The sequence below is a fragment of the Dipodomys spectabilis genome, unplaced genomic scaffold (assembly GCF_019054845.1).
Source record: "Dipodomys spectabilis isolate Male_0828 unplaced genomic scaffold, ASM1905484v1 ptg000137l, whole genome shotgun sequence".
In the NCBI taxonomy this organism is placed as follows: Eukaryota; Metazoa; Chordata; class Mammalia; order Rodentia; family Heteromyidae; genus Dipodomys; species Dipodomys spectabilis.
The window spans coordinates 8,955,598-9,027,686 of NW_024870814.1; the positions used below are offsets into that span (position 1 = coordinate 8,955,598).

The 72,089-nt window shown below is 38.3% G+C and overlaps 1 protein-coding gene, 1 long non-coding RNA gene, 1 pseudogene and 2 gene segments (V, D, J or C); all 5 read right to left on the bottom strand.

The window, feature by feature from the left end:
- The window catches only part of LOC122116746, a 2,844-nt gene extending 2,000 nt beyond the window's left edge, over positions 1-844 (bottom strand). Inside the window, exon 1 of the long non-coding RNA XR_006149018.1 lies at positions 588-844. This is a non-coding gene — a long non-coding RNA (uncharacterized LOC122116746). The remainder of the gene's footprint in view (positions 1-587) is intronic.
- Positions 845-1,733: 889 nt separating this feature from the next.
- Positions 1,734-11,041, bottom strand: LOC122116784. The segment is given in 2 exon segments: positions 1,734-2,125; positions 10,864-11,041. Coding segments are annotated over 2 exon segments (447 nt in total).
- A 3,740-nt stretch (positions 11,042-14,781) lies between these two features.
- LOC122116785 lies at positions 14,782-22,668 on the bottom strand (annotated as a pseudogene).
- A 3,397-nt stretch (positions 22,669-26,065) lies between these two features.
- Positions 26,066-31,159, bottom strand: LOC122116713 (the record flags this gene model as incomplete). The annotated part of the segment is given in 4 exon segments: positions 26,066-26,071; positions 28,089-28,093; positions 30,642-30,923; positions 31,048-31,159. Coding segments are annotated over 4 exon segments (348 nt in total), but the record flags the coding sequence as incomplete, so codon positions are not given.
- An 18,916-nt stretch (positions 31,160-50,075) lies between these two features.
- The window catches only part of LOC122116786 (vomeronasal type-2 receptor 116-like), a 25,480-nt gene continuing 3,466 nt past the window's right edge, over positions 50,076-72,089 (bottom strand). Inside the window, exons 2-7 of the mRNA XM_042690410.1 lie at positions 71,650-71,813; positions 61,657-61,948; positions 58,774-59,580; positions 57,327-57,554; positions 53,871-53,994; positions 50,076-51,040 (exon numbers count right to left, since the gene is read on the bottom strand). Coding sequence (XP_042546344.1) covers positions 50,076-51,040; positions 53,871-53,994; positions 57,327-57,554; positions 58,774-59,580; positions 61,657-61,948; positions 71,650-71,813 — 2,580 coding nt within the window. The remainder of the gene's footprint in view (positions 51,041-53,870; positions 53,995-57,326; positions 57,555-58,773; positions 59,581-61,656; positions 61,949-71,649; positions 71,814-72,089) is intronic.

Here is a 72,089-nt window from a genome sequence, read left to right on the forward strand (position 1 = left end):
AATTTCTGAAAGAATGCAAAGAAACCCTGAACAAATTGATCAAGCCTACATTGGCTAGCCTTTGAGAGAGAACCTAGAGTGTTGTCCCAGGGACCCAGCCTGCTTCGCACTCTTCAGGGCACAAGCCAAAATGTAGAAAAGAGAAAGGGAGAGATAGGGAAAGTTGGATATGACTGGCAGAGAGAGAGCAAAGAGAGCTTGAAAGTAAACAGACTTCTGACCATTTGCCATTGCAGTGGCAAAAACTGTCTATATCGGAGAATGGGCAGAAAAATTAGGTGCTCTGGCTTTCCAGGAAATGCAGGAGGCATTTCAAAGGGGTCTCACTGCTTGGGTGTGATGCACAGCACTCCATTAAATGTGTAGGAGAGTCAGTCTGGTGAGTGAAGGAGAGCTGACCAGGCAGAAGCGGCATCCCGACTTCCCCAAGAGCCCTCTAGAGAGAAATGGCCAAGCCCCCAAAATCAAGATCCTAGGCTTCAGAGTTGACCGGCCTTTCAGCTAAAGGTCATAGGAGCTCTCTGGTGTGGCGCCACGTCTGGACAGAGACTGAGCATCAGAGAACCATAGAGAGTAGTTTCACTCACCAGAGTAGAGAAGTGGTGTGGATGTGGATGTGAAGGCCAGCAATGATATCGATGTGCTGTGTCCACAGCAGACAGATGGGTTCACAAAAGGCTGTCAGAACTGTGGGTATTCCTCAGAGCAAAAAGGGAAAAACAAAATAAGAAAAAAGAGGAAGAAAATCAGAGAGGAATCACACCTATCCTGACTTGAAGGCCTTTATCCAAGTCACGGCACCATTTATGTTAGGTTTTTAAAAAGAGGTAGCCAAATAAGAACAGCACCAAGCACATGGTATTTAGGTATAGGGTAGGTTTATTCAGTAGACCTGCTGGGACCAGGCCAGTTTGGCACTCCACGTGGCTGGGAAAGGCCTGGGAAAGACCTGAGAAAGAGAGAGAGCTGGGAAAAGAGGTGGGAAAGAGGTGGGAAAGAGAGCAGGGAAAGAGAGAGCTGGGAAAAAGAGCTAAGAGAGCTAGGAAAGAGCTGAGATGGAAAAAGCTGAGAAATAGAAGAGTTTGCTTTAGAATGCACTGACACCTGTGGGCAGACACTAAGGTGGGGGGGGGGGGTTGGAGGTCACCTGTCAGGAACTACAAGCAGTTGATAGCATTAGCACTCACCCCTGAGTGTCTAGACAGGACAAGGACCTAGGTGAGGAGGCCTACAGTTTCACAGGTAGATGATCTGCATCTGAGGAGCACCAGAGAAGGCTCCAGTTCGTTGTTTAGCTTTACTCAGGAACATAACCTCAGTCTCAGTTTGGTTGTAGCTTATATAAATTTACCTTATTAGAAAATAAAATAACTGCATGGACTAACTAGCATTCATTACAAATGAAACCTAAATAAGTGGTGCTGTAGCTCAAGTGGTAGAGTGCTTTCCTTGAGCTGAATAGCTAGCTGAAGGACTGCTCCCAGGTCCAGGGTTTAATCCCCATGGCCAACAAAAAAACAAATCATATCAAAACAAAACAAACCCAAATGAACCCTAAATAATGCTCGGACAACTCCTACCATGCTGTGATGTGTGTGCTCTATTGAATGAGGAGAGGTATTGTCATGTTTGTACTGCTGTAGAGAGAGCCAGAGTAGAGAGAATTCTGCCCAACCACTCCTACCAAAATCTCCAAGTGACCTTCAGAGTCCTTCTGTGTCTGAGAAGCTCTGTCAGCAGGTGGAGGAAACAGAAGAGGTCACTGAGACAGCCCAGCCTCTCACTTCTGCTTCACTGAGAGGTTTTGTTTTGACCTGTATCACTGTGGGAGGAAACTCATCATACTGTTGACAGAAATAAGAGGCAGCATCTTCATGCTGCAGGCTGCTGATGGTGAGAGAGTAATCTGTCCCAGATCCACTGTCACTGAACCTGGATGGGACATCTGATTCTAAATTAGATGCTTCATATATCAGCAGTTTGGGAGCTTTCCCTGGTTTCTGCTGATACCAGGCTAACCAACTGCTAATGTCCTGACTGGCCTGGCAATTGATGGTGACTGTGTCTCCTGGAGATGCAGACAGGGAGGATGGAGTCTGGGTCATCTGGATGTCACATCTGGCACCTGACAGTGGAAACATAAAAACAAATATCTACCTTGATAATCATGGTACAGGAGGCTTCCCTGGAGTACCACACAGCCCTGACAATACAAGGCTGAGTTAATTTCCAGCATTGTCCTTCCTTACCTCAGAGGCAGAGCAGCAGGAGCCCCAGGAGCTGAGCAGCCCTCATGTCCATGCTGTGTGCTGACTGGGAATGACTACTGCACAGTATGTGAGTACCTATGAATAAGTGCTAAGAGCAGTGGGTTGTGCTCTGAGCACAAGCAAATCAACAGAGGGTGGGCAGGGTTAGGCACAGCTGCAGGATTGGCTCGACTCCATGAGTCACCACAGGCCTTGCATTCACAGATGTCCCAGAGGAGAGAAACATAACATTGTCTGCAAAGAATATGTTTCTCTATGGAGACAATTTGACTATAGAAGACAGTTTTATTACTATTTTCAAAATGTATAATGCACAGAGACAACTAATGTAATAGGGTATTTCATAAATATATAGAAACATAATCTTGTTTCTTCTTAGATCTTTTATTCACTCTCAGTAATTCTTCCTGGATAAAAATCACTTTGTGCTCTCTTTACCAAGTAGTTACACGTTGAAAATTGTTTCCTCCTTTCCATTCCCTTCCCTTCTCTTCTCTTTTTCCTTCTTTCCTTTCTTCCTTTCTTCCTTCCTTCCTTCTTTCTTTCCTTTTTTCCTTTCTTTCTTTCCTTTCTTCCTTTCTTCTTCCATTTCAGTTTAGTTTTTGGACTTGGGGCTTCAAATAAGGGTCTGGGTATTGTCCTTTAACTTTTCCCCTGAAGTTTAATGCCCTACCAAATGAACCACACTTCCATTTCTGGCTTTTTGGTGGTTAATTGGAGATAAGAGTCTTATGGAATTTCTGTGCAACCTGTCTTCAAGCAACAATTTTCATATCTCTCATTAATGTGTAGGTTGATTGAAAGGTATTTGATATGAGCACCTACCTAATATGCCCTCTTTTTTTTCTGTGTCCTCATCCTGGGGCATGAACTCAGGGACAGGGTTCTATTTCTTAAATTTTTGTTCACAAAGCTAGCTCTCTGGTATATCACTTGAGGGCATAGTAGTACTTCCAGATTTTGCATGGTTTATTGGGAATAAGAGTCCCATGGACTATCTCTGCCTGGGTTGGCTTCAAATTGCAATCCTTGGATCTCAGCATACTGAGTAGCTAGAAGTAAAGCATGAGGCCTGCATGTAGAATTATTTAATTTCTTTTTTAAAAAATATTTTAGATATGTGACCCTTGTATGTTGCATAGATAGTGAAGATCTTCTCTCAATCCATGGGCTTTCTATTGATCTTGCAAGCTATGTCTTTTGCCATACAGAAACTCTGCAGTTTCATGCAATTCCATTTGTCCAAACTTTCTTTGATTTGTTGTGCTTCTGGGTCTCTACTGAGAAAATTTCAGCTTGTGTCTAGAAGACCTAGGGTTTCTCCTAGTCCTTCCTGTAATGTTTTCAGAGTGTCTGCTTTGACTCCGAGGTCTTTGATCCATTTGGAGTTGATTTTGGTGCAGGGTGATATAAAAGGATATAACTGTAGTTTTCTATAGGTGATTAACCAATTTTGCCAGCATCATTTACTGAAGAGGCTGTCTTTATTCCATTCTATTTTTTAAGCCTCCTTATCTAAGATTAGGTGGCTATAGGCCTGTGGGTTCATTTCTAGGTATTCAGTTCCATTCCCTTGGTTCTCAGGTCTGTTCTTATGCCAGTACCAAGCTGTTTTGATTACTATGGCTTTGTAGTAAAGTTTGAAATTGATATTCCAGCATTATTCATTCTGCAAAGGATTGTTTTTGCCATTCAGGTCTTTTATTGTTCCATATGAATTTTTGGATTGTTTCTTCTATTTCATTGATGAATGAGGTTGGAATGTTGATAGGTATCGCATTGAATTTGTAGATAGCCTTGGGAAGTATTGCCATTTTCATCATGTTGATGCTTCCACAGATCAAGAGAAAGCCCACGGATTGCGAGAAGATCTTCACTAGCCATAGAAAGGACATATCTAAAATATACTTAGAACTCAAAAAATTAAATCCCACATTTTCTTGATCCATTCATCTACTGAGGGGCATGTGGTATATATACACAATGGAATTCTATGCCTCCATCAGAAAGAATGACATTGCCCCATTTGTTAAGAAATGGAAAGACTTGGAAAAAAATTACATTAAGTAAAGTAAGCCAGGCCCAAAGAAACATAGGGCCCATGGTTTTTCCCTTATTTGTAATAACTAGTGTATGTCTGAGACAAGCAAAAAAGATTAGATAGGTTGATGTTAGGTGAAATGAACCCCAAGATAAGTATTCAAATGTTTTTTTCTTTCATGCAATTGTTTCTAACATATTTATAAGATGATTTCTTTGTTGCTTTGTATGTCCCTCCCCCATGGTATAATCTTTGCTTTCACTGTATTTGATGTTGGTATAATTTGTGGAGGGGAAGGGGAAACAATCATTTCAATAGGGATACAGGTGGACCATTGTAACAATGAGATGTACAAATTGTTATGTCAAAAAAAAACTGGTGGGGGGATGGGAAGGGAAGGAAGGGGAAACAAAGGAGGAGGCTACAATGCTTGATAAGAAATGTACTCATTATCTTACCATGTAATTGTAACTCCTCTGTACTCTATTTTCACAGTAAAAAAATTAAATCCCCCAACAACAAATCCTCAAAGAAACAACAACCCAATAAATAAGTGGGTAAAGACTTAAAGATAAACTTCTCTGAAAGGAAATAAGAATGGTCAATAGAGACATGGAGAAATGATCTCTAGCCATAAAAGAAATGCAAATCAAAACAACATTGAGATACCACCTCACCCCAGTTAGAATGGCTATCTATAATCAAGAAATCTAGTAACAACAAATGCTGGAGGGTATGTGGCCAGAAGGGAACCATACTTCATTGTTGGTGGGAATGTAAACTTGTTCAACCACTTTGGAAAGTGTGAAGGTTCCTCAAAAGATTCCACATAGAGTTCCCCTATGACCCAGCAATCCCACTTTTGGGCATTTACCCAAATGATCACAAACAAGACCATCCTATAACTACCAGCATAGCTATGTTTATTGCAGCATTATTTACCATAGCTAAGACATGGAACCAACCCAGATGCCCCTCAGTAGATAAATGGATCAAGAAAATGTGATGTATGTATGTATATATAATGGAATTCTATGCCTCCATCAGAAAGAATGACATCGCCTCATTTGTTAGGAAATGGAAAGGCTTAGAAAAAATTATATTAAGTGAAGTAAGCCAGGCCCAAAGAAACATCAGTCCTGTGGTTTCCCTTATTTGCAATAACTAGTATATATCTGGGACAAAAATAAAAAGTCAAAAGCTATGTACATATGCCCATATAAGATGATGTTAAGTGATATGAGCCCCAAGATAGGGACACAAGTGTTTTTTTCTTTCTTGCTATTGTTCCTAACATATTTATAATGAACCATACGATTTTTTTTCTTTCTTTGTATGTTCCTCCCGCATAGTATAACCCCTGTTTTCACTGTATTTGATGCTCTGCATCTTGTATGTACATTTCTCTAGCTTGGGGAGGGGAAGGAAAAAAAATCGTTTAAATAGTGATACAGGTGGACCCATTGCAACAATGAGATGTACAAGTCCTTATGTTAAAAACGAACTTTACTTTCTTCCAAGGCCTGTTTAAGGATACAGGTGGAACCGTTGCAACAATGAGAAGTACAAGTTGTCATGTCGGAAACGAACTTTACAACTTTGTTGGGGAGGGGAGGATGGGAAGGGATGTGAAGGGTAAACAAAGGAGGAGGCTGCAATGCTTGATAAGAAATGTACTCATTATCTTGCCCATGTAATTATAACCCCTCTATACAGTATATTCATAAAAAAAAAACAAAAAAACAAAAAAAACCAAACTTTACAACTTTGGCCGGGAAGGGGTGGGGGGGAGGGGCGAGTGGGGATGGGAAGAGATGGGAAGGGGAAACAAAGGAGAAGGCAACAATGCTTGATAGAAATGTACTCATTACCTTGCTCATGTAATTGTAACCTCTCTGTATGGTATTTTCACAATTAAAAAAATGATCTTTAAGTAGTTGTACATAGAAGTTCCCTTTCTACAAAACAGTATATGAGTACAAAGTATCTGAAAACATTGACACCCATCTCTCTTAATTCATCCCTTCTCACTTTTTTTCTTTAATTGAGATTAGGTGATTACATAAATCTCACATATTTCACAGTATTATGGAATAGTGATATTTAGAATCACAAACACATTTTAGTTTTCACAAGGCAAATTGTCATTATCATGATCTATACAGTTTGTGAATTCTATGAGCTTTGACATTACAAGTTATTTTTTCCACATCAGGTGATGTTTACATTTCTTTCCTTTTGCTTTGTTTGGGCTGTTCCCACTTATTCTGTTCCTTCTCCTGGATTTCCTCTGTTGCGTGCATATATCTACCATATATATGGTCCAGATCATGGGGTAGGACAAAATGGGTTGCTATATTTTGTTTCTTGAGTCCTCTTTGCCATATCTTCTTGTATTTTGGCGTTAGCACCCACATATCAGGGAGACCATGGGCCATTTGTCTCTTTGTTCTTAGCTCACTTCATTCAAAATATTCTGCTCTAGTTCCATCCATTTCCCTGAAAATGCCATTATTTTGTCCTTTCTAATGGCTGCATAATATTCTATTGCATATAGGTACCACAATTTTTGGATCCACTCATCAGTAGTGGGGCATCTGGGTTGTTTCCAAACCTTGAGTATTGTGAACAGTGCTGTAATAAACATGGAGATGCATGTGTCTTTGTATACGGGTTCCTGTTGCTCAGGGTAAATGCCTAGGAGTGGTATGATTGGGTTCTAGGGGAAGTCTATATTTAGCTTCCTGTGGTATCTCAAGACTGTTTTCCAAAGTAGTTGTATTAGTATACATTCCCACCAGCAATGCAGTAGGGTTCCTCTTTCTCCGTATCCCCTCTAGCATTTGTTGTTGGTTGACTATAGGATGAGGGCCATTCTGACTGGGGTAAGGTGGTATCTCAGTGTTGTTTTTATTTGCATTTCCTTTACATCCAGGGATGATGAACATTTCCTCATGTGTTTCTTTGCCATTTTTATCACTTCTGAGAAGTCTCTCTTTAGTTCCCCTGCCCATTTCATGATTGGTTTGTTAGATTTGTGAGGGGTTAGTTTCTTGTATTCCCTGTATATAATGGCTATTAGACCATTGTCTGATATTTTGCTGGTAAGTATTTTTCCCAATTAGTTGGCTGTTTTTCTAGTTTGGTTGCTATTTCTTTGTCTGTGCAGAAACTATTTGTTTTAAGGTAGGCCCATTTGTCCAGTCTCTCTCCAATTTGTTGTGACCCTGGGACTCTGTTCAGGAAGTTCCTGCCTGTGCCCACAAGTTCAAGTGTCTCTCCTACTCTGTCCTGTAGTAGTTTCAGCTGCCTCCACGACCCCAGGCTGAGTTGGACCGCTTATGCATGCCTGTGAAGGGAGTCTGAGGTCACCCTGGGCTGGACCCATGTGGTTACAAGAGCTGGTGCAGAAAGGTGCTGCGTCACACTGCAAGTCTGGGGTCCTCTGCTACTACCAACACAGTCACTGCAGCCTCAAATTGGGTTGGTTTGCTTCTGCAGGTCGGGGAGAAAGATGCAGGGCCAGCCGTCTAGGGTGCTTGCTGCTGCTGCTGCTTCTGCAGCTGCCCAGCCTTGACTGACAATGCCACCCCACGCTGGGCTGGGCCAATTGTGCAGGCTGGTGCAGGGAGACACTTTGCTCTGCAGCAAACCTGGGGTGGCCCATGGCTGGGCCCAATGCTTAGGAGGGCTGGTGCAGAAAGGTGCTGTGTCATGCAGGGAGCCTGGGGTTGTTTTTTTGCTGCCACTTCTGTGGCCTGTTCTCCAGGCTGGGCTGGGCTGTTCCCACAGAAGGATATGGAGAGGCAGTGTGCTGCACATCTGGAGCCTTTCATCACTGCTGCCTCAGCCAATGCCGCTGCTGCCTCTGCTGTTGTTGGTTGCTGCTCAGGGCTGGGCTGGGCTGTTTATGCCTTAGTTCCAACCCAAGTACCACCAAATTGTTCCACTTCACAGTGTATTTGTATGAGTTTAAAGTCTCTTCATCTATGGCTACAGCAGATTTCAGTCCTGTGTTTTCAGTCTCATATGTCTTTGAATCTCATTTCAGGACAGTTCACAACAATCTCCTCTGACTTTGACCATGCATACCCAGATGCTTCAGTTTTTTTCTCCTCCTCACATTGTCAAATATTATCTTATAAAAGGGAGAATTTCATTTTGTTCTCTTCCTCCTCTTCATTTTTTCCCTCTTCCTTCTCTCAATGACTCCATTTTGAGCAAGTTAAATATATTACACAAATGGAAAGCCACTGTAAAATCAGATGATTTAAAAATAACTGTTGGTCCATTTAATTTACCATTCTACAAGATTAAGAACAAGATAATAGTTGTATACTAGTTAAAAATATTTTAAAATTCTACAACTATTCATGATCATTCAAAAGCCTTTCATGTCTAAGGAGGACAGAAATAATGGAAAAACACCTTACTGGTTTAAACCATATATAAAAATTTATGACAAATATCATACATAGTATTGAAATAGTTTGACATTTTACCCATCAGATTGTGTTAAATGCTGAAATGCTTACTATCACTCCTTCACCTACAAAATTATACAGGATGTCTTCCTCCAAATTCTATAAAGCAAGAAATAAAAGAAGACATTAAATTGAGAAATAAAGTAGCAAAGTATCTTTATTTGGTAATATGGAGTATAAAAATAAATTAATGGAAATAATAAAAACTGTGTAAAGTCTGTAGAAACACAGTGAATAGAGAACTACCCTGGTTAGATTGAGGGAGACATAGCTACTTGAAAATATTTCCATATTCATAAATGGAATACAACATCATTTTTATTTTTCTGTAATTTAAAATATCGAATTAACACAATGCAAAAGTAAAAATCCCCAAAGGAATATTTAACGTATAATTTCCATGGCAATTCAACAAACTCAGGATATCCCAGAATGTCTTTAAGTTCAGAAATCTGGCATTATGTCTTCTGACTTTCTTTTCCTTCTTTGCATTAAAGCTACCACAGTTCAATCAGAGTACTGGAAGTAGGTGCAAACATAAAATAGTCAAGTGACAGCATAAAAAGTGAGGAAATACAAATGATCTTACTCATGGAGTTATAACTTTTGTGTACAACTCTTTAATAATGAAAATAAAAAATCAGGAGCTAGGGACCAAATGGATCACTCCTGTAATCCTAGCTATTCAGGAGGTTGAGATCTGAGGACTGATATTTGATGTCAGCCTGGGTAGAAAAGTCTATGAGACTCTATATAAAATTAAGCACCCGCCCCCCCAAAAAAAACATGTGAAGCTGTGGCTGGAGTGGTATAGTGCTAGCCTTGAATACAAAAAGCTCAGGACAGCACCTAGGCCCTGACGAGCACACACACAAAAACAGATCAGGAAAAGGACCTAGCAGTGCAGAACAAGGTGATTTCTAACAAAACAATGGAGTGGGCATTAGCTTGTTGTAAACATTGTTTTTCTGTGAATGTGCAACTTCTCTCATCATTTACTTCTGGAAGCCATTTTCACCAGTTTTTCCTGGAGAGTTTCTGCTTGAGGAGTCTTCATGAAGATGAAAAGTTACAGTTTGCTTTAGAATGTCTGCCTGAAACCTGCAGGCAAACACTAGGGTAGAGGGGAAGATTGAGTTCACCTGTCTGGATCTACAAGCAGTTGAGAGCATTGTTACCCACCCCTGTGCTTCTAGACTGGTCAAGGCAAGGACCTAGGTGAGGAGGCCTCCAGTTTCACAGGTAGATGATCTGGGTCTGAAGGAAGAGCAGAGAATACTCCATTTCTGTATTTAGCTTTACTCAGTAATGTAACCCAATCTTTGAATGGCAGTAGCTTAGAATAAATTTCTTGTATTAGATATAACCAACTTGGATTAGCTAGCATCTTCCTACTTTACAAATGAACCTCAACTAATGCTCTCACAGACCCCTCCTATGCTGCAATTTATGTACTCTATTGAATCAGGAGAGGCAATGCCATGTTTGCACTGCTGCAAACAGCCAGAGTAGAGAGAATTCTGTCCAATCACCAAATATTGCAGTGACCCTCAGAGAAAAGTCTGAGAAGTTGTGTCAGCAGGTGGAGGCAGCCCAGCCTCTCACTTCTGCTTCCCTGAGAGGTTTATGTTATGACTTGTATCACTGTGTGAGGAAATTTATTATATTGCAGACAGTAATAAGTGGCAGCATCTTCAGGCTGTAGACTGCTGATGGTGAGAGAGTAATCTGTCCCAGATCCACTGCCACTGAACCTGGATGGGACACCAGAGTCCAAACTGGATGTGTAATAGATCAGCCGCTTAGGAGCGTTCCCTGGTTTCTGCTGAAACCAAGCTAAATTCTTGTTGATGTCCTGACTGGCCCTGCAATTGATGGTGACTCTGTCTCCTGGAGAGGCAAACAGGGAGGATGGAGTCTGGGTCATCTGGATGTCACATTTGGCACCTGGCAGTGGAAACAAAACAAATATCCACCTTGATAATTATGGTACAAAATCCTTCCCTGAAGTAGGAGGCAGCCCCAACTGTACTAGTCTGAGTTAATCCCCAGCACGGTCCTTCCTTACCTGGGAAGCAGAGCAGCAGGAGCCCCAGAAGCTGAGCAGGGGTCCTCATGTCCATGCTGTGTGCTGACTGGGACTGTCTGTTGCATAGGGTGTGAGCAGCCTATGAAGAAGTGCTCAGGTCAGTGGGCTGTGCTCTGAGCACATGGAAATCCTCTGGTTGTGGGCAGGGCTGGGCACAGCTGCAGGATTCTCTCAATTGAATGAGTCACCACAGGTGTCCCAAATCAAACAAGAGAAACATAAATTTGCCTGCAGAGAACATGTTTGTCATCTGAGAACATTTGACTGTAGAAGACATTTTAAATTTTATTTTCAAAACATAATACACAGAAACAATGGATGTAACCAGGTATTTCATAAATATATTGAAACATATTCTTGTTTCTACTTAGATCTTTTATTTACTCTCAATAATTCTTCATAGAAAAATCCCCACTTTGTGTTCTCCATACAAAGTACTTATACATTGACAATTGTTTTCTTTCTTTTCCTTGTTCTTCCTTTCTCTTCTCTTCTCTTCTCTTCACTCTCCCTCCCTCCCTTCCTCCCTCCCTTCCTTCCTTCCTTCCTTCCTTCCTTCCTTCCTTCCTTCCTTCTTTCTCCCTTTCTTTCCTTCCTTCTTTTCTTAAATCTTCCCTCCTTCCCTCCCTCCCTTCCTTCCTCCCTCCCTCTTTCTTTCCCTCCCTCCCTCCCTCCCTCCCTCCCTACCTCCCTGCCTCCCTCCCTTCCTTCCTTCCTTCCTTCCTTCCTTTCTTTAAGATTTTTGTCCATGGGTATTGAACTCAGGGTCTTGGTGCTGTCCTTTAGCTGTATGCTTTAAGATTAATGTTATTCCACATGAGGCACATTTCCATTTTGTATATTTAGTTATTAATTGTCTATAAGAATGATAGATTTTCATTCACAGGATGACTTTGAGCAACCATTCTCACATCTCATGCTCAAGAATAGGTAGGTTGACACTTTGGAAGGCAGTCTGGAGGTTCCTCAAAAGACTCCACATACAGCTTCCCTATGACCCAGCAATCCCACTTTTGGGCATTTACCCAAATGATCACAAACAAGGCCACACTAAAGCTACCAGCACAACTATGTTTATTGTAGCATTATTTACCATAGCTAAGATATGGAACCAACCCAGATGCCCCTCAGTAGATGAATGGATCAAGAAAATGTAGTATATATACACAATGGAATTCTATGCCTCCATCAGAAAGAATGACATTGCCCCATTTGTTAGGGCAATGGAAAGACTTGGAAAAAACTATATTAAGTGAAGTAATCTAGGTCCAAAGAAACATAGGTCCCATGGTTTCCCTTATTTGCAATAACTAGTATATGTCTGAGTCAAGCAGAAAAGGCCAGATAAATTGATGTTAGAGAAATGAACCCAAAGACATGTATTCAAATGTTTTTTTTTCTTTCAGGTGATTGTTTCTAACACATTTATAAGATTATTTCTTTGTTGCTTTGTATGTCCCTCCCCCACGGTATAACCCCTGCTTTCACTGTATTTGGTGTTGGTATAATTTGTGAAGGGGAAGGGTAAAAACAAATCGTTTAAATAGAGATACAGGTGAATCCATTGCAACAATGAGATGTAGAAGTCGTTATGTGAAAAAACGAACTTTACAACTTTGGGGGGTAGGATTGGGAAGAGATGGGAAGGGGAAACAAAGGAGGAGGCTACAATTCTTGAAAAGAAATGTACTCATTATCTTGCCATGTAATTGTAACCCTTCTGTATAGTATTTTGACAATAAAAAATGAAAAATTTATAAAAATAAAAAAGAATAGGTAGGTTGATAGGTATTAGCCATTGGCACCTGCAAAAAAAAAAAAGATTTCTCTCTTTATTCTTTTCTCTCTATCTGTTTATATACTGTTTCTGGGCCAGGAACTCAGGACTGGGTGCCATCCCTTAGACTTTTTGCTCATATCTAGCACTCTGCTATACAACTTTAGCCACAGCTCCACTTGCAGATTTTGGATAGTTAATTGGAAGTAAAAGTCTCATGGACTTTCCTGCCTGGGATGTCTTCATATTGCAATCCTTGCATCTCAGCCTATTGAATAGCTAGGATTTCAAGCATGAGACATAGTGCTCAGTGGTCTAAGTTCTTTAACTAAAGAGATAGTATGAGACATGCTTAATGTATTGAAAAGCATTTTGTGGTAGCTTTAGTCACGGCCATGGCAATATAAGTTGAAGCAATTTTTGCAGATACATTTTTACTCTGATTTCTCAATAATGACTCACAAATTTGCCACCATTGAAACTTTAGTTATCTTCTATCCTCGGTACTAAATAGGCAGTAATTTATCCTAATCTAAGATTTTTCATATTTTGTCACCTCTGTGCCATTTGACATTACCTCTCACAGTTCGTCAGCATGAAGTGATGTGTTGATGCTGGGCATGATTTTTTCAGTGAAAATCACTGCTACCCAACCATACATGTCTCTGTCATTATCTCTCCCACTAAGTGGAAACCCCATGCCTGCTCAGATACCAGTATGGATGTTTGCATTTCTAGGAGAAAGTTCACATCTCTAGGAGAGAGAGAGGAGGGGAGAGGCGAGGGGAGGGGATCGTTGACATCTCTAGAAGAGAGAGAGAAAGGGGGAAAGACAAAGAGAGACAGACAGACAGACACAGAGAGAAAAGGAGAAACAGACAGAGAGAGAGAGGAAGAGAAAGAGAGAATGAGACAGAGACAGAGAATGTCCCTTCTCCATGGATCAGATAAACTCATATGGAAGACAAAGGGTACATAAAGTAAAACAGAGGAAAAAATAGAAACAACCATATATACGACATCAGAGGACAAAGGATGAACTAAAGCAACAATGATATTCACTGGACACAATTTTGGAAATGAACTTTACAATTTGTGGGAAATAGTGGGGATGGATAAGTGGAAGAAAATGAGGGAGGGTGTAAGAGTTGAAAAGAAATGTACTCATTATCTTACTTCTGTAACTGTAACACCCTGGTTCATCACCATTACAATAAACAAAAGATTCTTTTAAACAAGTCCAGCTCTGATCACCTGAGCATGTGACTTCTGGAAAACAAAAAACATAAAATAACAATGTCATGGCAAAAATGTCTCTGAAGAAACATGTTGGATCTGGATAAAACATAAACAGAAATTTGATCAATGCCTTTTCCTTGGACACCTCAGTCCAGTTTCACAGCAAGAGGAACCATCTTTGCCTTCATCATGCACTCCCCAGATTCTAGGAATTCTGAGAGTCTTAGTGATACATCACAAGCATCTAAGTAGCGTGAAGAAGGCAGATGCCATGGACAACTTACTGTGGTGAGGTTGGAACAAGTCAGGACCAAAATGGAACTATGAAATTGTTATGATTGTTCGTGTGGTTTTTGGGAGTGTGGAGATGTGAAGGCTGAGATAAACTTTCAGGTACTAGAAGGAAGTGGAGATTTGGATCAGGAGCCTCTGTCATTCTTGCTCTGGGCTATAGAAGAAGCAGTCACCCTCCAGAGTGATGGAGCTGAGAATCTGGGGTAACAAAGGCTCTGCCCTGTGGTGGCCTTGGATTCAGTGAAGAAATATGCTTATCACTCACTGGAATTGGACCCAGCTGAAAGGCCATGACCAGGTTGAGAGACTGAGTCATCAGGAACTCAGAGGTTTGCCTGCTCTGTGGGACTGTCTGACTTCCCTGCTGTTCTCACCAATCATAAGGAAAATTTGCAAATGTCCCTCTTGCAGAGTCTCCTCTCAGCCAGCATGTCTTCCGCTTAGATACATCAGGAGGACATGTTGATCAGGTCGTAATATTTACATCTATTGTGTGTCTTGCTCTTTGCTGAAGATTCTGAAAAACAGGTCCTGGGATAGCACTAAAATTTCAAAGTTTTTCCATTTCCAGATTCTTCCACATATACTCAAATATCTCTTTCCTGAATCTCTTTGAAGGTGAGGACTTCAGTGTGTTCTGTCCTACTGAGAATCCACAAGGCCAATTCACGCTGACTGTGCGCACATGGTTTGTAATACCCCAGAGGGCCGCACTTCTTACACATTTGGTCTCCCATTGAACTGGAATTCCTACTCCATTCCCAGAATCCTGGTGAAAAAGAGCGTCATTGTCAGGGTGTGCTTATTACAGATCAACTAAAGTAGAAAACATTCAGAAACCCACACATGGAGAATCCTGGCAGTGTGAGTAGTACTTCAGGCACATTTGCACCAGGAGAGCTGTGCAGCCAACTTGCCAGCCACAGGCAAGCATACTCCTGCTCTGCATGTCTTTCAAGATCTGGACTCTGGGACTTTGCTGATTGTGAGATTGGCCTGCCCTCTGGTGGCTGACTTGTGACATAGCAATAACCAGGATTTTGAGTCTGGCAAACCAGTGCCTAAACTGTGAATCTTTCCTCCAATATTCACAAAGTCGGTCCTATTCCATGTGTTTCAAGGCCTGGTTCCATAGAGAATTCAAGTGAGTCCTGTCCTCACACATTTTACAGAAGTTCAAGAAAACACCATGAATTCTGAGTATTGAATGGCCACAGTGTAGTTGGTGGACCTGGATGTGTGTTTCTTATGCCATTTCTAAGATATGATTTTGATAAAGAGGAGGGGGTTCTGAGTGCCAGTGAAGGGTACACTGATGGGCTAATGGCTCTGCCTCAAGTCTTACAATCCTGCCTCATGCTCTGTGTCACAGAAACCATTCCTCTTCTCACTGTGTCATGGTGCTGACAAAGGAAATGAATTGGCTGGGAACATACACATATCTTTGTTTTCAACACTATATCCTTCCATTATAGGCTGTCTTAATCATCTCTTTCCTCTATGGGACAATTGTAGCAGCTGCCTTGACTTGCATTTGAAGTGGAGTTTGCAACATTAGGATCACATAATGGTACTCAGGAACCAAAGACTGATCAAAACTTGGTTCCAGCTTAATTTTGTGATTTTTTTCCAGTGGCAGAACTTGTTTATATCACTCACATTAATTTATTTGTCTGAATTATTAAAAAGATACTATGACATCAGAACAGGAGGAGGAAAATTAATATTTAACAGACATTAACTAAAGGGCTTTTTGGGAAGAAGTTTCTGAATCTTGTGGTCAACTTGAATATGGAAATAGTTTTCTGGAATGTTCCTAGAGGCAGATCATGAAAGATTTATGCTAGGGAGGAAAGGAAAGAATGGAAATCAAACTCAATGTTATGTATAATGATTCTTCATACTTTGGTATCTTAAAAACATGGGGTTTATGTTGGTGCAGTGACTCATAAGCCCAGCTCCTTTGATCAATAGAGATATGAAGGATGACAATTTGAGATCCGTTTGATAGATTAGCACCATTGACATGAAGTTTTGTACCAGAGCAATGGGAAAGATACCCTGAGAGCATCTCAGGCATTGGCTAAACACTTATCAAAAGGTTGAAGTTCTTAAAAGTGTGAATTTATGTGGAAAATTTTCCCTTGAGAAAAGATCTCCTCCATGTAACATGCTCATAGAAGGGCACCTGGAAATTCATTTCACTGGGATTCATTTCACCAGAATCTCATTTGCAGGCAAGCTTGGGCTACATGCAGACCAGAGGAAGAGTAAAGAATACCCAGGAATTTACCCATATAGCTATAGCCATCTGAATTTTACCAGAGTCAAATATACACTGGAGTAAAGAGAGTCTGTTCAAAAACTGGTGATTAATTCACTGGGAATGTACATATAGAAGACGGAATCTACTTCCCTAATCTTACCATTACAAAAATTAATCCAAAGTGTATCAAAGATACGAATGTGAGATGTGATACTTTGCAACTATTATAGGGAAATTCTTGAAGAAAAGGGCAAGGTAATTATTTATAAACAGTACTCTTGTTGCCCTGAAATAAGGGGAAGAAATGATACAAGGGACTGGATGAAATTTAAATGTTTCTATTTGTAGAGAAATACGTATAATATTGATAAGTGTACATATGTAAATGTATACATAAATATATAATAGTTGTAAGTATATACGTATACAAGTATATATATGTGAGAACTGGGACATGAACTCAAGGCTTGGATGCTGTCTCTGATCTTCATTTTGCTCCAGGCTAGTGCTCTATCCTTTTAGCCAAGTTCCACTTCTGGGTTTTTGGTAGTTAATTGGAAAGATAAGATATGTCCCACAGGATTTCCTGCCCAGGTTGGCTTCAAACTTTCATCCTCAGATCTCAACTTCCCGAGTAGCTAGAATTACAGGCTTGAGTTATGGGCACACAGCAGGAAAATAATTTTTACACCACATAATTTATTTTCAATTTTTATGTGTTGTATTGTTTTGCATCTAATTTGTTTTATTAAGAAAGTTCTTTCAACTGTTTGTTGCTGTGCCGCATTACAAACAACTTGTGATATTTCATACAATTTCCAGCTTCTTATAGTTTCCTCCAAAACTTAAATGAAGTTTTTTTTGTATGATCCCAGATTGTTAGACAAAAATGAGATTGAAATTTAAGTGAATTCTAGTGCCATGACTTCGGGGGAATATTTTGAGAGTTTATGTAAAAGGGACCATCCTGGGCTGTCAGCTATCTCAATCCATCTTTATGATCCTTATGATTTCTTTTGGAAGCCTATTTTTGAAATCTCGTTTCCTTCTCTGGTTTCCTGCAGGATTGTGTCATTACAGGACTTTCTATGAGATTTGGAAGATAGAAGAGAATTTATTATTGCTTCACATAAGCAGAATGATCTCTAGTCAGGAATTAAGAAAGTAGTGATTAGACTCATTTCCTGTATTAAAACAATTCCTGCCATGCTCCAGTGACTCATACCCATGGCTCACCCCTGTAATCCTACCTACTAAGAATCTGAGATCTGAGAATCGTGATTCAAACCAACCTGGGCAGAAAAGACCATGAAATTCAATTTATTTTTATTTATTTGTTTGTTTATTTATTTATTATTGTGAAAATACCGTATAGAGGGGTTACAATTACATGAGCAAGATAATGAGTTCATTTCTTTTTTTTTTTTGGATTTTTTTAGCTTTATTGTTGTTATGATTATAGCGATTTTCTTTTTTTTAATTTTTATTTATTTTTTATTGTCAAAATACTGTACAGAGGGGTTACAATTACATGGGCAAGATAATGAGTACATTTCTTATCAAGCATTGTTGCCTCCTCCTTTGTTTCCCCTTTCCATCCCTTCTCATCTCCCACCCCATCCACACTCCTTCCCAACCCCCTGCGCCCCTTGTATGTCTCATTGATGCAATGGGTCCACCTGTATCCCTATTTAAACTATTGTTTTTTCCCTTCCCTTCCACAAAATATATCAACATCAAATACAGTGAAAACAGGGGTTATACCATTGGGGAGGGACATAAAAAAGCAACAAAGAAATCATCTAATAAATATGTTAGAAAAAATCGCAAGAAAGAAAAAAAACGTTTGAATCTTTATCTTCGGGTTCATTTAGCCTAACATCAACCTATCTGACCGTTTCTGCTTAACTCAGACATATACTAGTTATTGCAAATAAGGGAAACCATGGGACCTATGTTTCTTTGGGCCTGGCTTACTTCACTTAATATTTTTTCCAAGTCTTTCCATTTCCTAACAATTGGGACAATGTCATTCTTTCTGATCGAGGCATAGAATTCCATTGTGTATATATACCACATTTCCTTGATCCATTCATCTACTGAGGGGCATCTGGGTTGGTTCCATATCTTAGCTATGGTGAATAATGCTGCAATAAACATATTTGTGCTGGTAGCTTTAGTGTGGTCTTGTTTGTGAACATTTGGGTAAATGCCCAAAAGTGGGATTGCTGGGTCATAGGAGAGCTCTATGTGGAGTCCATTGAGGAACCTCCATACTGCTTTCCAAAGTGGTTGAACAAGTGGTAACAGCATTTTATTCTAGCAGAAACTGGAAGCTGAGAAAAGAAGACTTCATCACATACCAAACCAATTCCTCAGCAGATCTGATCCTAGTAAAACATTCTCTTTTTTCCAACTGAGGTAAACAATTCATACTCCCAACTTTCTATGAAGTTTGTTACAGTCTTCTCCTGCTCCTTTTTATCCCCCATACTGTAGGTTTCTGATAAAGACCTCATTGTGGAGCAGTGACCATTAATAACTTCTTTTTGTGTTGAGGAGAGCTGTTCATCTAAAGATTATTTTGTCAACAGCCTAGGCTAGGAACTGGAAGAATCTACTGCTCTGTCTCTAAATCTTCATTGGCGAGCTCTTTGAAGACAAGTCCTCCAAAATCATAAGAAGAATTGATTCATGAAGCACAAATCATATAACGATCTCTTTGAAACTAATGGACCTGTTATGGAGAAACAAAGGCTGGGCAAAAGGACACATTCTTGAAGCTGGAGTTGGTGACGAGTGATGAGGTCCATCTAATGCCTGTCATGCCCTTCAGAATGAATTACAGGTTAAAATATACCCCAGTCTCTCCCAGGTAGTGAATTCTCTGATGAAACAAAGCAGTCATTCTTCTGGGAAAATATACATATTGTGGAAAACAAAGATATGTACACACACACATACATATATATTCTCTTCTAAAACTCCTTAAGACAACCTAATAGAGTGATTTATAGAAATGTACAAGTTCAGCCTAGTTCCTATGTTTATAATACAGTAGTTACAACACTTATTTTCTAGAAAACCTTTACATGTTTAGAATTGTCTAAGTAAGCCCATGGTTTCTTTCACAGTTTTGTTCTTGTTTTATTGGTCTTCTGTTGCTTGATGAAAAAAATGACCAAAGTAAAAAATAACCATAATCATGTGAAATTTCATGTTAAATATCAACATTGTCTTCAAAGTTCTTAAAGTCCTAAAAATGGTTGCATGTGTTTCTTTTTTTTCCTTGAGTTTCCTTCTACTAGTGGGGATGGATATCCATGCCCTGTCTGCCCACACTATCTACATAATTCAGCACTGTGGGGATCAGTGCTGACATGGATATTCCAGGGTGGGTAGAGTGCTCTTTGTGCATCATCATGGTTGGGTTGATGAGATGGCTTGGCAAATATGAATGCAATGAGTGTCTCTGTCTAAAGTGAGTAGGATGTGGAGTCCTCTGGGGAGGAATATAACTTGGCTGTGTCATAATCATTCCCACAGGACCACCCTGAGAAAGGTAGTCCCCTGGCATGCTCTGCAAACTTGCTTGTGATTGCTTTCCATGGCAAAGGTGACATGCAGTGCTATTGCCCACCCATGCCAAAATTCATGTCCATGCAACTCATAGGTCCAGTAGGTTGGATCTCAGTAGGCTGACCCAGGAACTGTATGCTGCTCCTGGGCTCACTTGTTTTGACAGGCTGGTTTTGGGGCTGCATTGTCCCCTAGCCTTAATAAACTAGCTGCATACTTGTAGAATTATGTCTTGTGTGTTGCACTAATTGTTTCTTCTGATCCTCAGAAAGGTAGGGATGTATGAGGTGCTGGAAGAGTTATGATCTCATATTATTTGTTGCTACTTTGGGAAAATGCTTTTTGTCTTCCCATGTTTTTTGTCCTTGTCTGGATGGACACTGTTACCTGTCCAGGTGAAACTACACTGTTGTTTAAATCATCCCCTTGCTCACTACTGTTGTGTCCACTCTGGGAAGGATGGCCCCACCAGAGTGTCATGGGGTGCCTGCTGAGTGGGGGGAGGCTGAATCTTCATGATGTTGAGGAGAGTTAAGGGTTATGGTCAGCGAGATTGGTGGAGGAGACTGACCCTTCTTCATGGTGTGACATTGAGCTGCCATATCTTTCATCACTGATGAGGCTGACGGGCATTTTTCCCTTCAAACTGCTAAAGTACCAGTGCCAGAGGTTATCCCACAGCTCATGGAGTTTTCCTACAATCAAAAGATGAAACGTTCATACCTGTATTGCTGTATTATCAAATTATCCAGCCCTGAGTTTGATGAAAAGAGGGGCTTTTTGGTTGTGGAACTGCTTGGTGAAGGCTGCGATGTCCTCCTTGAGGGAGCGGGAGGGGTAGATGTCCCTGCTGGTGACACCAGGTTTCCAAGAGTGCAGATTGTCAGCTCACTCTTCTCAAAGACCAGAGTTAACATGGAGAACAGGCACTTCCCATCGATTGTATCCTTGTCTTGCTTCAAGTCGATTTTGACTGCTGACCTCATGCTGGCCTATATGACATTGGAGCATGCCCTCTAGTGTGGTGTGATCTTCCAGGTCTTCTCTTTTGTTCCCATTTATTTCTCATAGACACTTCTAAGTTGGTGAACAGTTTGTTAGTTAATTGTGTGCTAGTTATCCTGAAGATATTTGATTTGTGTCCTCTGTCCAAATTCAAATTTGAGTGTAATTACTCTCAGGTTACTCACAACTAGAAAGGTAATGCCAATCATTCATATTAATCAGAAGATGAAACGACTGTGAAGGGTTTGGAATTCTAGTCATAAGTATGTATCTGTCCATATCCATGGGGCTCATATCTATCATTCTCACTACTCAGAGGAAGCTGAGATCCAGAAGGTCAAGGTTTAAATTCATGCTATGCAGAAAATTCTCCAAGACTACTCCAAAATAACCAGCAAAAAATGAAAATATGAAGCCTTGAGCTCAAACCCCAACATACAGACTGAAAACTCTGCTATGGTCAGGAAGTGAGCTCTCAGAGACCAGATCTGGCTTACATGGAGAAACTCCACAAAGAAGTGTTTGAACTTGGATGGCAATCTTATTTGAATTTTTAATGTATTTTATTGCAGGCAAACGTAATTTTTCCAGCAGAGAATGTGTTTCTCCTTGGAGCCCATTTGACTAAAGAAGTCATTTTTAAGACAATTTTCAAAATGTATAGTGCACAGAAACAACTGATGAAACAGGATATTTCATAAATATATCGATACATTTTCTTGTTTCTTCTTATATCTTTAATTCATTCTTAGTAATTCTTACAGAAAAATCATTTTGGGTTCTCTTTACCAAATAATTACATTCATAATTATTTTCTTTCTCTCTCTCTTATCTTTCTTCCTTCCTTCTTGCCATCCTGCCTTCCCCCTTTCTTTGTTTTCTTTCCTTCTTTCCTTCCTTCTTCCTTCCTTCCTTCCTTCCTTCCTTCCTTCCTTCCTTACTTCTTTCGTTCGTCCTTCCTTCCTTCCTTCCTTCCTTCCTTCCTTCCTTCCTTCCTTCCTTTCTTCCTTTCTTTCTTTCTTTCTTTCTTTCTTTCTTTCTTTCTTTCTTTCTTTCTTGCTTTCTTGCTTTCTTGCTTTCTTGCTTTCTTGCTTTCTTTCTTTCTATTTTTTTGTTAGTCATAGGGCCTGAACTCTGGGCCTGCGCACTATCCCTGAGCTCTTCAGCTCAGGGATAGGATTCTATCACTTGAGCCACAGTGCCACTTCTGGCTTTTTTCTGCTTATGTGGTGCTGAGGAATTGAACCCACGGCCTCATGCATGCAAGGCAAGCACTCTACCACTGAGCCACCTTCCCAGGCCTTTTTCATTCTTTCCTTCCTTCCTTCCTTCCTTCCTTCCTTCCTTCCTTCCTTCCTTCCTTCCTTCCTTCCTTCCTCCCTCCCTCCCTCCCTACCTCCCTCCCTCCCTCCCTCCCTCCTTCCTTCCTTCCTTCCTTCCTTCCTTCCTTCCTTCCTTCCTTCCTTCCTTTCTCCCTCCCTTCGTTTTTATGTTTCTTTGTTTTTCCATCCCTTCCTACCTCTTTATCTCTTTCATTTTAGCTTAGTTTAGTTTTTGTAATTGAGGCTTGAACTCATGCTTTCCCCTTAATGTTAATCCTCTGCTACATGAGCCATACCTCCATTGCTGCCTTTTTATGTGGTTAATTGGAGTTAAGAGTCCCATGGAATTTTTTGAACAGGCTGTCTTTGAACAACCATTCTCATATCTCACACTCCTGAGTAGGTAGGTTGACAGGTATTAGCCATCTCCACCCGGCTAAAATGTTCCATTTCAAGTGTGTGTGTGTGTGTGTGTGTGTGTGTGTGTGTGTGTGTGTGTACTCATCCTGAGATATGAACTCAGGGCATGGGTGCTGTCCCATAGATTTTTGTGCTCAAAGCTAGCATTCTGTTATAATACATGAGGCACAGATCCACTCTCAGGTTTTGCATTGTTAATTGGGGATAAAAGCCTCATAGACTTTCCTTCCTGGGCTGGTTTCAAATTGCTATCCTTGCATCTCAGCCTACTGAGTAGGTAGGATTACAAGTGTGAGGCACAGCTGCCCAGCTGTTTGATTTCTTTCTTTATTATTTTTTTATTATGAAAATACTGTACAGAAGGGTTACAATGAGCCAGGTAATGAGTACATTTCTTATCAAGCATTGTTGCCTCCTACTTTGTTTCCCCTTCCCATCCCTTCCTATCTCCCCCCCCAACCCCCTGCACCCCTCCACACCAAAGTTGTAATGTTCATTTTTCTTTTGTGGGGGGAGGGAGTCTGGCTTACTTTTATCTTACTTTAACTTTTTATTGTAAAATACTGTACAGAGGGGTTACATTTACATGGGCAAGATAATGTGTACATTTCTTTTCAAGCATTGTAACCTCTTCCTTTGTTTCCCCTTCCCATCCTCCCCCTAACCCCCCCACCCAATCCTCACCCCCACCAAAGTTGTAAAGTTAGTTTTCGACATAATGACTTGTATATCGCATTGTTGCAATGGTCCACCTGTATCCCTATTTAAACGATTTGTTTTTCCCTTCTCCTGCACAAATTATACCAACATCAAATACAGTGAAAACAGGGGTTATACTGTGGGGGAGAGACATACAAAGCAGCAAAGAAATCATCTTATAAATATGTTAGAAATAATCACAAGAAAAAGGAGTTAATATAAAACATACTGAATGCATTGAAAAGTATTTTGTGGGAGTTTCAGTCACAGCAATTAGAATATAAGTTGAAGCAATCTTTGCAGATGCAGTATTACTTTGATCTTCATTGATGACTGACAAATTGCTAAGATTGAAACTTTAGTTTCTAAATAAACTGGACTTTTTCTTAATCTGAGACCTCTCATATTTTGCCACATTTGTACCATTTGATATTACTCCTCACAGTTCACCAGCATGAAGTGCTAAGTTTTGTTGCTGGACATGATTATTTCAAAAAAATCACTGCTATCCAACCATTCTTGCCCTTGTCTTTTATCCTTTCCCAGTGAGCAGAAAGAGTGAGGAGAAAAGAGAGAGGAGGTAGGAGAAGGGGAGAGAGGAGAGAGAGAGTCAGACAAATAGACTCAGAAAGACTACTTGTCAGTTTTGATCTCTTCTCAAGCCAGTAAAGATGTGCTAGAAGGAACACCTTGGATCTGGAGAGTAGAAACTTGATAAATCTGATATCATATCTTGTTTTTTTCTTGGACACTCAGAGCAGTTTAAAAGCAAGAGGAGCCATCTTTCCTTCCATCATGCACACCCCAGAGTCTAGGAATTCTGAGAGTCTTTTTTTTTTTTTTAATTTTATTTTATTTTATTTGAGAACATACTGTACAGAGGGGTTACAATTACATGGGCAGGAAAAAGCATACATTTCTTACCAAGCATTGCAGCCTCCTCCTTTGTTTACACTTCACCTCCCTTCCCAGCCTCCCCCCTCCCCCCCACCGAATCATACCCCCACTCCCCCCCCCCCCCCCCCCCCCCCCCCCCCCCCCCCCCCGCCACCGACATTGTAAAGCTGGTTTTGACATGACATTTTGTACTTCTCATTGTTGCAACAGGTCCACCTGAATCCTTAAACGACTTGTTTATCCCCGTCTCCTCCACATGTTATACTGACATCAAATATAGTGAAAGCGGGGGTTACACTGTGGGGGAGGGACATACAACGCAACAAAGAAATAATATTATAATGCGTTAGAAACACATACATGAAAGAAACAAAAACATTAAAATACATATTTGAGGGTTCCTTTTCCTAACATCACATTCTCTGACTTTTTCCGCTTGACTCATACCTATACTAGATATTGCAAATAAGGGAAACCATGGGACCTATGTTTCTTTGGGCCTGGCTTACTTCACTTAATATAATTTTTTCCAAGCCTTTCCATTTCCTAACAAATGGGGCAATGTCATTCTTTCTGATGGAGGCATAGAATTCCATTGTGTATATATACCACATCTTCTTGATCCATTCATCTACTGAGGAGCATCTGGGTTGGTTCCATATCTTAGCTATGGTAAATAATGCTGCAATAAACATAGTTGTGCTGGTAGCTTTAGTGTGGCCTTGTTTGTGATCATTTGGGTAAATGCCCAAAAGTGGGATTGCTGGGTCATTGGGGAGCTCTATGTGGAGTCTTTTGAGGAACCTCCATACTGCTTTCCAAAGTGGTTGAACAAGTTTACATTCCCACCAACAATGAAGTAAGGTTCCTTTCTGTCCACATCCCCTCCAGCATCTGTTGTTGTTAGAGTTCTTGATTTTTGCTGTTCTAAATGGAGTGAGGTGATATCTCAATGTTGTTTTGATTTGCATTTCTTTTATGGCTACGGATGTTGAACATTTCTTCATGTGTCTATTGGCCATCCTTCTTTCTTCTTCAGAGAAGCTTCTCTTTAAGTCTTTCGCCCACTTACTTATTGGGCAGTTGTTTCTTTGAGGATTTGTTGTTGGGTGGTTTAATTTTTTGAGTTCCAAGTATATTTTAGATATGAGACCCTTGTCCGTTGTATGGCTAGTAAAGATCTTCTCCCAATCCATGGGCTTTCTACTGATCTTGCTAGCTATGTCATTTGCCTGCAGAAGCTCTGCAACCTTATGCAATCCCATTTGTCCAACCTTTCTTTGATTTGTTCTGTTTCCGGGTCTCTATTCAGAAAATTTCGGCCTGAGCCGAGGAGACCCACGGTTTCTCCTATTCCATCCTGTAATGTTTTCAGAGTGTCTGCTTTGAGTTCAAGGTCTTTGATCCATTTGGAGTTGATTCTGGTGCAGGGTGATATATAAGGATCTAGCTTTAGTTTTCTACATGTAGTTAACCAGTTTTGCCAGCACCATTTACTGAAGAGGCTGTCTGTCTTCCATTCTATTTTTTTAGCTCCCTTATCGAAGATTAGATGGCTATAGGTCTGTAGGTTCATTTCTGGGTTTTCAATTCTATTCCATTGGTCCTGAGGTCTGTTCTTATGCCAATACCAAGCTGTTTTGATTACTATGGCTTTATAGTAGAGTTTGAAATTTGGTACTGATATTCCTCCAGCAGTGTTCTTTCCGTTGAGGAGCGTTTTTGCTATTCGGGGTCTTTTATTGTTCCATATGAATTTTTGGATTGCCTCTTCTATTTCCTTGAAGAATGAGTGTGGAATTTTGATAGGTATTGCATTGAATTTGTAGATAGCCTTGGGAAGTATTGCCATTTTCACGATGTTAATCTTTGCAATCCAGGAGCATGGGAGGTTTTGCCATTTTTTAAGTTCTGTGTTGATTTCCTTTTTCAAGATTTTAAAGTTTTCATCATAGAGGTCCTTCACTTCTTTAGTTAAGTTAATTCCTAGGTATTTTATTTTTTGTGGGGCTATTACAAATGGAGTTGCTTTCCTAATTTCAGCCACACTTTTCTCATTGTTGGCATACAGAAAAGCCATTGATTTTTGGGGGTTAATTTTATAACCTGCTACTTTGCCAAAATTTTGAATCAGCTTGAGTAATTTGGGAGTGGAGTCTATGGGATTCTTTAAATACAAGATCATGTCATCTGCAAAGAGGGAGAGTTTTATTTCTTCTTTCCCTATTTGGATCCCCTTTATGTCTGCATCTTGTCTTATTGCTGTAGCTAGGCATTCTAATACTAGATTGAAGAGAAGTGGAGAGAGTGGGCATCCTTGTCTTGTTCCTGAGTTAAGAGGAAATGGCTTTAGTTTTTCACCATTGAGTATAATGCTGGCTGTAGGTTTGTCATATACAGCCTTTATTTTATTGAGGAATGTTCCATGGATTCCTAATTTTTCCAAAACCTTCATCAGGAAGGAGTGTTAGATCTTGTCGAATGCTTTTTCTGCATCTATTGAGATAACCATGTGGTTCTTATTCTTGCTCCTGTTGATGTGATGAATAATATTAATTGATTTGTGCATATTGAACCAGCTTTGCATCCCTGAAATGAATCCTGTTTGATCGTGGTGTATGATTTTTTGGATGAATTGTTGAAGTCGGTTGGCCAAAATTTTGTTGAGAAGTTTTGCATCAATGTTCATCAAAGAAATGGGTCTATAGTTCTCTTTCTTTGATGAGTCCCTGCCTGGTTTTGGGATGAGGGTTATGATGGCTTCATAGAATGTGTTCGGTAGTGAGCTTTCTCTTTCAATTTCATTGAAGAGTTGGAGGAGAATTGGTGTGAGCTCTGCTTTGAAGGCCTTGTAAAATTCCACTGTAAAACCATCTGGTCCTGGACTTTTCTTAGCTGGGAGGTCTCTTATTGCTGTTTCTATTTCAATGCTTGATATGGGCCTGTTAAGATAGTTTAACTCATCTTGGTTTAGTTTTGGCATGTCAATATTTGCTAGGAAGAGGTCCATTTCTGTCAAGTTCTCAAACTTATTAGCATAAAGTTTTGAGAAGTTAGGAATTCTGAGAGTCTTGGTGATATATCACAACATATCTAAGTAGGATGATGAAGTCAGATGTCATGGACATCTTATTGTGGTGAGGTTGGTCAGGTGAGTATGAACTCATTTTTCTAATTGTGTGGTCTCAGTGAGTGTGGAGATGTGAAGGCCAACCTTAACTTTAAGACACTGGAATAAAATAGAGGGGTTGGGATCAGGAGCCTCTGTCCAGGTCTGACATTCTTGCTCTGGGCTGGAAAATAAATAGATTCCCTCCAGAGTGATGGAGCTGAGAACCTGGGGTAACAAAGGTTCTGCCATGTGGTGGTCTTGGATTCCGTGAAGGAAAATACTTACCACTCACTGGAATTGAACCTAGCAGAAAGGCCATGGATCCTACAAGAGAAAAATCTGCCCTAGACCTTGGGCTTGGCATTGATATGAGGTCTATACAGCAGGACAGAATGGGAGGAGCATGCAAAGCTTCTGGAAAGGGTCAAGCTTAGCTTCCAGATTAGAGCCATTTGCCTCTTCTTTGTTTCAGTAGAGTTACTTAACACCAAGTGGTTATGGGAGAAAATACCTCACCTTAGCCTGACTGCATACTTTAGTGCCTGTAAACTCCTAACTCATCTATCAACTAGAATCAGCCAAAAACTATTTAACATAATCTGTGGAGAGGAGTATAAATGATGATAGTCTTTTTCTCTATCAAGCACCAAGGCTTCTAGGTGCTTAGTGCTTGATTGGATGAGGTTTAAACTAAGAATGGGCCAGAAGTTAATACTGCACAGCCATCTTACATTTGCTGTTGAGTCATCTTTCATGAGGGCCTTGAAACTGCCTCATTTGTTAATAGAATTGGTAAAAATCATCACTCTATTGGCCACAACAGCTTGTGTGTGTGTGTGTGTGTGTGTGTGTGTGTGTGTGTGTGTGTGTGTGTGTGTTTCAATAGCACAGGAGAAGTGGGCCTTATCTGACCCCAGAGTAAATGGCATTATCTCCCTGAAGATTTTATTATCTATAACTCTATATTCAGGTTTTTACTCCATAAATTTAGAGAACCACATTCATTGTCCTGGTCCATGAGGAATCCGGGTTGTATTTTCTTGCTCCTCCAAATTGTGGTAATTGGGTATCCATGCTTTGTCCAAGGACATCTGCATGTGCACTCAGAGCAGCACTTTGCCTGTAGCTCTGGATATCATTCCTCCTTTGCTTTCCATCTGCTTTATGCACCTCCATAAAACTTTATTTGTACTATTTCAATTCCAGAAACTTCTTTGCACACTCACGATAAAGATTTCATTCATAATCAGAGTCCACCTGTTATCATGCAGGGCCTAATTGAAAGCTGGGTTAGCATCATGACCCCATATGCTTAGTGGCTGTGTGGGCCAATCCAGTTCCTTAGCCTGTCTTTTCGTCAGTGTCCTCATCTGTGTAACGTTAGAATAATTTACTGAAGTGAGAGTGCAGCTCAAGTGGGAGAATGCCAGCCTTGTGAGCTCAAAGCCTGAGTTCCAATCCCAGTACCAGGAAACTGACCAGTTTCAGAATACACTCGTGTGAGTTTCAAACATTTCTCATCTGATTACAGTTGATTACAGTCCTGTGTTTCACTTCTCACTTGTCTTTGAATCTTATTTCAGCTTACTTGACAACAATTTCCTCTGACCAACTTCCTTTCACCTTCTCAAATTGTCAACCTTAATGTTAAGAAAGGGAAATTTCATCTTTTTTTAATTATGAAAATACCATACAAAAGGTTTAGAATTACATAAGCGAGGTAATGAGTACATTTCTTATCAAGCATTGTTGCCTCCTCCTCTGTTTCTCCCTACCATCCTTATCTTTTTTCTTCTTTCTCTTCTTCCTCCTCCTTTTCTCCCACCTCCTTCTCTCAAGGACTCCATTTTGAGCAGTTAAATATATTGCACAAATGGAAAGCCATTTTAAAATAAGATGATTTTTAAAATAATCTATGGTGATCTACCTAATTCACCATTCAAACAAGATTAGGAACAAGATAATATGAGTTTAGTAGTGAAAATATTTCTAAAAGTCTACAGCTTTTCATGATAATTCAAAAGATATTTATATTTAAGGAAGACAGAAATAATTGAAAAATACCTTAATGGTTTAAAGCATATATGAATTCTATGACAAAGATCACACTCAGTGCTGAAATACTTTAACATTTTTCCATTAGACTGCATTAAATGCTGAAATGTTTACTATCACTTCCTCATATACAAAATTGTATAGTATGACCTCCTCCAAATTCTATGAAGCAAAAAATAAGAGGAGACATTAAATCGAGAAATTAAGTAACAAAGCATCTTTTTATTTGCTGATGAACTTTGTACCAACATATTGAGGAGTATAAAAATTAATTACTGGAAATAATAATACCTTTTTCAAATCCATGCAAACACAATGAAGAGACATTTCTAGAACGCAATGGAGAGTAGATTGCTGTAATTATTGTTTTGTGTGGCCATTTCTCATCATTTTCTTCTTGAACCATTTGCACCAATATTTTCTATAGAGTTTCTGGGTGAGGAGTCCTCACGAAGATGGAAAGTTAGAAGCATTGGCTTTAGAATGCAAGGAAATCTGCAGGCAGACACTAGGGTGGAGGGGTGGATTGGAGGTTACCTGTCGGTTCTACAAGCAGTTGAGAGCATTGGCACCCACCACTGGGTGTCTAGACAGGACAAGGACCTAGGTGAGGAGGCCTTCAGTTTCACATGTAGATGATCTGCATCTGAGGGCAGACCAGACAGCATTCCATTTCTGTGTCTAGCTTGACTGATTAACATAACCCAGTCTCGGATTGGTTGTAGTTTATATAATTTTATCTTATTAGAAAATATAAAATCTGCTTGGATTAACTAACATGTCTCAACATTACAAATGAATCCCAAATAATGCTCTCACAGAATCCTCCTGTGATGTGATCTGTGTGCTCTATTGAATCAAGAGGGCATTGTCATGTTTGTACTACTGCATAGAGAGCCAGTAAGGGAGAATTATGCCCAGCCACTTCTACCAAAATCTTTTTAGTGACCTTCAGAGTCTGTCTGTATTTGAGAAGCTCTGTCAACAGGTGGAGGCCCCAGGAGGAGCAGCTGGAACAGCCCAGCCTCTCACTTCTGCTTCCCTGGGAGGTTTATGTTTTAACTTGTATCACTGTGGGTGGGTAACTCTTACCCTGTACACAGTAATACATGGCAAAATCTTCAGGCTGCACGCTGCTGATGGTGAGAGAATAATCTGTCCCAGATCCACTGCCACTGAACCTGGATGGGACACCTGATTCTAAACTAGATGCTTTGTATATCAGGGGTTTGGGAGCTTTCCCTGGTTTCTGCTGATACCAGGATAACCAACTGCTAATGTCCTGACTGGCCCGGCACTTGATGGATACAGTGTCTCCTGGAGTTGCAGACAGGAAGGATGGAGTCTGGGTCATCTGGATGTCACATCTGGAACCTGGCAGTAGAAACATAAAAACAAATTTCCCCCTTGATAATCATGGTACAAGAAGCTTCCCTTAATTGCCAGATAGCCCTGACTATACTAGGCTGGGTTAATCTCCAGCATTGTCTTTCCTTACCTGGGAAGCAGAGCAGCAGGAGCCCCAGGAGCTGAGCAGCAGTCCTCATGTCCATGCTGTGTACTACTGGCACTGACTACTGCACAGGGTGTGAGCAGCCTATGAATAAGTGCTCAGGGCAGTGGGCTGTTCTCTAGACACATGGAAATCTGCAGGGGTGGGCAGAGCTGGGTACAGCTGCAGGATTGGCTCAGCTCAGTGAATCACCACAGGCCTTGTATCCACACATGTACCAGAGGACAGAAAAATAAAGTGTCTGCAGAGAATGTGTTTGTCCCTGGAGACCATTTGACTGTAGAAGACAGTTTTATGACTTTTTGAAATGTATAATGCACAGAAGCAAGTGGTCTAACAGGGTATTTCATAAATATATTGATATATATTCCTGTTTCTTCTTAGATCTTTTATTCATTCTAAATAATTCTTTCTGGAAAAAAATCACTTTGTCTTCTCTTTACCAAGTACATATTCTCTGAAAATTGTTTTCTTTCTTTCTTTCTTTCTCTTTCTCTTTTTCTCATTCTTTCTTCTTTCTTTCTTTTCTTTATTTCTTTTTCTTTTCTTCCTTTCCTCTCTCCCTCTCTCTCTCCCTCCCTCCTTCTCTCCCTCCCTCCCTCCCTCCTTTCCTCCTTCCTTCTTTCCTTCCTTCATTTCATCTTTCCTTCCTTCCTTCCTTCCTTCCTTCCTTCCTTCCTTCCTTCCTTCCTTCCTTCCTTCCTTCCTTTCTTCTTTGCTTGTTTCTTCCATTCAGTTTAGTTTTTGTCCCTGAAGCTTCAACTCTGGGTATTGTCTGTTAGCCTTTTCCCTGAAGGTTAATATTATACCATATGAACCACACATCAATTTCTGGCTTTTTGGTGATTAATTGGAGATATTATTCTCATGGAATTTCTTGTGCAGGCTTTCAACAACCATTCTCTTATCTCACACTCATGAGTAGGATATAAACACCTAGCTTATATCCCCCACCTCTCTGTGTATTAATATTGGGATGTGAACTCATGGCCTGGGTGCTGTTCCTTAGATTTTTGTGTGCAAGGCTAGCACTCTGCTATACCACTTTGGGCATGGCTCTACTTCCAGATTTTGCATGGTTAATTGGGAATAAGAGTCTCATAGACTTTCCCGCCTGAGCTGGCTTCAAATTTCAATCCTTGGATCTCAGCCTCCTGAATTGCTAGGGTTACAACCATAAAGCATGGGTGTCCAATTGTATAATTCTTATTAGAAAATTATTGTTTTGATCAAAAATGGAAGTACAGAGTCCTTATGTTGCATAAGTCAGAAAGTACATTTCTTTTTGAACAGTGTCAACCCTCCCCCACCAGATCCTCTTCCCCACCAAGTTATATAGTTCTTTTCCAAGGTAGTGTCTAGTGAGTATCTCTGCTAAGTTAGTTTACCCTTTGTACCACTGTTTCTGTGTGTCCCTTTCCCTTCCCCAAATCAGATAAATCAGATAAACATATACAAGACAAGCAGGTCATGAATCAAAAACAGTTAAAAAGGGGACAAAATGAAGAAAAATAGGAATAAAGAACTGAAAACAGTACAATTTTTTAAAAAAACCTTGTGTTGCCATTTCCTCATTTTCATTTCCATAAGCCTCATTTTATTTATTTATATTTTTAGTCAGTCATGGGGCTTGAACTCTGAGCCTGGGCGCTGTCCCTCAGCTCTTCAGCTCAAGGCTAGCGCTCTATCTCTTGAGCCACAGCACCACTTCTGGGTGTCTGAGTGGTTTATTGGAGATAAGAGTTTCATGTACTTTCCTGCCCGGGCTGGCTTTGAACTGGGATCCTCAGATCTCAGTCTTCCGAGTAGCTAGGATTACAGGCATGAGCCACCGGCACCTGGCTAAGCATCATTTTATAGAATCATATACACATAGCTCTTGAGCCTTTGTGATTCTCTCCTAAGAATATCCTCCTTTGGTCTCATTCTGTGAATATTTATAGTCCTGTTGAATTAATCATTTCCAGGAGTATTTTTTTTTGTCTTTTACTATCCATTGGGTTTACTTGTAGATTTGTAGGCACATTCTAATTATTACAAATGAGGGAAAACATGCAGCCTATGTCACTTTGGGTCTGGATTACCTTGCTTAATATAATATTTTCCAACTCTTTCCATTTCCTATGACTGGGGCAATGCCATTCTTTCTGATAGAAGCATAGAATTCCATTTCGTTTACAGGCCACATTCTCTTGATGCATTTATCCACTGAGGGACTTCTGAGTTAATTCCATATTTTTAGATATGCTGAACATGATTGTGATAATGATCTGGTTTGTGGTCATTTTGATAAATGCCCAGGAGTGGGATTTGTAGGTTCTAGGGAAGTTCTTTTTTTCATTTTTTAAACTTAGTAATATTTTATTATTTATTTATTTACTTAAAATAGAAATTATTGTAAAGGGGATGAATGTTGTAGGATTTACAGTTACGTAAGGAAGGTAATGAGTACATTCCTTTTTAAGCACTGTTACCCCCTTCATTCATGTTTAGTCTTTTAAGGAAAGTCCATACTTCTTTCCTGAGTAGTTTAACAACTTTACATCCTTGCCAACAGTGTAGTAATATCCCCTACACTGAATGTATTGAAGAGTATTTTGTGGTAGTTTTAGTCACTACCTTTACAATATAAGTTGAGGCAAAATTTTGTAGATGCAGTTTAACTTTGATTCCTCAATAATGACTCACAAGTTTGCCTGTATTGATACTTCAGCTGTCTTCTATCCTTAGTATCTAAATAGACTGTAATTTTCCTAATATGAGACCTCTCATATTTTGCTACTTTTGTATCATTTTGTATTACTTCTCACAGTTCATCAGGATGAAGTGGTAAGTGTTGATGTGTGGATACTGGACATGATTACTTCAACAAAAATCACTGGTACCAAACCACACATGACTCTTTCTTTATACTTTTCCAATGAGTGGAAAAATCATTCCTTCCCAGATACCAGTGTGGCTGTTTTCATCTCTAGAAGAACTAGAGTGAGAGAGAAAGAGAGACAAAGATAGAGACAGATAGAGAGAGACAGAGATGGAGAGTGACAGAGAGAGACAGAGAGGGACAGACAGAGAGATAGAGAGAGGCAGAGAGACAGAGACAGATAGAGAAAGAGACATAGAGACAGAAAAAGAGAGTCAGTCTTAATCTTTTCTCAAGCCAGTAAAGGTGTCACTGAAGAAACACCTTGGGTCTGGAAAAACATGGATAGAAATTTAATCAATCAGATATCACATCAAGCCTTTTCCTTGGACACCCCAGCCCAGTTCCTCAGAAGAACCATCATCATGCACACCCCAGAGTATAGGAATTCTAAGAATCTTCATGATGCATCACAATGCATCTAAGTAGGATAAAATAGGTAGATGCCATGGACATCTTACTGTGGTGAGATAGTAAAAAGTCAGGACCAAATGGTGAGTATGAAATCATTTTTGCAATTATTCATTTGGTTTCTGCAAGTTTTGAGACATGAAGGCTGACTTAAACATTCAGGCACCGAAATAAAATGGAGAGATTTGGCTCAGGAGCCTCTGTCCAGGGCTGACATTCTTGCTCTGGGCTATAAAAGAAGCAGTCACCCTCCAGAGTGATGGAACTGAGATCCTGGGGGTGACAAAAGCTCTGCCCAGTGGTGGCCTTGGGTTCAGTGAAGGAAAATGTTCACCACTCACTGGAATGGAACTTAGAAAAGAGGTGATGATTAGGTTGAGAGTTATTCGGAGCTCAGAGATTTGCCTGCCTTGTGGGACTGGCTAACTTCCCTGCAGTTCTTACCCAATCATGAGGAAAGTCAGCAACTGTTCCTCATCCAGTTTCCTCCTAGCCAATGTGTCTTCTCCTTAGACTCATAAGGAGGACATGTTGATCAGGTTGTAAATTTTACATCTATTGTGTGTCCTGCTCTTTTTTGAGGCTTCTGGGAAACAGGTTCTGTGATACTAGAACTTCAGTGTTCTCATCACCAATTACTTCCATATACACTCAATTATCTCTTCTCTGAATCTCTTAGAAGGTGGGGCCTTCATCGTGTTCTGTCTTACTGAGAATTCTCAAGGCCAAGTCCTGCTGACTGTGCACACATGTCTTGTTGCCCTCAGAGTGCAGCATTTGTTCTCACATATCAGCATCCACCTTTGAACTGGAGTTCTTACTCCATTTCCAGAAACCTGGTGAAAAGGAGCATCATTGTCAGGGTGTGCAGATCAAGAAAATTACAGATCAAGAAAATTAGAAAATACTCAGAAACACACACATGGAGAATCATGGCAGTGTGATCCTCAGGTTCATGTGCAGCATGCCATCTGTGCTGGGAACTTACTAGCCTGAGGTTCCTCTTGACAAGGAGGGATCATCACTCTGCTCTCCATGCCTTTCAAGATACAGACTCAGCTTTGCTGATTGTGAGGTTTGCTTGCCCTCTGGTGGCCTCCTTGTGACATAGCAAGCTATAGGATTTTGAGTTTGGCATACCAGTGTCTAGATAGTGAATCTTTTCTCCTATATTCACAAAGCTGGTTCATTCTACCTGTTTCAAGGCCAGGTTCAGTAGGAAATTCAAATGACTCCTCTCCTCAGACATTTTCTAACAGTTGAAGAAAAAACCTATAAGTTCACTATGAATTCTGAGTATTTATTTGCTACAGGGTAGTTGGTGGCCTAAGATGTATGTTTCCTATGATCTAACTGACATGCAAATTTGGTAAAGAGGAGTGGGTCCTGAGTGACACTGAAGGGTACAATGGCACATGTAGAGCTCTGTCCCAGGTCTTACAATCCAGCCTCATGCTCTGCATCACAGAAACTGTTCTTCCATACCACTCATTGCCTCCTGGGGCTGAAAAAGCGAGCCAATTAGCTGGAAAGCTGATTCACATCTTTGCTTTCAACAGTACCTCCTTTCTTTAAAGGCTGTAGCCATCATCTGATTCCTCTATAGGACAATGGTAACAATTGCACTGACTTGCATTTGAACTGGAGCTTGAAGCATTCAGATCAACATAATACGACTTAGCAAGCAAAGACTGATCAAGACTTGGTTCCAGATGAATTTTGTGGTTTTCCCAGTGACAGGTCTTGTTTCTGTCACTAAAATTGACTTACTTGACTGACTTATCAAAGGATGGAATGACATGAGAATGAGAGGAGGAAGGAAGAAGTTTTATTTTATTTTATTTTTTTATTTTTGGTCGGTCATGTGGCTTGAACTCTGGGCTTGGGTGCTGTCCCTGCATTCTTCAGCTCAAGGTGAGCACTCTATTGCTTGAGCTACAACACCACTTCCGGTTTTCTAGTGGTTTATTGGAGATAAGAGTCTCACAGACTTTCCTGCCCAGGCTGGCTTTGAACCATGAACCTCAGATCTCAGCCTCTTGAGTAGCTAGGATTACAGGCATGATCCACCAGAACCCAGTTAAGACTCTTATCTCTTATTAACCATCAAAACTGTGACTCAATAACAACAATAACAAATACTATTGATCTTGCTAGCTATGTCCTTTGCCATGCAGAAGCTCTGCAACTTCATGCAATTCCACTTGTCCAACCTTCTGGTCTCTATTAAGAAAATTTAGGCCTATGTCAAGGAGACTTAGGGTAAAGTTGTTAAACTAGTAAGGAGACCTAGGGTTTCTCCTATTCCATCCTGTAATGTTTTCAGGATGCAGGGTGATATATAAGGATCTAGCTTTATTTTTCTACAGGTGATTAACCAATTTTCCCACATCATTTACTGAAGAGGCTGTCTTTCTTCCATTCTATATTTTTAGCTCCCTTATCAAAGATTAGGTGTCTATAAGTCTGTGGGTTCCAAACTAGAAGAAATAGCCATCTCCCTCTTTTGTGATACTCAAAGCAGATCTCCCTCCCATTGAACTAGCCTGGGTAAAGCAGAGCATTTTTCTGCCTGCTCAAACAAACTGACTTAAGAAACCAACCAAGCCACAGGAAAATCAGATACTACAAGCAGACCAGAGACTCCACCAAGAGACTGGATAAGGACACAAGGGAGATACAGGATCTTCCCATCCTCCCCCCCCAAAAAAAAATCAACTCTTTTTTTTGTAACTTTTATAAATTTTTTAAACACTTTTTAATTTTTAATTTTTAACTTAAAAATTGTTTTCTATTAATTTTTTCTTCCTCTTATAATTTTTATTTTAGGGGTATATATGTGTGTTCTTTTTTCTTTTTCTTTTTTTGACCTTTGATCCTTTTTTTGCTTTCTTTCTCATTCTTTTCACTTTTTCTTCTCTTTCGTTCTTCTTTGAGGGACTTAATTGCTGCTCTGCTCATCCTCAGACATAGCCGTAGTGTATTATTAGACCTTATCCTCCATTGTGTACACACTTAATCTAGAAATTTATTAATCAATTCAAAACCTCTTAGACTTAAACTCTTTAATAGCACTACTACCTCTTTATACCTGTATAATATCTTAAGCATTTTTATTTTTAATTTTTGATGTCTCCTTTCTATCCCTCCCCTTCACTTATCCTATCCCCGTTCTTCTCTGAATATTACGTTTTTATATTTGCATAATTTTAAGTTTTTCCCTTTTTAATTTTTAAATTTTGCTTTTCTATTTTTCTTGTCTCTTTTTTCTTTCTCTTTCTTCTTTTTTTCTCTCTCTACTATCATTCTATTCAATCTATTTCCCGCTTTGAGATTAGGACTTAGTTATTTTAACTCTCCCTCCACATTCCTCTATTCCTATTTTTACCCAAATCTCTCCCTAAACATAATAATTTCTGGTTTGCCAAATTCTTCTTTGCGGTTTGTAGCCCATTAATACATAGTTGTTTGATGTTGAATAGATATATCTCTTAAACTAGATTGTATCTGCAGACTTTTGACTGTGCAACTATTGACTTTGTTTGATGCTTGCTTTAAGATAGTGTTCTAGCATAAAATTGGTGTCACTTTCATCCCAAATGAACAAACCTGAAAAAAACAAGAAAAATGGCAAGTCCGGGTATGTCAACTCCCACTGATGATAATCAGGGGACCGAACAGATAATGAATAATCCAGAGGAGAGTACCCAAATAGCTCTACAAACACTGCTGGTAAACATGGTAAATGAAAAGATTGAAAACCTACAAAGGACTCTATATGAGTGTGATAGGGAGAGAGAGGAGGCCAACAAAAGGTCAATAGAAGAGTCTCATGAGCGTGAGGAAGCTACTCAAAGATTGATACAGGACTTGTGTGAGCAGCTTGAGCACACTCAAAGAGAAATAAAGGAATGGTGTGAGCAGGCTGAGATCAAAGAGATAGAGAGGAATTGCATGATCTGGCTGAGAACAGACAAAGAGAAAATCAGGATTGGGGTGGGCAGGCTGAGAAAACTCAAAGAGAACTACAGGAATGGCATGAACAGGAGGAAGCTAAGCAAAGAGTAATACAGGAATTGAGAGAGCAGGATGAGAATAGACAAAGATCACTAAAGGCATTCATGGGATCCATAAACAGAGAGCTGAAAGAAGTCAAGGAGAACACAAAGGGAATGCTGAATGGAACCCAACAGAAGGAATGGGAGTCCAAGGAAACCATAACCAATCAACTAAATGATTTGAGAATAAACATTGAACACCAAATTAAGGAAGTAAAGAAGCTCATACAAGATCTAAAACAAAGCTCCAACAAAGAATTTGAAGCCATCAAAGCTGACCAACTAGAAGGAAAAGAAATAAAATACAAAGTAGAAAGTCTTGATAGTAGGTTAGACCATGCAGAAGATCGAAACTCGGGGATAGAAAACAGCATAGATATTATCGGAAAAGAACCTACAACCATCCAAGACAAATCCAAGAAATATGAGAGATCTATTCAACACTTGGAAGACACCATCAGAAGGCCTATCTGAGGATAATGGGTGTAGAGGAGCACCTAGAGACAGAAGTTAATGGTCTAGGAAATTTGTTTAACAGGATCCTAGCAGAGAACTTCCCAAACATGCAAAAAGATAGGCCTATTCTGATACAAGAAGCTTTTAGAACTCCAAATAGACCAGACCAGAACAGGACATCCACCATTACATTATAATCCCCACAGGATCAATTCAGACCAAGGAAAAGATCCTTAAAGCTGTCAAGGAGAAAAGGTTAATCACCTATAAAGGGAAACCAGTTAGAATCACCTCAGATTTCTCAGCAGAGACAATCAAAGCAAGAAGAGCCTGGAATAATGTATGCCATGCCCTAAAGACAAACAACTATCAACCAAGAATACTGTACCCAGCTAAATTCTCCTTCATAACTGAAGATAAACTAAAACCCTTCCATAGCAAAGAAAAATTGAAGCAATATATCTCCACCAAACTAGCCCTACAAAAGATTCTTAAAGATGACCTACACATAGAAAACCAACAAGACCACAATAAAGGCCAAGAAACCACACCCAAACTGAGAATTCAAGAACCATAGGATGAACCCAGTTGTCACAGCCCCCAAGAAGGTGGATAAAATGGCAGGAACTCCCAAGTACTTCTCAGTCCTATCTCTCAACATTAACAGACTTAACTCTCCAATTAAGCGACATAGCCTGTCTAGTTGGATTAAAAAGCAAGATCCTTCTATCTGCTGCCTTCAGGAGTCACAACTTGCCCAAAAAAACAAACACATTTTCAATGTGAAAGGCTGGAACAAAAGGTACCAGGCAAACGGCCCCCATAAGCAGGCAGGAGTTGCAATCCTAATATCAGATAAAATAGACTTCAAATTAAAATTATTGAGAATAAAGAAGGTTGCTACATACTAATTAAGAATCTCTTCTTTAGGAGGATGTTACAATTCTAAATATCTATTCGCCAAACAACAGAGCACCCAAATTTACCCAAGAAACAGTACTTTCCTTCAAATCCCACATAGATCCAAAGACATTAATTGTTGTTTCCCCACTAGATAGATCGACTCAGCAAAAACAACAGAGAAACCGCAGATCAAAACAACTCCATAGATCAACTAGATTTAACAGACATCTACCAAATATTTCAACCAGCAGCATCAGAATATACGTTCTGCTCATTAGCACATGGAACATTTTCCAAAATAGACCCCATTTTAGGTCAAAAGCGAACTTGTACAAATTTAGCAACATTGAAGTTATATCTTGCATTCTCTCAGAGCACAAGAGAATAAAATTAGAACTCAACACCAAAAGCCACCAAAGAAAGTCCTGTAACACATGGAGGCTGAACAACATACTGCTGAATCACGAGTGGGTCATAGCAGAGATGAGAATGGAAATTCAAATGTTCATGATATTCAACAAAAATGAACACACAAATTACCAGCTCCTCTGGGACACAACAAAGGCAGTACTCAGAGGCAAGTTTATAGCTCTGAGTTCCTACATCAACAAATTGGACAGATATGAAACCAACTATTTATTGAGACATCTGAGCCTCCTTAAAAAAGAGCAGCAAGAGAAACCCCAATACAGTAAATGGAAAGAAATAATTAAAATTAAGTCAGAATGAAATGAATTAGAATTCAAAAAAAACCATAGCAAGAATCAACAGAAAAACGAGTTGGCTCTTCAAAAAAATTAACAAAATTGACAGACCCTTAGCAAATCTTATCAGAAAAAGAAGAGAACACACCCAAATAAATAAACTCAGAGATGAGAATGGAAATATCACCACAGAAACAACCAAGATTCACATCACTATAAGGGAATGCTTCTCAAAACTTTATGCTAATAAATTTGAGAACTTGGCAGAAATGGACCTTTTCCTAGCAAATATTGACATGCCGTAACTAAACCAAAATGAGTTAAACCATCTTAACAGGCCCATATCAAGCATTGAAATAGAAACAGCAATAAGGGAACTCCCATCTAAGAAAAGCCCAGGACCGTATGGTTTTACTGAAGAATTATACAAGGCCTTCAAAGCAGAGCTCACACCAATACTCCTCCAAATCTTCAATGAAATTGAAAGAGAAAGTTCACTACCGAACTCATTCAATGAAGCCAGCATAACGCTCATGCCAAAACCAGGCAGGGACTCATCAAAGAAAGAGAACTATAGTCCCACTTCTTTGATGAACATTGATGCAAAACTACTCAACAAAATTTTGGCCAATTGACTTCAACATTTCATCCAAAATATCATACACCATGATTGAACAAGATTCATTTCAGGGATGCAAAGCTGGTTCAATATATGCAAATCAATTAACAATTCATCACACCAACAGGAGCAAGGATAAGAACCACATGGTTATCTCAATCGATGCAGAAAAAAGCATTTGACAAGATCCAACACCTCTTTATGATGAAGGTTCTGGAAAAATTAGGAATCCATGGAACATTCCTCAATACAATAAAGGCTGTATATGACAAGCTTGCAGCCAATATTATATTAATGGTGAAAAACTAAAGCCATTTCTTCTTAACTCAGGAATGGGACAAGGATGTCCACTCTCCCCACTTCTCTTCAATCTAGTATTCGAATGCTTAGCTACAGCAATAAGACAAGATGCAAACATAAAGTGGATCACAATAGGGAAAGAAGAAATAAAACTCTCCCTCTTTGCAGATGACATGATCTTGTATTTAAAGAATCCCATGGATTCCATTCTCAAATTACTCAAGCTTATTCAAAACATTGGCAAAGTAGCAGGTTATAAAATTAACCCTCAAAAATCAATGGGTTTTCTGTACGACAACAATGAGAAAAGTGTGGCTCTAATTAGGAAAGCAACTCCATTCATAATAGTCCCACAAAAAATAAAATACCTAGCAATTAACTTAACCAAAGAAGTGAAGGACCTCTATGATGAAAACTTTAACAACCTGAAAAAGGAAATCAAAACAGGATATAGAAAGTGGAAAAAGCTTCCTTGCTCCTGGATTGGAAAGATCAACATCATGGAAATGGCAATACTTCCCATGGCTGTCTACAAATTCAATGCGATACCTAGCAATATTCCAACCTCATGCTTCAAGGAAATAGAAGAGGCAATTCAAAAATTCATATGGAACAATAAAAGACCCTGAATAGCAAAAACGATGCTCAACAGAAAGAACAGTGCTGGAGGAATATCAATACCAAATTTCAAACTCGATTACAAAGCTATAGTAATCAAAACAGCTTGGTACTGGCACAAGAACAGACCTCAGGTCCAATGGAATAGAGTTGAAAACCCAGAATTGAACTTCCAGACCTATAGCCATCTAATCTTCAATAAGGGAGCTAAAAAAATAGAATGGAAGAAGACAGCCTCTTCAGTAAATGGTGCTGGCAAAATTGGTTAACTATTTGTAGAAAACTAAAGCTAAATCCTTGTATATCACCCTGCACCAGAATCAACTCCAAATGGATCAAAGACCTCGGAGTCAAAGCAGACACTCTAAAATCATTACAGGATGGAATAGGAGAAACCCTAGTTCTCCTTGGCCGAAATTTTCTTAATAGAGACCCATAAACACAACAAATCAAAGAAAGGTTCGACAAATGGGATTGCATGAAATTGCAGAGCTTCTGCATGGCAAAGGACGTAGCTAGCAAGATCAATAGAAAGCCCATGGATTGGGAGAATATCTTCACTAGCCATACAACAGACAAGGATCTCATAACCAAAATACACCTGGAACTCAAAAAATTAAATCCCCAAACAAGAAATCTTCAAAGAAACAACTGCCCAATAAATAAGTGGGCTAAAGACATAAAGAAAACTTCTCTGAAATGGAAAGAAGGATAGCCAATATAAGTGAAGAAATGCTCAACCTCCCTAGCCATAAAAGAAATGCAATTCAAAACAACATTGAGATACCACCTCACCCAAGTTAGAATGGCAAAAATCAAGAACTCTAATAACAACAGATGCTGGAGGGGATGTGGAGAAAAGGGAACCTTACTGCAATGTTGTTGGGAGTGTAAACTTGTTCAACCACTTTGGAAAGCAGTATGGAGGTTCCTCAAATGACTCCATATAGAGCTCCCTATGACCCAGCAATCCCACTTTTGAGCATTTACCCAAATGTTCACAAACAAGACCACACTAAAGCTACCAGCACAACTATGTTTATTGCAACATTATTTACTATAGCTAAGATATGGAACCAACTGAGATGCCACTCAGTAGATGAATGTATCAAGAAAATGTATATATACACAATGGAATTCTATGCCTCCATCAGAAAGAATGACATTTTCCCATTTGTTAGGAAATGGAAAGACTTGGAAAAAATTATATTAAGTGAAGTAAGCCAGGCCCAAAGAAACATAGGTCCCATTTTTTCCCTTATTTGCAATAACTAGTATATGTCTGAGTCAAGCAGAAAAGGTCAGGTAAGTTGATGTTAGGGAAATGAACCCTAAGATATGTATTCAAATGTTTTTTCTTTCATGGGATTGTTTCTAACACATTTGTAAGATCATTTCTTTGTTGCTTTGTATGACCCTCCCCCACGGTATAACCCCTGCTTTCACTGTATTTGATGTTGGTATAATTTGCGGAGGGTAATGGAAAAAACAAATCATTTAAATAGGGATACAGGTGGACCCATTGCCACAATGAGATGTACAAGATGTTATGTCCAAAACGAACTTTAGAACTTTGGTGCGGGGGTGGGGGGGGGGGTGGGGTGGGCGGGGGATTGGGTGGGGGACGGGAGAGGATGGGAAGGGATCGGAAGGGGAAAAAAAGGAGGAGGCTACAATGCTTGATAAATGTACTCATTATCTTGCCCATGTAATTGTAACCCCTCTGTACAGTATTTTCACAATAACAAAATTTTTTGTTGAGAAGTTTTGCATTAATGTTCATCAAAGAAATTGGTCTATAATTCTTTCTTTGTGTTTCCCTCTGTGTTTTGGGGTAAGGATTATGATGGCTTCATAGAATGAGTTCGGTAGTGAACTTTCTCTTTCAATTTCATTGAAGATTCAGAGGAGTATTGGCGTGAGTTCTGCTATGAAGGCTTTGTAGATTTCTGCTGTAAATCCATTGGCCCTGGACTTTTCTTAGATGGGAGGTCTCTTATTACTGTTTCTATTTCAATGCTTGATATGGGTCTGGTAAGTTGGTTTAAATCCTCTTGGTTTAGTTTTGACATATGGATATTTGCTAGGAAGTTGTCCATTTCTTCCAGGTTCTCTAGCTTATTAGCATAAAGCTTTGAGAAGTGTTCCCTTACAATGTTCTGAATCTTGGTTGTTTTTGTGGTGATATTCCATTCTCATCTCTGAGTTTATTTGAGTGTGTTTCTTTTCTGATAAGATTTGCTATGATCAGTCAATTTTGTTAATTTTTTTGAAGAACCAACTCTTTTTGTTGATTCTGCTTTTTGATTCAATTCATTCTATTTTGATTTAATTTTATTTATGTTTCTGTCTATTGGATTGGGTTTTTTCTTGCTGATCTTTTTCAAGGAGTTTTAGATGTCTTATTAAATTGTTTGTTTCAGATCTTTCCTATTTGTTGATGTAGGAACTTAGAGCTATAAACGTGCCTCTGAGTACTGCCTTTGCTGTGTCCCAGAGGAGCTGGTAATTTGTGTGTTCATTTTTGTTGAATATCATGAACATTTGAATTTCCTTTCTTGCATGTCTTTTTGAGCATTGTTCTTTTTCCTCTCCTCTCACTGTCATATTTTTTTCTGTTCTGAGCCCCTTCTCTCACAAGTTGTACAGTTCACATTTAATAAGTAGTATAGTTCATTTTCAACATAGTGTCTAGTGAATCAGTGCATTTTTTCATCCTTAGTCTCATTATTTCTATGCTCTCTCTTACCTTCCCCAAACAAACTTACATGGAAGGAAAAAGATACAGGAATTCAAAACAGTGACAACAAGGTCAACTACCAAAATAATGGCTTGCTTTTTCTACGTCTTGGAGTTTATTTCAATTACCATCATTTTGTATGGTCATATGTACATAGTTATTGACCTATTATGATTCTCTGCTAGGACTATCCTAGACATGTACTAACTATTGCAAACGAGGGAAACCATAGAGCATATGTTTCTTTTGGTCTGGCTAACTTCACTTATTATGATTTTTTTCCCAAGGTTTTCCATTTCCTTACAAAAGAGGCAATGCCATTTTTTTCTGATAGAAACATAAAATTGCATTGTGTATGTATATCACATTTTCCTGATCCATTCACGTATTGAGGGCATCTGGGTTGGTTCCATATCTTAGCTATGGTAAATAATGTTGCAACGAACATAGTTGTGCTGGTAGCTTCAGTGTGGCCTAGCTTATGCTCATTTGGATAAATGCCCAGGTTTCCAATTTACTGTATCTATTCCTCTCTTCTTATTTTATTTGTTTCTTTTTCCATTGGTTTATCCCTGGCAATCACTGTCTTTGATTCTGGTACCCTCCATCTTGTATATACATTTATCTGATTTGGGGAAGGGATGGGGAATAACAAAATGCGGAAAGAAGGACAAAGGATGACCCATTGCAACAATGATACTCACAAGAGACTATGTTGGAAATGAACTTTACAACTTTGGGAGGGGGGGATTAGTGGGGGAGGGAAGGAATAGTGGGAGAACAACAAAGGAGTAGATAATATTGTGTAACAAGAAATATACTTATTACCTTACTCATGTAACTGTAACCCCTTTGTACAGCATCTTTATAATAAAATAAAAAAAAAGAGTGACAAAAGAGAAAAAAAGCAAAATAACAACTAACCTCTTTTATCCCTTTCTTGGAGTTCATTTTTGAGACATATCATTATATATGATCATATGCACATAGCTATTGAAACTTTATGATCCTCTCCTATGAATATCTGGTTTGGTCTCACTGTGTGAATGATAGAGTCCTGTTTAATTTATCATGTCCAAGTCTAATTTTACTGTCAATCGTATTTACTTGTAGATTTATAGGCACTCTCTAATTACTCCAAATGAAGGAAACTATGCAACTTATATTTCTCTAGGTCTGGCTTACTTTGCATAATATAATTTTTCCCAAGTCTATCCATTTCCCCTTATGAATGATATTACATCATTCTTTCTGATGAAAGCATAGAATTCCATTGTTGATATATGATACATTTTCTTGATCCATTCATCTTATGAGGGACATCTGGGTTGATTCCATATGGATATGGAATTGATTTCATTGGTGATGATAAACAATACTACAATGAACATTATTGTACTGGTCTCTTCAGGATGGCCTTGTTTGTGAACTATTGGATAGATAGGAGTGGGATTGCTGGGCCATGGAAAAGATTTATGTTTAGTCTTTTGAGGAACCTCTGTAATGCTTTCCAGAGTGGCTGACCAAGTGTACATTGCACTGACAGTGTAGTAGTGTTGTCTTTTGGCCACATCCCTGCTAACATCTGTTAATTTAAATTTTCTTCATAATGGTGATTCTAACTGGGTGAGGTGGAATTTCAATGTTGTTTTAGTTTGCATTTCTCAAAGCCATAATTTCAACTTCTAATTTAGTATATAAAAAAGAAAAGTAAATAAAATTCGAAGAGGGGAGGATAAAAATATGAAAGAATAATTGTGAATTGTAAAATAACTATCTTGGCACTTTAGGGAAGTCAATGGTAGAGTTTAGATTGCAAAGTGTTATTTCTGTTTGAATTCAAATCTCAAGTACAACAGAAAAATTTACATTGTCACAAACTAACTAACCTGTGTTTATCTCCAGAAGAAAGACCTACTGTCATCTGCAGAGTTAAAGGATTAGCAGTTTAGAGCCAGGTACCAGCAAACCCTGGCAGGTTCTCAGGTTCCTAGTCTATGATGTATTTATCAGGGCCCTCAATGTCCAAACTAGAAGGGTCTGAGACAGCTTGTCTGATTAAGTTGAGGTTTGTTTTAATACTGTTTCTTTTTTGTGTGTCACTACTGAGGTTTGAACTCTAGGCCTTATACTCTCACCCAGATTTTTTGCTCATGATTGGTGTTCTATCAATGGAAGCTCCAGTTCCAGGTTTCTGCTGGTTATTTGGAGATTTTTAACATACTGGAATAATTTAAAAAAACTTTCACCAACAGAAATGTCATATTTAGAGTGAAAAATAGTTCTCTTACTCACCTATAATGTTTGAAAGTCAATTTAAAGCCAGATATTCCCATGTATTATTTACAAAGATATACTACATAGCCCATCCCCAACCACATCTATTTCATGTTTTCCAACTGTTTTAGAAATGTATTTTAATAGTGGTGTGTGTGTGTGTGTGTGTGTGTGTGTGTGTGTGTGTGTGTGTGTGTGTGTGAATGTGTAATGAAGCAGCTGCCTTGGAAGAAACTTCAGTGCTTCTTCAAAACCTGACAGAATTGGGCTGGGAAGTTGGCTTGGTGGTAGAGTACTTACCTCACATGCATGAGGTCCTGGGCTCAAATCCTCAGCACTACATAAGCAGAAAAAGCCAGAAGTTTCACAGTGGCTCAAGTGGTAGGGCGCTAGGCTTGTGCTGAAGAGCTGAGGGACAGTGCACAGTCCCAGAGTTCAGGCCCCAAGACCATGCAAAAAAAAAAAAAAGAAAGAAAAAAAAAAAAGAAACCCTTACAATTTCCATAGGACCAGCCCTTCCTCAACATGCTCTAAACATAGAGGAATAAAAAGTTCATATCCTCGGGGCTGGGAAGGTGGCTCAGTGGAAGAGTGCTTGCTTTGCATGCATTAAGCCCTGGGTTTGATTCTTCAGCACCACATAAACAGAAAAAGCCAGAAGTGGCACTGTGGCTCAAATGGTAGAGTGCTAGCCTTGAGCTGAACTGCTGAAGGACAGTGCCCAGGACCAGAGTTCAGGCCCCAAAACCAACCAAAACAAACAAACCAAAAAACCTCATATCCAGGCATGCACTGGTGGTTCATACATGTAATCCTAGCTATTCAGGAGGTTGAGAGCTGAGGATCGCAGTTTGAAGCCAGACTGGGCAGAAAAGTCCAAGAGACTCTTATCTCCAATTAATCACTCCCAAACAGGAATTGGGTTGTGGCTTAAAGTAGTAGAGTAGTAGCCTTGACTACTAAAGTCCAGGGACAGCACCCAAGCCCTGAGTTCAAGCTCCATGACTGCCAAAAAACAAAACAAAATAAAAACAAAGAAACAAAAATCCCCAGCCCTCTAATGTATCCAAACAAATATTTGTATACAAATATTGAGATACTGTCACAAGAAAAAAAGATGGAATCAACCCAAATATCCATCTTTAGATGAATGGGAAAACATGTGTATGTAATGGAATGTTATTCAGTCATGAAAACACAAAAAACAGCTGCTCTGTGAAAGATGGCAGACACAATAGATCACTATATTATTTTACTTTGATGACTTATCAAGAAAATCCATAGAAATACACTAAAGAGGATTACTTCCTGACTAATTGCTACAGAGTTTGATTATGAGGTGATAATTTTATTTTGGAACTGCATAGAAATAATGAGGCACAACTTTATGACTGTGTTCTGCATAATGTAAATATAATAGATGCCACTTGTTTTTGTGTTTGTATTAAAATGGTTCATGAATCCAGCCTGGGCAAAAAAGCTGTGAAACTCTAATCTCTAATTAACTATCAAAAAGCTGGAAGTAGAGCACTAGTCTTGAGATCAAAAGCTCAGGGACAATGCCCACGTAGGCCCTCAATTCAAGCTACAGGATTGGCACAAACACAAACAAAGGTTCATATTTTTTATGTGAATTTCACTTCAGTAGAAGAAAGTTATCCCTCAGGTGTGAATTTACAAAGAAGGAAACGTCAAGCAAAGGCAAAACAAATCCCAGTAAGTTATTACAACATGTGATTTTTACACTTGGTTTTATGTATACATTGAAATTCTCCAGGAATGAGATAAAGAATCTCTGATTGGATCTGGCATAGTTGTAGATGATTTTAACTTTATATGTATTTCAGGAGAGAACAGAAAAACCTAGCTTCCATTTTTAATTAATACTTCAGAGCAACCTTTTTCCTTCAACATGATGTTTTTGCCAAGATGAATTCATTGACTTTCTAAAAATAACTATCATTGCACTCTACCCTGGGCAAATCTGTTCTTGTATTCTAGAAAAAGTTTTGCTGAATTTGCTGAAAATTCAAAAAAAATAGAAGAAGATTTCAAAACAGATGGATAATGAGTGAGACAATTGTCAATAAAGCATACATATATAAAACATTAACTTGATAATCAGTTAATTTACTTATCACAAATTTCTACATACAATATAATGATAAGGTAACATGGTCCAAGAAACTCCAGGGAAGACAAAATGTCTAAATTATATACTTTATCAAAATACATACTTAAAACTGCCAGTCAATTTATTAACAAAATTAAAATTACTTCAACATATATAATTTCATTACCTTGATGAATTAACTACAACTGTTATCCAAACATGAACACTAGATCAGGTTAGTAGTGTTCATATTTGCATAATAACTTATTGAGTAATTAATGTTGGTTTTACACAATTGATCTTTATCTTCTCTTTTTAAAATATTTATTTATTTTTATTTAGTAGTTATACAAATGAGTTTCAGTTCCAGAAGTCGGGGTTTGAGTACAATGTATTTTGATCAATTTTACCCTTTCAATTGTTCTTCCCCAATCTTTCCCCCTCCCAAACCTATCCTCAAGTTTGATTTTTACATAATATATGTTGAATATAGTGAACATATTGACTAATCCTTCCTCCCTTCATTTGTGTACACCCATCTTGTTGCCCTCCCCACCCAAACGTGCTTTACCTCTTGGTATTCATTTGGTTAAATGGTTCGTTAGTTGTTTAAAGCAACTTTACTCTTGGAATGATCCACTAAGTATGTAGGCCTTTAGTCAATTTGTTTGTTTATTTATGCATATAACCCTGTATATGTTTTCATGTAGGTTTGTATTTTAAGTCTAACTTCCACATACTACAGAAAGCATTTACCTTTTGCCTCTCTATGCCTGACTTACTTAATGAAATTCTTTTTGAGATCCACACAATGGATCTTAAAACAAGTAGATAGATCTAAAATGGTACATTGGTTTTACTTATGATATTGAAATGTAAACTGGAGGTGTTTTAGTGGTGGCAAATACGTGATAAAGATTTATGAGTTAGACCCTCAGTATGTCTATTTTCCCTAGATGCTATTGTGTTCTTTAAACCTTTCCAAGAGTTCTTATCAGGTCTTATAAGAATAATGTAGCACTTGGGGGTAAAGATGCAGCCTAGGAGCCCTGCACTGGAGGCCAAGATGGAGAAGACTTCCACAGCCACCATGATCTTCCCCTTGGTGCTGTGGTAGACAGGGAGGAAAGTGAGCCAGACACTACAGAACACCACCATGCTAAATGTCAAGAACTTGGCCTCATTGAATGTGTCAGGCAGCTTCCTGGCTAGGAAAGCCACAATGAAGCTTGTGAGGGCCAAGGAACCCAGGTATCCAAGGACAGAGTAGAAGGCAGTGACAGAGCCTGTGTTGCAGGTGATGATGATGTGGCCATGTTCCATATGTATGTCCATGTCAATAAAGGGAGGAAAGGTTCCCAGCCAAATTCCACAAAGAATTAGTTGGATGAAGGAGCAAATGGGAATGATAGAGTTAGAAGCTCCTGAGATCAAAAACCACCTCATTGTTCTTCCTGGTTTCATAGCTTTGAAGGCAAGTATGACAGTAATGGTTTTGGCCAAAATGGTGGAAACTGCCATGGTGAATACAAGTGCAAACATGGTTTGCTGGAGGGTACAGGTGGTTGTGTTAGGATGGCCAATGAAGAGCAAGGAGCAAAGGAAGCACAGGAGGAGGGAGATGAGCAGGATGTAGCTGAGAGTGCGGTTATTGGCTTTGACTATGGGAGTGTCACGGTGCTTCACAAAAACTCCTAATATGGCAGCTGTGATGAGCGAGAAGCCCAGAGCTGCGCAGGTGAGAGCCATCCCCACAGAATCCTCAAATGCCAGAAAGGTTATGACCTTGGGGAGGCAGCGATTTTTCTCATTGCTTGGGTACTCATGTGTGGGACACTGAATACATTGCACTGTATCTGGAGAGGAAAAAATAAATAAATCAGTATTTGAATATAACAAAATTTTCCTTGTTGCCATTTTGAATAAAATGGTCATCTCTATTGTCATTGCAAGCAAAGACCATTTGTGATGTTTTCTGAGACACCCTAGAGGGAATTTCTATATTCTTCAGCTACAGATGATACTAGACCCATACCAGAGGAATCTTTGGGATCTCGGTGTTCTCAATTTCCTCAACCTATGTCTCAGTGGTATTACCCAGGATGTGTATTCGTCCTAATCCTTTATTCTCCCCATTTTCTTTCTCATTATGACTGTTCTATGGCCATACTTCTAATATTTACCCAAATAATTGAAATTAAAATTTCTAAACCTTTTGGGACCTCTGAACATTGTATTGGTTTGTATTTCTTTTTTTGTAATTTTTATTGTAAAAATGCTGTACAGAGGGGTTACAGTTACATGAGCAAGGTAATGAGTACATTTCCTATTGAGCATTGTTACCTCTTATATAACTTGATATGTAGTAGAGTGTGTTTTTCAATACTCTATATCTTTCTTCTTGAGACTATACTTGTGAATATTTCCAAATAATTATGGAAATTAGTTTGGTTGAATCAAAAATATTTTCGTTTTGAATGTGGTTGAATTGGTGTTAATTTTCTTTGGCAGCACTGGGATATAAACACAGGATGTTGAACTTTCTAGAAAAATGCTCTACTACTTGAGCCTGTCCTGATGCCCATTAATATTCATTTTTTTGAGTAGGTTCTCATTTTTTTGTCTATGCCAGTCTGGATAGCAGTCTTCTTATTTACCATTTATGTGCAGCTGGTACAACAGATATGCACCACCATGTCCAGGCTTTTATTGATTGAGTTGGGCTCTCAGGAACTTTCTTTTCAGATTGTTCTTGAACCACCATCCTCCTAATCTCAGCCTCCTTACTAGGTAGGATTACAGGTATAAGCCATGTTGCCTGGTGACATAATTAACTTTTTGCATAATAGATGTTTTAATTTAAAATTTAAGAATTGTTTACATTTTCAAATTTCCTATTCCTGTATAACCCAAATCCTGGGTTGTTAACCCTTTATAAAGTGGCAGGTTAAGAATATGGTATGCTTTTTGGTTCAAGGTTACCACGTGAAGCACAACTTCTGGCTTTTTGGTGGCTAACTGGACATGAGAGTCTCACAGACTTTTCTACCAAGGCTGGCTTCAGACTGAGATCTGAAGACCTTCTGAGTAGCTAGGGTTACAGGCATGAGCTATTGGCACCACAGCCTTTTCTTTCTCTCAGTTGTTCTACACATTGTTAGGTGATTCAAGTCTTTCACAAACAAGGTGGGTATTATTTTGTTCATTTATACATACCTGAAGATAGAATTTTCACCAAATGATTACAACAGCTAAAATGATAAAAAAAAATTATATAGTATTTATGCAGGTATTGCAATAATCATTTTTTATATTTTGAAAAGCAAAGTAAATTTTAATAGGTTACCAGTATTTTGTGTTTGTCAATAACACATTTCATTTTGATATGTAACTCTTTACATATCTTGAGTAAATACTACTTTTTAGGGATACTAGATAGTACCATTTATTAAAATAATGTGTCCTCATGCATTTATGCTTTTGGTTATTGTATCATAATATTTAAAATATCAGGATTTTATATTAATCATTTGAACTTAAGATGTTGTACTATATTTAGGACATGGGCCAAATTATAACAAAATATTTATATGGCAAATTAGGAGTACCTGCTCTGTGCTTATTATTGACAAACTACAGGTAGTTGTGAGGGTTATATATCTCTTACATTTCATGAGTATATTTACCATAGTGAACTATCACACTGAGACTCATACTCAGCTCTGCATGGTGAACAATTGTGGCCAATGGAACCAGTTCTATAATTGAACCAGTTCTATAATTGAACTTAATATTATGAGTCGTCCCCAAGAAAACATTTTACTTAACAGATGCATAATGGTTATCTTAGAAATGGGTATATTATGAGGCTTCAGTGGCACATGCTTGTAATCCTAGCTCTTCAGGGGGCTGAAATCTGAGGATCATAGTTGGAAGCCAGCCCAGAAAGTAAGTCTATGAAACACTTATTTTGAGTAAACTACTCGAAAAAGGTCAGAAGTTCGTTTTCAACATAGTGCCTTGTTACAGTAGGTCAACCTGTATCTCTATTTAAGCATTTTGTTTTTTCCTTTCCCCTACCCAAATTAGAAAAGTATATATACAAGATTCTGGGCACCAGAAATAAATACAGTGAAAACAGGGGTTATACCAGGGAGGAAGAACATCCAAAAAAAAACAAAAAAAATCACATAATACATTATAAGTAAGTTAAAAAAAGTAGCAAGGAAGAAAAAACCACTTATGTCCCTGTCTTGCGGTTCATTTCACTAAACATCATCTTATATGGTCATATATACATAGCTTTACAACTTGTGGAGGGGAGGGGGTGAAGAGTTGGGGTGGTGGGGAGGGAAGGGATGGTAGGAGAGAAACAAAGGAGGAGGTAACAATGCTCCATAGGAAATGTACTCATGTAACCCCTCTGTACACTATTTTTACAATAAAAATATTTTTTAAAAGGTCAGAAGTAGAGCTGTGGCTTAAGTTGTACAGCATTAGCCTTGAGCCAAAGAAGCTTAGGGAGAGAACCTAGGCCCTGAGTTCAAACCCAGAACTGAAAAATAAATAAGCAAAATGGATTGAGAGAATGGGTGGATTATGAATAGAGAGTTGCTAATATCTGTGGTTTCTTGTTAGTGAGAAACAGGGAGACGAATTACTTTAGAGTGGGCTTATGATTTTTACCTGTCTGATTGGAAATGTATCCTTCTGGACAAAGGTCACAAATGAAGCAGCATACAGGTCTTCCTTCCTGTGGAATTTTCCAGAATCCTGGGCCACAACTCTGGCTACACACAGATTGAGGAGTCTGAGAGAGAAAAGAAAAATGTTGACCATGGTTCTGCATTTTTAAAAATTATTTTTAAATAATTTTTATTGTGAAAATATTGTACAGAGGGAATACAATTGTATGAGCAAGATAATGAGTACATTTCTTATCAAGCATTGTTGCCTCCTCCTTTGTTTCCCCTTACCATCCTTGCTCTCCCATCTCTCCATCCCCACCCCCACCACAGTTGTAAAGTTCATTTTTTGACATAGCATCTTGTATATTTCATTATTTCAGAGGGTCCCCCGTATCCCTATTTAAACAATTTGTTTTTTCCCTTCCCCTCCCCAAATTATACCAACATCAAATACAGTGAAAACATGGGTTATACCGTGGGGTAGGGATATACAAAACAACAAAAAAAACCAACTCATAAATATGTTAGAAACAATAGTAAGAAAGAAAACATCACTTGTGTACCTATCTTAGGGTTCATTTTGCTTAACTTCATCTTTTCTGATCATATGTGCATAGCTTTTGACCTTTTCTACTTGTGCCAGACATATACTAGTTATTGCAAATAAGGGAAACCATGGGACCTATGTTTCTTTGAGCCTGGGCTACTTCGTTACTTCACTTATATAATTTTTTTCCTAGTCTTTCCATTTCCTAACAAATCGGCTGATGTCATTCTTTCTGATGGAGGCATAGAATTCCGACACATATATATATATATATATACATATATATATATATACATATATATATATATACATATATATATATATGTATGTATGTATGTATGTATGTATCACATTTTCTTGATCTGGGTTGGTTCCATATCTAGCTATGGTAAATAATGCTGTGATAAACATAGTTGTGCTGGTACCTTTAGTGTGGTCTTGTATGCCCAAAAGTGGGATTGCTGGGTCATAGGGGAGCTCTATGTGTAGTCTTCTGAAGAACCTACATGCTACTTTCCATAGTAATTGAACAAATTTACACTCCCACCAACAATGCAGTAAGGTTCCCTTTTGGCCATATCATCTCCAGAATCTGTTGTTATTAGATTTCTTGATTCTAGTCATTCTAATTGGGGTGAGGTGGAATCTCAATGTTGTTTTGATTTGAATTTCTTTTATGGCTAGAGAATTTGAGCATTTCTTTATGTGTCAATCTGGTATCAGAATGCCTAGCTACAGCAATAAGAAAAGATGCAAACATAAAGTGGCTACAAATAGGGAAAGATGAAGGCAAACTCCCCTTCTTTGCAGATGACATGATCTTGTATTTAAAGAATCCCATGGACTCCACTCCCAAATTACTCAAGCTAATATAAAACTTGGGCAAAGCAGCAGGGTATAAAATTAACCCTCAAAAATCAATGACTTTTCTATATGTCAACAATGAGACGAGCACAGCTGAAATCAGGAAAGCAACTCCTTTTGTAAGAGCCCCACAAAAAATAAAATACCTAGGAGTTAACTAAAGAAGTGAAGGACCTCTATGATGAAAACTTTAAAATGTTAAACAAGTAAATAAAAGCAGAACTTAGGAAGTGGAAAAACCTCCCATGCTCCTGGATCGGGAGGATTAATATCATGAAAATAGCAATACTACCAAAAGCTACCTATAAATTCAGTGTGATACCTATCAATATTCCAACCTCTCTCTTCAATGAAATAGAAGAGGCAATCCAAAAATTCATATGGAAAAATAAAAGATCCCAAATAACAAAAACAATCATTATTAGAAAGAACCGTACTGGAGGAATATCAATATCAAATTTCAAACTCTACTACAAAGACATAGTAATCAAAATAGCTTGGTACTGGCACAAGAACAGACCTGAAGACCAATGGAATAGAACTGAAGACCCAGAAATGAACCCACACACCTTTATCCACCTAATCTTTGATAAGGGAGCTAAAAAATTAGAATGGAAGAAAGACAGCCTCTTTAGTAAATGGTGCTGGCAAAATTGGTTAAAAACCCGTAGAAAACTAAAGCTAGATCCTTGTATCAACCCACATCAAAATCAACTCTAAATGGATCAAAGACCTTGAAGTCAAAGCAGACGCCCTGAAAACATTATAGGAAGGAATAGGAGAAACTCTAGGGCTCCTTGGCACATGCTGAAATTTTCTTAAAAAGACCCAGAAACACAACAAGTCAAAGAAAGGTTGGACAAATGGGATTGCATGAAAATGCAGTTTCTGCCTGGTAAAGGACATAGCTAGCAAGATCAATAGAAAGCCCATGGATTGGGAAATCTTCACTAGTCATTCAACGGACAAGGGTCTCATATCTAAAATATACTTAGAACACAAAAAATAACCTAAATCCAACAAAAACAAATACACAAAGTATTCTTGAGAGGTGTTATTGAAGTGTTATTAGAAGGTAGATTTAATGAGAAGTCTTTTAGGTCATTGGGACTGTCTCTGTGAAGGGGATTTTTGGACTCATCTGTCCTCTTTACCTCTCTCTTTCTTCATTGGTTATCACTAGTTTGCTCTGGCTTTTGATCCCTCCATGGTGTGTTAAAGTCACCAGAGGTGAAAAGATTTGGGCTATTCAATTTTGATGGAGAACTTCAAAACTGAGAGTGGTATTAGTCTTTGATCTTTATAGAGTTAATTTTATTTTCATATGCTTGTTTGTAGTGATGGAAAGTTAACTAAAAGTTGAGAATAGGACTTTAGTCTACACAAAAGTAACTTTATGATTAACAGGGACACTACTGACAGTAATGGATAACACTAAGAAAGAGTTATAAATCACAGATAGTGATTAATCCAGGTGTGAATTTCTTAGACATGGTGGGACATTTTCTTGCAGAAAATAGAACATGCTGTAGGTATAGGGTATAATTGTAATAGGAATCATCTACAACATTTCCTGAGATATTTAACCCATGGTCTATATAATACATATGAATAAGTATAAAAAACTGAGTGGTATCCAAAAATTCCTTAGAAAAACGAGAATCATATTGTATGTATATAGAGAATGTTTATAATATATCAGAATATAAAAGTGATACTGAACACATGTGATTAAAGGTTTTAGGATATATGAAAGCTTATATTTATTTATGCATATTTTCATTTGTACCTCGATTTGTTGACATTGTTATATTTTATTAACTGTTGCATAAATAAATGTACTCAAACTTATAAAAATTACTTCTACAGACTTACTATTTTTATAGGTGTTAGACAAGATTATGGAAAAATCAAGAGCACATAGTACAAAGTCAAGATGGAGAGGGTGAATTTAGTGCAAAGTTAAAGAAATCCTATTTCATCTCATCTCAGGACTCCAATTAGCTTCCTCCATATTAACTCAATACGGAAGTGAAATCATACCTGTATGAATCCAATAGGCCATTCTATCATCTCCTTTTTGATGATCAATTCTTGATTAAGTGGACTCCTACAGACAAATTCTCCGACTTTAATCATCAACCCAAGACCAGCAGGAAAATTCACAATGTTTTGGACATCATACTGTACAACAGAGTTTATTTTCTCATCTAAGGATATGTGGTCCCCAGCACTGCTTGTAAACTGAATTTTCCTCAGAAATGGATGAAGCTGGAGGAGGGACATAATTTACAAATGAGGAGTACATTTCAAGACAGAGAGTTAAATTTGCTTAGTCAAAGGAAAAAGTCTTCTTCTTCTTAGGAAGAACAGTAGGGGTAGTAAGTGAATCCTGATGGAAAACGTTCTATAATTTTGCCATCTGAGTGGCATTGGCATGAGCTATCATAGAAAACTGAGACTGTTTGGAACTTCTTAGAAGCTTTCCTTTGTTTTAAGATTTATAGTAGGTTACTGTGGTGATGGTAAAACCTCAACAACTAAGCGGCATATGAATTACAACTTGTGGTAGGGAGGGAGGAAGGAGTTGGGGAGGTGGGGAAGAAAAGGATGGTAGGGGAAAAACAAAGAAGGAGGTAATGCTTGATAGGAAATGTACTCATTACCTTACTCATGTAACTGTAACCCTGCTGTACACTACTTTTACAGTAAAAACATATTTAAAAATATGGATCCAGTGAAGTTTCTAACAAAGCATATTTAACTTTCCCACTTTTTGAGACAGTTGTGGGAAATAATCTTATAATGTTTAGACAATGTTTGTTTAAGTATTCAGTCACTTGAAGTGAAGAACTCCTAATCACTTGTAATCTTATCAAACCCAGCTGACTATCATAAACTTATATGGATCATTAGTATCCTTGCATTGCAAAATGAGAACACAGGCTATTCTTCCGTGATTACTGCAGGTTTGGGAAGAACTGGGATGCCTAAGTTATTCATCTACTATAGTCACTTCAGGACATTTCAGAGAATCTATTGCTACTTTTATTAAAAGTAGGTCATGTAGAGGATGAACCACCACATAAATAGTTTGTGTCTGAAATACCTAGAATTATATATACAGTCATTTGTGTCTCTATATTTTTTGATATTGGACTCATTCCAATGCAAAATATAAATCTGATTATGTTTTGAATTTCCTTTGCTTTACTATGAGTTGTAGTTGGACATTTTACAGCATTTTATCTTAAAATGGAACTTACTTTTATGACTTACTTTTATTTTAGTAGTTAAAAATGGAAATCCTTAGGAGCAGAATTCTTCAAATACAGTGAAAAATTACACATGTCCCTATAACCAGTGTAAAGAAAATACTTTGCATTTTTTCAGAACCTATTGTTCTAAAATAATCACAGTGTTATACCTAAGAGAAATGGTTGCAGATGTCATTGGGTGCTCAATGTCTGTCTTGTTGCAGAAGATTTACCTGCCAGGGAAGAACCTTAGGCTGGTCAGAAGTTCCTGGAGATCCCATTTCTATTTTCTGTAGAAGCATTTCATGAAGGACATGGGCCACTGTGTAGACAGCATTATAGATGTGATGGCTGGAGTCAGATATCGTCATGATGTCAATATTTCCTGGCATAAACTCTAAGGAAGCATTTGGATGGCAGACTCCAACTTTTCCAAAAAGTGACACAGCTGGAAGACAATCAAAACTATAAAGCCACAAAATGCTAAAGTAAAAATCCTCTGGGTATTGGGAAGGCTTAACTGTCTTGAGAAAATTTTTGAAGCCAGGAATTTCTTTCTTATGAGGTGACAGTGAAAAACTTCCATGGAAGGAGTGCAGCATGTGGTCCATCTCATACACAACAATATCCCACTTTGATGTCATTATCCACACTTTTCCCATGACTAAAAAGTGTTCTGACGAAATGTCCATGATTATGAGGCTCCCTACTTCACCATACAGTATATGGACATTTGCAGATGAAACTCTGATCCTAGTTATGGAAGTGATTTCTCTCGGTCCATATATTGTCCTAGTGGTAGGCAGCTTTTCTGTTAGGGCCACACAAATACCTTCCTTTACCATCTCTGCTTTAAGAATCTGAAGGAATTGCTCCCCTTTCATGTCATCAGAAATATAAAGGGACACCCAAGTCCAACCAAAATGAAGCAATAATGAGATCATTGCATGAGCAAGAAAGTTGTCTTTAGCAGCCAGCTGGTAAAGTGATGGAAACTGGTCTTTGTCATTCAGCATGGGGTCAAAAGGTCCATATGTGATCTGAATAAAGAAAGAAAAAATACAATTCTGAGCTTAGAAGGATTCTGAGTTCTCTCTCCTGGAGGAGAAAAGTGCAAGGATTATTTGAAAAAAAATACTTTTCAGTAGAGGAAAGGGCTGCTGTAAAGATTTTCAGCTTCTCTCATTCTGAGCACACAGAAGACCACGTTTCACAGTGCCATTGTTTTCAAAAAAAGATTTCTGATTTCCTGAGCAACACATGGAAGAAAACATGTGAAATCTCATTGGTTCCTCATCTCTTGCAGTAGAAATACAAGAAGACATGAACTTGGAATGACATATTACCAAGATAGTGGTATTTGCCTCATTGACCCTATGGCTTATAGTGTAGAGACATATCTCCACAATTAAGCTGGTATGTCAATATCATTAACAACAAACACCAATAACTTTTTATTCTATGAGTTGTTTGGTAGTTTTAATTTATTTTCATAACAGCCTGCATTGTCATTCTTATACGCTCTAATTTTTGAAATATTAGAACTCTCTGTTCAACTACTTTGGCAAGTAGTATGGAGGTTCCTCAAAAGACTCCACACAGAGCTCCCTATGACCCAGCAATCCCACTTTTGGGCATTTACCCAAATGATCACAAACAAGACCATACTAAACTACCACCACAACGATGTTTATTGTAGCATTATTTACCATAGCTAAGATATGGAACCAACCCTGATGCCTTTCAGTAAGTGAATGGATCAGGAAAATTTTATATATATATATATATATATATATGTATAATTTATATAATATATATATATATATGTGTGTGTGTGTGTGTGTGTGTGTGTGTGAATTCTATGCCTACATCAGAAGGAATGACATCACCCACTTTTTAGGAAATGGAAAGTCTTGGAAAAACATTATATAAGTGAAGTAAGCCAGGCCCAAAGAAATATAGGTCCCATGGTTTCCCTTATTTGCAATAACTAGTATATGTCTGGGACAAGTAGAAAAGGTCAAAAGCTATGTACATATGATCAGAAAAGGTGAAGTTAAGCAAAATGAACCCCAAGATAGGGGAACAAGAGATATTTTCTTTCTTGCTATTGTTTCTAACCTATTTATAAGGTACAATGTGATTTTTTTTGTTGCTTTGTATGTTCCTCCCCCATGGTATAACCCCTGTTTTCACTATATTTGATGTCGGTATAATTTAAGAAGGAGAAGGGAAAGAACAAAATGTTTAAATAGAGATACAGGTTGACCCATTGTAACAATGAGATGTACAAGACACTAGGTTGAAAAACCAACTTTACAATTTAGGCAGGGCAGTGGGAGTATAGTTGTGGAGGTGAGAGAGAAGGGACATTAGGGGAAAAACAAAGGATGAGGCTACAATGCTTGATAGGAAATGTACTCATTACCTTGCTCATGTAACTGTAATATTCCTGTACTGTATTTTCACAGTAAAAAACTTATTAAAAATAACCACTAAAAAAAGAAATGAACTCTCATAGGGTAGCCTTAGCATTATTATTGATCCTCTGGGAAAAGCCTGTAATCTGGAGAGTTCAGTGGGGAAAGTTCACTAGGAGTGATTTTGAGATCTACTTGGGTAGATATGAGCAAGAGTATGGGCAGAAGGAGCAGGCAAAACAAAGCATGTATATCTGAGTTTCTATCATTTCCAGGGGTCACTGGAACTGTGGTGATCCTCAGTATTTTACCAAACAAACCAGATGTCCAGGTGTTACTCTCTCCCTATGTGACAATCAGTAGTGTCTGGGTACACGTGAGCTAGTTACATCCTAGAATGGATATTTTTTTGTGATGTGGGCATTTTCTCTGAGGCACACAGATACTAGCAGTCAGTGTTAGCTAATGGATACTTTGGCTCTAGAAAGTAATATTGGTTGAGATTCTCAGCATTCACTGCTTTCTCTGTCTACTCTTTCCACTATTGATAATCTCAGAATCCAGGCTATTCACAGAGGCCAGATTTTAACCCTCATAGGATATGTTTTCTCAACTACATTTCCCTTTGGTCATATGCAAGGAAATAGTATTGTTGGAGATCTTAACAATTCTACCCAGAATTCATGATCCACTTACATGTGGGGTTTTGTAGAGCTCTAAAAGTGCTTCAATTTCAACTGAGAATGCCAATGTGGTTCCTGCAATGATGGCAACTGATTTGTCTTGCATAGTGCATTTGTAGTTAGGGAGAATCTCATTACCCCCAGACAGCCACATCAGAGAGTTCTCTAAGGTTCTTCGATTATTGTGAAAGGCATTGTAGATATGATAACCCAAGGACAGATTGGGGAGTAGATGAGAGTCCTTATTGATCTCCTCAATGGCAAAGTGAAAGGCTAGAGCATACTGGTAGTTCTTCCAAAACCATCTAAACAGAGAAAGCTGTGTTAGTAGGAATGATCAAAAATGCAATGCAATGGCAACTCCTTAGACAAGGCAGGATGTTGTCCTGAGGCTTCCATTCCAAGATTCTCCTCTTTTGGCCTATGGAGATGGTGAAAAAGTTTCCAAAATCTTTGGAGGATTTTTTTAAGGAGTCTCAGCCTGTTATGAGGTAATCTGCTTACAAACCAATGTTAGATATTTAAGGCATTGTGAATGGTGTCTGATAGCATTTATTTAAATTATTTATCTGATTACTGGAGACATATACTTTTAAAGTCTTTCAGCTGGTAACACATCAGCCTATGGACAAATCAACAATGCATCGTTCTTGAGGGAGATGAGAATGGACTATGCACTCATTTCTATATGCCATTTGCTAAGTCACTAGTAAATCCAAACATATCATCTTATTTCTAATCTCAGGGGCAGAGGCCAAGATACAAATAACTTTTACCTTTGTTTTCTGGAATAGCCTAAATAGCATCCAACTTACCAGGTATTCTAACATTTCAGATGGATTATTCTCTCTTAACTATATATACCAGAAGTATTTTTAGTGTGCCCTTTCTAAAAATTTCTACACTTGAGTATCAACTTTCATTTTTATCCTTTAGTTGTTTTCTTTTTCTTTTTTTAATTTAAATTTTATTGTAATGTTGATTACAGAGGGGTTACATTTTTGAATAGCATCACTCCATCATTTTTCTCCCAGTTTTTCCCTCTTCTGACCCCCAAACCACAAGTTGTATAGTTCACTTCCAACATAGTATCCAGTGAGTATCACTGCTGAATTGGTTCACCTTTTGTCCCATTATTTTTGTTGTTCTCCTTCCTTTCCCCAAATCAGATAAACCTGTATACAAGAAAAAATGTACAGAAATAAAAAAACAGTGACAAAAGGGAATAAACAGAAGGAAAAACAATAACTGAAAACAGTGCAATTAAAAACTGCCTGAGCTGGACACGGTGGCTCATGTCTGTAATCATAGCTACTCATGAGGCTGAGATCTTAGGATCGTGGTTCAAAATCAGCCCAAGCAGGAAAGTCTGTGAGACTCATATCTCCAATAACCCGCCAGAAAACCATAAGTGGCACTGTGGCTCAAATAGTAGAGCACTAGCTTTCAGCTAAAGAGCTGAGGGACAGCACCCAGGCTCAGAATTCAAGTCCCACGACTGACAAAATAAATAAATAAAACAACCTAAAACAAACAAACAAACAAAAAACTGCCTGTTTCCATTTCTTGGAGTTCATGTCAAAAACATCATTTTATATGATTATATGCACATAGCTATTGAGCCCTTGAGATCCACTCCTAAGAATATCTTCCTTGTTCTCACTGTGTGAATATTTAGATTGCTATATAACTAATCATGTCCAACTGCAATTTTTTTATCTTTTACTATCCATTAGATTAACTGGCAGATTTGTAGGCACATTCTAATTATTACAAATGAGGGAAATCATGGAGCCTATGTTCCATAATAGATTTTTTTTCTAAATCTTTCTATTTCTTTAAGAATGGGATAATGTCATTCTTTCTTATGGAAGTATAGATTTCCATTTGTGTGTATGTGTATGTGTGTGTGTATGTATGTATATATGCAATTTTATTGATCCAATAATCCACTGAGAGGCATCAGGGTTGATTCCATGTCTTAGCGATGGTAAACAATGCTGACTAATAGACAAAGGAAGAAATGTCAAAACAACATTGAGATTCCACCTCACCTCAGTTAGAATGGCCATTATCAAGAGCATTAGTAATAACATGCTAGTGGAGAAAGCTACTACACTGTCCTTGGTTCAACTACTCTGGAAAGCAGTATGGAGGTTCCTCAAAAGACTAAACATAGAACTTCCCTATGACCCAGTAATTCTACCTGTGGGCATTTATACAAGTGACCACAAACCAGTTTGCACAAAAGCCACCACCACAACCATGTAGCTTTAGTTGGTTTTTATTTTTTCTTTTCTCTCAGTATTATTATCTATGTAATAAGCTATACCATTTTTTAGTAATGCTTTAACAAAAAATGTTTGTGTTTGTGTGTGAGCATGTGTGTGTGTGTATTTGTGTGTGTGCTGATACTGGGGATTGAACTCTTTCTTAGCCTTCTTGATGAATGTTTTTTGCCACAGATACTCAATATATACAAATATCTGTAAAACATTTTGAAATATTTCCTAAATGGTAATGTTTTCTTTTAATTGAAATGTATTTCCCATTGTGTTCAGTGATTTTGTTCATATCACTCCTATTGATGGAATTTGAAATTTTCTTTCATTACCTAAAAAAAGTCCCATTTGGTTAGTTTGCAACAAGTACTTGAAAGAGAAATGTTTATAGTTCATGTAGAGGAACAATTTGGTATATGCCAAAAGTACCTGTTATATTGATTCTGTTATCAATATCTGTCTAATGTTTGTGTCTACTTGAATTATTTTAAATGAAGAAATGTTAATTGAAGATTCGTTCTTTTTGGTTTTTAGATTAACCTTTTTTATTGTGAAAATACTGAGGAGTTACAATTAGCATTGCATATTTCCTGTGATCTTCCTTTAGGTAGTGAATCATTTATTCAGCGCTATGGTGTTTGTAATAGCTGGTGTCAGCTTCAAGTAGACTAGCTGAATTATCTTCAACCGTTCCCCACCAAAACCCCAGATCTAACAGTGATTAAGTTCTTAACCCTCTATAAAATTGGTAGGCATTGGGGAAGCTCATGCACAGCAAAGTTATATTGTAACGTTGTTACTCCATGGCACTCAGGTATGGCCCCAGGTATGGATTGTTTTCCAATATTCTTTACTACTCTTACATATATCAAAGGTCACTAATAAAGTCTGAAGCAGAGAACACAACAAATTCTCTAAATTGATGAACCTCTAATGAACCTGATATAAATTTAGAATACATATTCATGTACATACATATTTATTTTAATCCATATATGAATCTAAATTCAACAGTGAACAGAAGCCAGTGTCATGTAATACGATTTCAAAAGCCAGCTATCAGTGGCTCCTGGCCATTTAGGAGGTTGAGATCTGAGGATTGTGATTTAAAGCTGGCCTCATCAGAAAAGTATGTGAGACTCTTATCTCAAATTAACCACCAAAAAGCTGGAAGTGAAATACACAAATAGCTCAGGGAACCAACCCTTCCAAAGCTAATAAACCAATAACTATATGGGCAAAGTAGCTAAGGAAGAACTTCTCAGGAGAAGATGTAACAATAGCAAATAATCACCTGAAGAAATGCTCATCAATCATGGTCATAAAGGAAATGCAAACCAAAACAACTCTTAGATTCCATCTCACCCTAGTTAGATTGGCCAAAATCATGAATTCAAATGTTGGCGGGGATGTGGGGATAAAGAAACTCTATTGCAGGGTTGGTGAGAATGTAAACTAGTACAACCAGTCTGGACAGCATCCTGAAGGTTACTGAAAACTTAGAGTTCCTACAATCCAGCTATACCATTCCTAGCATCTACCCAGAACATCACAAGCCAGGATACCATAAAGTTACTTATACATCCATGTTAATTACTGCACTATCCACAATAGCCCAGTAATAGAAACATATCTGATGTCCTACAATAGACAAATAGATCCAAAATATGTGGCACCTATACACAAGGGGAGTTTGCACAGTCTTAAGAAAAATTAATATTATGTTATTTGCAGGGAAATGAATGGACATAGAACAAATCATGTAGAGAGAGGTAGGCCTAGCTCAGAGAGACAAACAGCACATGTTTTTTCTCATATGTGGAAGCTAAAGCTAATGTATGCTGAAACATGTTAAATTATACAGGATGTTAGACATTCACACACAGTGAGACCAAGGGACCATATTCTTAGGAAAAGAATATAAAGTTGCAATCCTTTTGTGTCTCTGAATGTATGAAATAGTATTTATCAAATTGAACCCCAGGAAACAGAAACAAGAGGTTTCTTTGTTTCTTTGTTGCTTTTCCTTTTATTCTTTGTTCATTTATCTGTCTTTGGGATGGTAAATGGAGGCACAGAAATGGAAGGACAAAGGGTGAACAAAAGTAGCTGTGTTATTCAACACTATTCAACATAGTGTCACTAGACTAGAACCATGATTTAAACAACTTAACAGACCCATATCAAGCATCAAAATAGAAATAGCAGTAAGATACCTCCCATCTAAGAAAAGCCTAGGACAAATGGGTTCATTGCTGAATTCTACAAGGCCTTCAAAGCAGAACTTAAACCAACATTCCTCCAACTCGCCAATGAAATTGCAAGTGAAAGTTCCCTACTAAACTCTTTCTATGCAACCATCATAACCCTCGTTTCAAAACCAGACAGTGACTCATCAAAGAAAGAGAACTATAGACCAATGTCTTTGATGAACATGGATGCAAAACTTCTCTACAAAATTCTGGCCAATTGACTTCAAAAAGTCACCAAAAAATTGTACATCATGATCAAACAGGATACATTTATGGGATGCAAATCTGGTTCAAGATATACAAATCAATTGATATAATTCTTCACATCAACAAGAGCAAGGATAAAAACAACATGATTATCTCAATAGATGTATAAGAAACATTTGACAAGATCCAACACCCCTTTATGATGAAAGATCTGGAGAAACTAGAAATGCATGGAACATTGCTCAATATAAAAAGGCTGTGTATGACAAACTTACAGCCAGTGATATAATTAATGGCAAAAAGCTAAAGCCATTTTCTCTAAATAGGAATGAGACAAGGATGTCCACAATCTCCATTCAGCTTCAATTTAGTATTAGAATGCCTAGCTAGAGCAATAAGAAAAGATGCAAACATAATGGGGATCCAAATAGGGAAAGATGAAGCAAAACTGTCCCTCTTTGCAGATGACATGATCTTATATTTAAAAAACCCCATGGACTCCACTTCCAAGTGACCTGAGCTGATCTAAAACTTTGACCAATTAGCAGGGTATAAAATTAACCCTCAAAAATCAATGGTTTTCCAGTATGCCAATAATGACAAGAGCACAGTTGAAATTAGGAAAGCAACTCCTTTTGTAAAAGACCCACAGAAAATAAACCAAACAAGTGAAAGAACTCTTTGATCAAAACTTTAAAACCTGAAACAGGAAATGAAAGGAGAACTAAGAAAATGGAAAAAAATCCCAAATACTGGATTGGGAGGATTAACATCACAAAAATGGCAAAACTGCCAAAGACTATAAAGTCAATGTAACACCCATCAATATCCCAATCTCATTCTTCAATGAAATAGAAAAAGCAACCCAAAACTTCTTATGGAACAATAAAAGACTCCAAATATCAAAAACAATCCTTAGCAGAAAGAACAGTGCTGGAGGAATATCAATACCAAATTTCAAACTCTACTAAAAAGCCATAGTAATCAAACCAGCTTGCTACTGGCACAAGAACAGGGCTGAGGACCAATGGAATAGAACTGAAGACCCAGAAATGAACCTCAGACCTATAGCCACCTAATCTTCGATAAGGGAGCTAAAAAATAGAATGGAAAAAAGACAGCCTCTTCAGTAATGGTGCTGGCAAAATTGGTTAAAAACCTGTAGAAAACTAAAGATCCTTATATATCACCATGCACCAAAATCAACTCCAAATGGATCAAAGACCTCAAAGTCAAAGCAGATGCCCTGTAAACATTATAGGAAGGAATAGGAGAAACACTAGGACCCCTTGGCACATGCTGAAATTTTCTTTAAAAGACCCAGAAACACAACAAGTCAAAAAAAGGTTGGACAAATGGGATTGCATAAACTGCAGAGCTTCTGCTTGGCAAATGACATAGCTAATAATATCAATATAGAAAGCCCATGGATTAGGAGAAGATCTTCAGTAGCTATACAACAGACAAGATTCTCATATCTACAATATACTTAGAATTAAAAAAATTAATCCTTCAAAAACAAATCCTTAAAGAAACAACCATCCCCTTAATAAATGGGCCAAAGACTTAAAGAGATATTTCTGAAGAAGAAATAAGAATGGCTAATAGATACATGAACAAATGTTCAACTTCTCTGGCCATAAGAGATCTGCAAATCAAAACAACATTGAGATACCACCTCACCCCAGTTAGAATGGCTATAATCAAGAAATCTAATAACAACAGATGCTGGAGTGGATGTGACCAAAAGGGAACATACTGCCTTGTTGGTGGGAATGTAAACTTGTTCAAGCATGCTGGAAAGTTCTATGGAGATTCCGTAAAAGACTCCATCTAGAGATCCCCTCTGACCCAGTAATCTCACTTTTGGGCATTTATCACAATAATCACAAACAAGACAATACTAAAACTACCAGCACAACTATGTTTATTGCAGCATTATTCACCATAACTTAAATATGGAAACAATCCAGATGTCCCTCAGTAGATGAATGGATCAAGAAAATATAGTATACATATACTATATATATATATATGTATATATATATACACACACACACACACACACACACACACACACACACACCATGGAATTCTATGCCTCCATTAGAGGAATGATATTGCCCCATTTTTTAGGAAATAGAAAGACTTGGAAAAATCATATTAAGTGAAGTAAGCCAGACCCAAAAATATAGGTCACACAGTTTCCCTCATTTGCAATAATTAGTATACGTCTAGGATAATTTTAGCAGATAAGCAGAAGAGCTCAAAAGCTGTATACATAAGACCATATAAGATGATGCTAAGTGAATTGAACCCTGAGATATAGACACAAGAGTTCTTGCTTTGTTGTTGTTGTTTTTAAATGTACTATGTGATTGTTTTTGTTTCCTTTGTATGTTCTTCCCTTTGTGGTATATCCCTTGTTGTCACTGTACTTGATTTTTGTACCCTGCATCTTGTATGCACATTTGTCTAATTTGGGGAGGGGAAAGGGAATAACAAAATGCTGAAACAAGGATATAGGTCGATCTATTGTAACAATTATACTCACAAGACACTATGTTGGAAATGAACTTCACAACTTCAGGGGGAAGGAGTGAGGGAGTTGGGTGAGGGAAGGGGTAGTGGGAGAAAATAAAGGAGGGGGTAACAATGCTCGAAAAAGAAATGTACTCATTACCTCACTCATGTAACTATAATCCTCTGTACAGCACCTTTACAAAAATAATATTAAAAAAAGAAAATTATCATGCAACTTGTGAGTGAGGCTGGGAAGGAGAACCTGGAAGAGAGTGAGGGAAAGAGTGACATTGTCCAAAAAGAAATGTCATCTTTACTTCACTTATGCAAGTGTAACCCATCTGTGTATCATCTCTATAATAACAATTAACAAACTTAAATATGAAAAAAGAAGGAAAAGGAATTTGAATTGATTGAAAAAACTGGAACTTGGGTTGTGGCTCAAGTGGAAGAGTGCTAACCTTGAGTAAAAACATTCAGGGACTGTGCCCTGGTCCTGAGTTTGTGCCCTGGTCTTGAGTTAAAACCTACGACTGGCAAAAAAGAGAAAACTTTATGATAAGAAAGGATTAATTTGAGAATATAAAGCCTTAAAATATATGATGTTCAAAAAGAAATGTATTCATTACCTTACTTATGTAACATTTGTAATATGTAACCTTATTAACCTTTATAATAAAAGTTAAAAAAAAGAGAAAATCCTCAAAAACATGTGACTGTTTTATTCAGAAATTTTGGCAAACCCTTAGGTTTGAGATAACTTCAGGCCTACAATTTGGGTCTAAATGAAATAGAATACATTGCATCTTATTCTTAATAAGTAGCATATTGCACTTAAGAGATTAATGTTCAAATATTACAAGAAAAAATCAGACAATAGATTGGTGTATGTTATCCCCCATGAATTAAACTGGAAAACATTACATAATGTAAAATTATTCACTCAAAAATGATCATAAATTATATAGGTTTGTAAATACAAAATAGTCAGATTAGCAAATCCAGGGAGACACAAATCAGATTATTGCTTGCTAAAGCCAGAGGGAGGAAGATAAGCATAAAAAAAAGAATCAGAGAAAATGCAATCAGATACAAGGGGAATGGGAACATGAAAACACACTGGCTTCCCAGCTATTTGGCAATAAGCCTCAAGAGTTTACGAATGAGCCTATCTCCCCATCTGTTATTAATTTCCTCCCATTTATCTTAGTGTAATGTAAAAAAGTTGTTTTAAGAGACTGATCACCTCTGTGTAACAATCACACAACCTGAGTCATATCTTGAATGTGCAGCAGTGGGTGAGCATGTGTAGTGCATCTATGTCAGATGACACTTGGTTGACAAGGGAATAATGCATTCTTTATAGGAAAACAAGTTCATGCTAAATTATTAGGTATAAGAAACCCGCTTGCAGAATGAAACTGAAAAATCACATGATACATGGCTGTTTGCCGCCAAAAATAGAAGTAGCCTGAAACATTTCTAGCAGAACCATAGAAGGGAGACTGCAGTCTGACATCTAGGTTTGTGAAATGAGTTGAAGTCTATCATCCATCTCCTGAAACTTGTCTCATGAAGAAAGGAGGTTCTCACATTGGATCTGAGATTAGAGAGCCCTTTATCCTCTGATAAGCTCCTGTTTTTTTCTCTATTTGGGTAGAGTAGGATCAATGAGCAGCGATTCCCTAACCTCTGATTCACATGTATGAAGTTATTGCCATGAAATATCTCATTTCGTATTCCTGTGAATGGTAAAGACACAGAGAATTAAAGTCATAATAGATAGGAGGAGAAGGCGATGAGGATGCAGAGATCCTCATACAAATGAAAGACAAGGCCGAAAATCAAGCTCAAAGATCATTAGCCTACCACTCCTGGTACTTTCAAGACCTCATGTGAAAATAATATGTTAAATTGTAATAAAAAGATCCAGTGAGGGGGAATGATATTCATGAAAATGAATTCCATATTGCCTAAATGTTATCTGTGGTTATGGGACTACTGATGTATTTAATGTTGTAGAAGAATGATTTCATTCATTGCAATCAGTGCACCATTCACATAGTACAAGCTGTCTGCTGGTGAGCTGCCATTAAGCATCAGTGTTTTAACTCAATGATCAAAGATATATGCACCCTATTTTCCTGGAGCCAATCAATGCAATTATTTTTTTTTTCTGAAGTTACTAAGATTGAAACAAAGAGCATCATCACCCCTACAAAAGACGTTTCTTCTGTTGACTTTTAGCATAAAAAACTTCTTATATGGTATGATTTCATTATTATCCTTTGTAGACTAGCTACTCCTTTCTTAACTTGTTTTAAAATGCCTTTGACAACAGTGGGCAAGACAGCATGAGCTCCTTGACTCTAACATTGACCTCAAGTCAGGGCTCAGTGGTTCAGATTCCTTTGTGGCCCAGTGCATCTGTTTTGACAGTGGAGTGGAAGGGGTCCAACAGTCACACACATTCTGAAACATCCCTCCCCTAGTGCCCGATTATGATGAGTAGGCTCATGATGTAGGCATAAGGACATTGATTTCTCTTTTTTATCTCTCTAGGAGTGGAAAGCAAAAGGCAAAAAATAGTGTTGTGAATGCATTAAGAAGGAAGAGAACATTATACCTTATTGATTGCCATTTTTTTCCATTTTATGGGCACGTTTTACAGTGTCAAAGGAGAGCAAACACAAATGAAAATACAGTCATTACCATAACAAATTCATCCAACATAGAACTTACCTTTGAGGTACTTTTGTATAATATTCAGGGAGTGTAGAAGGTCGTGGGAACACGGAGGCTTCTTGGGCCAAGTGGTAAAGGGGTAAAAACCCACCCAATACCAGGTCTCCATCTCGGAAGACACTTGGCTTTAAGTGTTTTAAATAGCTTGGAATATCCACATGCTGTGATGTATGTGAAAATTGCAGGAATAGGAAGGAAAAAACCAGAGACAAAACCATGTCACAATCGGCCCAACATAGAATCCAAATTCTGCATCTAGGCTAAGCTGAGGGGAAGATGAGGTTGGATAGTACCTCCAAGCTTCAGAATTCTGAAGGAAGCGTATATATTCATATACTGTGGGCTCCCACTATTAACATATACCACTATTAACTTATGGAAAGAGTATATATGACTGGTGTGCTGGCATATTAGGAAAATGTACTGCTAGAAGCAAA